A 67,482-nucleotide genomic window follows, 5' to 3' on the forward strand; every position below is an offset into this window, starting at 1 on the left:
GGTGATGCTGACCAGGGAACTGTACTTTGAGAACCTCTGCCCTAAAGAAACACATACACAGGCTTAAGGAAACATTGGCAAAGATGTTCACTGCCACACCTTTGTTAGGGAATAAATAAATGAAGATATCATTTGTTGGCACAGCGGTTAAGTGCTCAGCTGCTAAGCAAAAGGTCCGTGGTTCAAACCCACCAGCCGCTCCATGGAAAAAAGATGTGGCAGTCTGCTTCGGTAAAGATTTACTGCCTTGGAAAACCCATGGGGAGGTTCTACTCTGTCCTACAGGGTCTCTATGAGTCGGAATCGGAATCGACTCGATGGTAACAGTAATATATTAATTAAAATAAATGAACCAGAGCAACGTGCATTAACATAGAACTCAGTAACAACTTTGAGCGGGAAAAATTAGTGGCAGGATTTATAGCATTTACATTTTCTGACTTACACTGCTAAGTTGATAGACATGCACACGTGCGCCCGCGCGCACACACACACGAACAAAAGACCTACAAGAACATCGTTTATGCATACACCTGGAAACCCTGGTAGTGTAGTGCTTAAGAGCTATGGCTGCTAACCAAGAGGTCAGCAGTTCAAATTCACCAGGTGCTCCTTGGAAACTCTGTAGGGCGGTTCTGCTCTGTTCTATAGGGCTGCTATGAGTAGGAATTGACTCGACGGCAGTGGGTTACGGACACATCCATTTTTTTTTTTTTTAATGCTTTAATTTGCAGATTATACACCAACCTGGTTGCATAGTGGTTAAGAGCTACAATTGCTAACCAGAAGGTCGTCAATTCAAATCCACAAGGCACCCCTTGGAAACCCTATGGGGCAGTTGTACTCTGTTCTATATGGTCACAATGAGTCGGAATCAACTCCACATCAACAGGGTTTTTTTTTTTTAAGCTTAAAATAGTATTTACCTCTAGGAGGAGAGAGAAGAATGGATAAATGTGGGTTTTTTTTTAAGTCTCCTTAATATTTTATTTCTTTTTAAAAAAGAGAGTGAAAGAGAGGTGACAAATATCGCACAAGGTTAACATCTCTTAAATCTTGGTTATGCCTTACAGATCTCTTTTTTTGTACTTTTAATATGTTTGAAATATTTTATTATTAGCCATTTAAAAACTGGACGATGAATAAAGAAAACCGAAGAAGAGTTGATGCCTTTGAATTATGGGTTTGGCAAAGAATATTGAATATACCGTGGACTGCCAGAAGAACAAACAAATCTGTCTTGGAAGAAGTACAGCCAGAATGCTCCTCAGAAGCAAGGATTACAAAACTTCTTCTCACATACTTTGGACATGTTATCAGGAGGGACCAGTCCTTGGAGAAGGATATCGTGCTTGGTAAAGTAGAGGATCAACAAAAAAGAGGACGACCATCAATGAGATGGATTGACACAGTGGCTGCAACAATGGACTCAAGCATAACAACAATTGTGAGGATGGTGTGGGACAGGGCAGTTTTTTATTCTGTTATACATAGGGTCTCTATGAGTTGGAACCCACTCGACAGCTCTTAACAAACAACCACAGAGCCATTTAAAATAAGAAATACCATTGCCTTCTTACACTAATTGGCAAATCATAGGATATCAGAACGATGTCAGTGGTGAACTTTTGATCTGTTTTTCTTGTGAGTATGTAAGAACACTAACAGTGAATCCTACCCAGATAGCTCAGAAGCCCATTTGACTCTGCCCTGAGAAAAAGTGATTTCTCCAACACTCCTTTATCTTTTCCATCAAAAAAGAACAAGAAGAAACCACCGTGGCAGAGGCCAGGACTCAGAACAGCATCCCTGGACCCAGCTTCCCACTGACACTGCCCCCTCAAGCATAGAGACTCATTTAATACTTTACACACTGAACAATAAGAGCAAAATACATTTATCATGTTGCAAAATTTCAACTCTCACTCTCAAGGTACAGAACGGGATAATTGGGAGACACTTTGTCCCTGATAAAGGCAGCTGCAGGGTAACTGTTGGTGGACGTGGTCCTAGCATGTACCAAGAACTGATGGGATAGATTGGGCAAGAGTATGTTTGTAGGAGGAAGGAGGCAGCTCCTGGGAATGAACTCATCCTGAGGGAAGAGAGGCTGGAGTACACAAACTGGGTCCAGGACATTCTGAGCCCAGCATGGGGTGTCACTCAGTTCATCTTCCAGTGTCTCATACCTGAGTTGTGGACAAGGGAACTCCAACAACAAAGGAGGAAAAATTAAAAGAACCAGAGTGTGAGAGCACAAGAACTTAAGAGTAACATTTAAGCCAGCATTGTCACAGCAGGGGAAGGTAGTATCAGCTTCATCTCCAGGAGAGAAGACACAACTAGCAGTTTGGCCAAACTCTGGTACAGGGCCCTTGGCACCAACCACAGCACACACAGTGACAGAAGCCGTTAACCTTGCCAGATATCAGGGCACCAGTAGGAGCAGGGCAGAGCATAGCTGTCACTTTCAGTATTGACAGAAACTAGAGATTTAATATCATACTTGGCTCTAAACAGCTTTTGGGGGCTTCCAAAATTCAAATTTTGGTCCTGATAGTTAAAAATTCAAATGACGAGAGAACACTTTTAAAATCTGTTGGGTATTACTCAGATATAAGACATGGCCTTTTTATTATCATGAGTCCTTCAGTTTTTCAGTATTTCCCAAAGGAGGATTTCAGAAATGTTTTGGGCACTTATAGCATCATGCCTCCCCAAGTGACAATTTTGAAGGGAAATGCCCATTTGACGTATAATACTGGAGTGCTTGTTTGAAATCAGTTTTATTCTCTCATATCACACCTCATATATATAACTGACATTCAGTGAGCGAGCTCTAGGTTCAGCCCAATTTCTCTTACATGAGTAAGGGAAAAATTAGTAGTGCAGTCCCTGTGCTTAGTTCAATAAATATTAGCTTCGCCCCCTCTTTTTGTAGGGACTTGGAAGAGAAATGTTTTTTAGAAATGTTGACCATTGTATTTTACTGAGTAAGTTTCCATAATGAATGGGTTTATCACATTCAGGTGAGGCCTTTTGTCTTAGTGTCCCCACTGGTTCTGTGCTGGCCTAATTGGAGGCTGGGCTCACTGTGCTCAATGAATGTTAATTAATGGTGATCAAAGACCTTTTAGGAGAGGACTAACCTATAAAGTCCCTGTTTGCTTTCAAGTGGCTTTATAAGAAGCACACACACACAGAGTGAACACTTTGAAAAGAATGAATACAAATGAGAGTCGTCGCTGCTTTGCAAGAGGAAAGTTTATTAGGAGATTTACAAAGGGATTTGGGAAACTACAAGAGGATCGAAACAACAGAGAGAACCACAAAACACCTCATGTGACACCTTCATAGCTCCAACTTGTCAGACCATCAGCACACAGAACAACTACCAGACAGAGGCCTGGAAGGAAGAGGATCAGGTGGGACTGTGCTCAAAGCCAGGCCATGGCCCTGGGCACTTGTCCTCCCTCCAGGACTGAGATTTATGGAAATGCCTTAGGGCAGGGTCCCTGTGGCTGATGGTTGTCAGAGAAGCAGGGCTAGTCCATCGATGGCTCTTCCATCCTCACACAATCCTCCTAGGCCCTGGGGCATCTAGCACCCAAAGGTGTTGCCGGGCCCACAGCGGGAACGTATGCCGCAAGGTGAGCAGGAATTTGTGACACAGAGCCCAACGGACTTGTTGCTGGAGTTGGTCGTGGCACAGGGGTTGCAGGGCAGCCTGGGGCACAGAATTATTAGACCATCAGTATTAGAAGGGTAGGAAAAGGGTGCAGGGAAAGAGCTCAACCCAAGGAAACATGGGAACCATCAGAACCCATTCTCTGAAGTCTTCAGAAGCCAAGGCTTGATCAGTACACTACAAAACTCAAGCACAGTGGTGGGAAAGAGCTATGGTGGAATCCCAGCCCTCACTCTGAAACCCCAGAAGCAAGGGGAAGTCCCTTCATCCCTCTAAGCCGCAGCCTCTTCACCTGTAAATGGGGTTGATCATACCTACCACAAAGAATTGTTGAAAAAAATTGCACAAAATCATGTTGATAAAAATACTGTGTAAACTGTCAAGTGCTGTATCTTATTAGTCACTGGGTCACCTTTTTTAAAAAATATACAATGTACTTATCTATACCAAAACCAAATCCAGTGCGGTCGAGTCGATTCCGACTCATAGAGACCCTATAGGACAGAGTAGAATTGCCCTATAGAGTTTCCAAGGAGCACCTGGCAGATTCAAACTGCCGACCCTTTGGTTAGCGCTTAACCACTACACCACCAGAGTTTCCAATAAGATGGTAATAATGAGCCCCATCTGCCTGCCTCACATGCTTCCAGCAAGAATCAATGAAACAATTGATTTGGAAGTCTTAGTTAAACCAGAAAGCTCTACTTAAATATGAATGATGATTTTTGCAGTTGTTTTCCCCTTTTCTGTAACAAGCCAGTCCTGAAGGTACAGAGCTTTATTTACCCATCAGAATCCCAAGGATCAACAGAGGAGAAAACAGTCAAGTCTCATGAGTATCTTTTGGGACAGAAAATACCTTTAGCTCTGGGAATGGTAACAAATACCTTACGTTTCCCACTGCTATAATATAAAACTCTGGTCTCTACAGGCATATTGGCATCTGAAACTGGACCTGGAAAAGTCCCTCTTCTATTGTTTATTAGAACTGTGCCAGGGTCTTGCAGGGGGGCCCCCTGCTGGGTACTCACTTGCAGTCCTCGCTCTCCAGCAGGCCCCGGTATGTGTTGATCTCACACTCCAGCCGGGCCCTGACATCCAGCAGCACCTGGTACTCCTGGTTCTGCCGCTCCAAGTCAGATCGGATCTCCGCCAGCTGAGACTCCACGTTGGTGATCATGTACTGTACCTGGGACAACTGGGAGCTGTAGCGGGCCTCGGTCTCAGTCAGCGTGTTTTCCAGAGAGTCTCTCTGTGATGGGGAAGACAAAAAAATGTGAGAGACATGCTCCTTTAAAGGGTTTCTCTATATCATTCCAAAGAAGTCACAAACCTCAAGAGTTAAGGAGAGTTTATGGTATGACCCAATTTCCTGATATCACATTTCTCAGCAGGAGTCTGAACAACACCCACCAGGTTGTGCTGGGCCTGCAGCTCGACCTCCAGGGCATTGACCGTGCGTCTCAGTTCGATGATCTCTGACTGGTAGGACTGCAGCTGCTCCGAGCTGGACACCACCTGCTTGTTCAGCTCCTCAGTCTGAAATATACAGAGGGCAGAAGACAGGGGTCAGACCCTGTCTAAGGGTTTTGGGTCTAGAGTGCCCATGTGCTTAGATGCCCACCTGTGTGATGAACCATTCCTCCACATCCCTGCGGTTGGTCTCCACCAGGGCCTCATATTGAGACCTGGTCTCATTCAGCACACGATTCAGGTCCACAGTGGGGGCAGCATCTACCTCCACGTTGAGGCGCTCACCAAGTTGGCTTCTCAGGGAGTTGACTTCCTGATGGAGCAAGGCGAAGAAATAAATTCAAAGAGAGAGGTCTATAAATACACTCTGTTTGATGGAGTTAAATGTGTTGGAAAGAGTAGTGCATTGCAATGTAGGAAACATGAATCCAGTTGATGTAAAACTCTGCTAAGTTACCGCTGGCAATTCAGACTTTCTCTCTTAGTCTCTTTTCCTAATCTATGTAGTGAGGCTGCTTGATTAAATTATTTCTAAGGTTTCTTCCCACTCTAGGATTTTATCACTTCTTTCTGATCTTCTTACTGCTCACTGATAAGCCTGACGTGATAAGTGGTTTATAATTGTTGCTACTTAAATATAAAGAGTACAGGTTTGACTCCCTTCTTTCATTTCATATCTTCTACTTTCGTATACTATCTGTTAGAGTTTGGCTTCTCTTCTTCAAAAGATCTAATATTTGAAACATGCATCTGATTTCCTAGGATTGTGTTTGACCATGAGGCCTGAATCAACCATTTTTTGAGTTCCTTCACTTCTCTCATTTTTCCCATCCATCCTTCCATCCATCCATCTTTCCAACTTGGGTTCTAGTTTTCTAAGTAACACACAGCATAAAGAAGTTTGCTGTCTACTTCCAGTCTTGGTCATTTATTTGACACCTGTTTGGAAGATAATAGATCTTATCAAGCTGTAGGAAGTATTTTAAAGATCTTTGTGTAGCCTTTTGACCACACATCTGGCCCCAACGGGAAATAGGCCAAGTGACCACACTCCTTTACGCAAAAGAAGTAAATGACCCATCCACGGAAATTCCCTAAGTATTTTTTGAGCAGCCAGAAAAATGTTCTGTTAGCTCTAGAGTGCTGAGCAAATCAAGACCTACCTTACCTACCCAGGGGAGTCTTGGAGCTCTCATTATTGGGATGTTGGGAGCTGGGATTCTCTTACCTGCTCGTGGTTCTGCTTGAGGCATATCAGCTCCTCCTTCAGGGACTCCACTCGGGCCTCCAGGTCAGCCTTGCACAGGGTCAGCTCATCTAGGATCCTGCGCAGGCTGTTGATATCAGCCTCCACCAGCTGCCGTGTGGACAGCTCCTTCTCATACCTGCCCACACAGCCAAAGGCCAAAGGAGGTCAAAAAGGAAGACATTGTTTCCTCCACTTTACTTGGCTGATCTGGTAAAATTCATTATATTTTGAAATATTCTGAATTGTTAAAAACATTTTTGAAAGGAAGAAAAAAAATATTGCTGTACCAAGTGAGACCTATTTCCTCATTGAGACCCTGTGGTATTGATGAGGAGGTATTAGGGAGGTGCCTATGTTTGTTTTAGTTCAATATTATTTGTTGTGAGTCCCATTCACAGATTGCTATCAGTTAAGCCCTACCATCTTTGCCTTCTCAAGTAATTCAGTGAACTTCATGAGCCTGTGACAAATTGTCTTGATTTGTCTCTGAGCCTTGATTTCCTTTTTTTTTTTTAAGATGAGGCTAAAACTACCATTTCATAGGGTCGGCCTGGAGATACAGAAGCGATATAACTGAAATCACGTTGTAAACTGTAAGGTCCCATAAAAAAAAAAAAAAATGCAAAGGATTCTTATGGTTATAATGGTCATACCTAGTAAAACTGGTCGATTTTCTGAAAGAAATGGATTTTGTCTCCTATTTTTTATGGCTTAATTGCTTCTTTCTGATGGCTGATAGTAACTAACCTGTACCAAGAAGCCAATGTGAAATTCAGTTTTAAACTTGGCCTGACATTGAGTTGAAAAAGAGAAACAATGGGTGGCTTGTTGTATCCTTCCAAACTAAAAACACAGAATCTGAGCACCAAGGTGTCTTTAAAAGACATTTAACCCAAGGCAAGAATCCTCCCAATATCCTCCAAGATAGCTTCTACTTTAACACTCCCAGGGACAGAGAGTTCACCACTTTGCAATTCATACTGTCCCATTACTAGACTGCTCTGATCCTTACAAAAAATCTTACTTGGTTCTGAAGTCGTCTGCAGCCAGCTTGGCGTTGTCAATCTGCACCACCAGCCTGGCGTTCTCAGCCTTGCTGCACAGAATCTGGAAGACCCAAAACATTCTAGAATGAGCAAGGGCTTTGTTATTTTTAGCCAACATCAACCCCTACTAACTTGTTTATATGGGAGGAACATGTGCTGACATCACAGTGTATCGTATATAAAGTGATTAAATGCTGTTTATGTTCAATAGGTGCTCAGTTATATCTGAGAAATTATATTGCATGCTACACAGATTCCGGGGAGAGTATTAATAGTGAAATTAGTTATACTAAGAATAATGGCTGGTTCCTTAAAGTTAAAACTTATTTCTTTTAGCCACATTTCTTCCAAATAGCTCTGAGTCCTTCCAGATTTTCAGTGTTAGGATAAAAGGAAGACTAATTAATAGAACTAATAATTTCACAATCAGAACAGTCAAGTGGAAACATGCCCTTCATCATAAATTCTCTTCTTGGTCTGTCTCTGGCTTCCTGCAGGAATTGAGCATTCTGGGTAGCCAAGTCTCACAGACGGTGACCCACAGTTCCAATTTGCTTAGGACTGAGAGAGTTCCTGGGATGACAAAACTGGGAAAGTTCCTGGCAAACCAGGACAATTGGCTACTCTACCCTCATACCACCTTCATTCCAGCCCTATGGCTTCACTCCTCTCTCTCTACACCTTGCCATCGTTCATGTTTTTGCACAAAGCCTCCTTGTACCAATGCCCTGGGCTGTCCTCACCCTAGCAAGGCTCCTTGCATAACCCACATTCCCAATTCCTCCAGGTGGTCACTTCCTCCACGAGCTCCCACAGTACTTTGCATGTAGCCAGTTAGGTTTCTTATCATGTTCACTGTGGTCATTTGTTTCCACATCTGTTTCCTCTATTAGACTCTGAGCTCCTTAAGGAAAGAGACAGTCTTACTCAATGCTTCATTTCCCACCCCACTATTGTGCCTAACGCTTCCTAAATGGCCAAATGATATTCAACTCACATGGCCCCTTTCTGTCATTCACTTTGCCAGAACTACAGAACAGTGGAGAGTCAATTCCCTCTGAGAATCTAGGACTTGTACTGTTGGATATAAACTCCTGCTCATCCTTCAAAACCCCACTCAGATATTGCCTCTGCTGGGGAGCCCTCCATCTTATACCATGTATTAAGTCCTACCTCTATGCTGACTCTTTACTTGCACCCACTTCCACTCCTGCATTTATGACCTTGTTTTGTCACTTGTCTCCATGTCTGCTCTAGTGGGTGATGTGTCCGTGTATATTAGTGAGGCTTCTGGAATCAAAGCTCTCTTGCTTTGCCATAGGCACTGTCTTTTGCTACAGCTTTGAAAGGCTTTAAAAACGTGAGGATTTAGTCAGGAAATTCCTAACTCAGAGAAACGGTTCAGTTGCATTTTTTTTAAGTACTATACTGCTCTGGAAACAAGAACAGGATGTCATAATAGAATGAAAGAACTTGATATCCTGACTTTAAGAAAGAAGCCCTTTGGAAGACATGCAAAGTTTCTACGACTGATTTTGGTCTGCTGCCTTCCCCCTATCCCCAGTCTGTAGCCCTCCCTTGTAATGACTCCAGATAAATTTTCTAAGACTACCTGAAGTCTCCTATCTAAGCCAATGCTGTGTCTTTACCATTCTCAGATTAGCTGTGAGCAGTCTTAGATCCCATTCAGAAGTTGGTATGTCACAAAATGAGTGAATGAACCAAAGTTCATTAAATTGGCAGTGTGGTTCCCCACCGCCCCCCCTCACCTTCTGCTGCAGTTCCTCAATGGTCCGGAAGTAGGACTGGTAGTTCGGGCACACATCAGGCTCCGGCTGCTGGCACCGCTCACGGATGCGGCCCTCCAGCTCGGCGTTGTCCCGCTCCAGCTGGCGCACCTTCTCCAGGTAGTTGGCCAGGCGGTCATTCAGGAACTGCATGGTCTCCTTCTCGTTGCCGTTGAAGGAGCCCTCGCAGAGCCAGCCACAGCTGCCCACATTGGCAGGGATGTTGCAGGCCCCAGGCAGGGTGCTGCTGTGGCAGCTGGGAGGCACACAGGGCCGGGAAGAGACGCTGGTGCGGCAGCTCAGATTGGGCAGGAAGCAGGTGTATGGCATGGTGCTGGGAGGGAATGGAGCCCTGAAGATCAGTTTCAAAGCCTGATTCCTTTTCTCTGGTGTAAGTCCTGGTCCTCTCCAGGGCTTTATATTCTGTCAGCAGTGGGCGTGGCAACCACATGCAGTATTTCCCTCTTATACCCTCTTTAGGAATTTTTTTATCTGTTATTTAGACATCTAACAAGAGTCTTTACCTCATAAAATGTTTTACTCTGGCTTCTTGCTAAGTCAGGACTCCTCACCAATCATGCTAGTTGGTTAAGTAAGAGCTTCATGGTTTGGTTTCAAAGTGGCCAACGCATTACCATGCCAACACAGGGTGTCAAATTAAGCAGTGATGGTTGTTCCCTGTCTCCCAGAGTTGGGGGAACTTCTGTGCCTCTTTCTCCTAAAAGTTGGGAAAGGTCTGTGCCTTATCCAGCTCATACTCAGAAAGATCTTGGTAAGAAAAACAGCCCAAGAAGGCCCACCCAGGAGCCACAACTGTTTGGTAGGGACTTCTGGAAGCTAGGATCAGAATGGACTTAGAAGTTCATCCAGTTCAATGTTCCTCTACTATTCCATCCAGCCCAGAGGAAGGCAACTCTACCTTCTCCTGTGAGGTTGCAGGAAGCCTCCTAAGGCTCCCTGTCTGCTGTTATTCAGTGTTCACAGAACATTAGGAAAACTAGAATTTTAGGCATAACTACTATGCATGAAGCATTCAGCTGCTTTTTTTTTTACTATGCATGAAGCATTCAGCTGCTAACCAAAAGGTTGGCAGTTTGAATCTACCAGCCGCCCCTTGGGAAACACTGTCCTATGTGCTTGCACACAGTATGACTCTGTTACAAAGATGGCTTCTGCTTATTGAGCACCCACTGTGCACCAGGCACTGTGCTAAGCACCTAAATGCAATATCTGCCCTGTCCTCACAGCACCCTGCAAGCATTTAGAGATGAGGATACCAAGCCTCTGAGAAGTTTCCAAGGTTACAGATCTCCTACATGGTAGAGCCAGGATTCAAACCCAAGACTCTCTAACTCCAATGACCATGCTCTCTCCATCGCACTACCGTCTCTCTCATCCAATCTTCTCATTACCAAGAATCAATAATGCAGAAACGGACTCAGTGGAGCTCAGTATTAGACAATACCCTCTCCTAAATTAAAATGAGCCAAGAATAACAAGCGCATTTTCTCCACCAAAGAACAAAAGGTCATTTTATTCTAATGAAAGAAAATTTACTAAGTGAGAAAGCATAATACCCACTAGAAGTTTGAAAAAAGGAAGCACTCAGTTTATTGGGTGAAGAAACACCTGAGCCTATTTCTCCAAAGGACGTGACCCTGCAAAGACACCGTCACATGCTTAGTGGCACCTCATGACAATCAGTGCATTTTGGCAAATAGACATTCTGCCATCATGTTCTTCCAGGTGTACCTATGAACTATGAGGATTGTTTTGTTTTTAATCTATCAGTGCTCAAAGTATGAAAGATATTTCTCAAAGTAGTTCCTTTTGGAAGTTACATGCTAATTCCTCTAATACAGCCCTTATTCATATCACCCCTTCTTGAAACTTCCCTTCACAGCCTGTGACCCATTCTTTCATTTGTCCTTGCTGAAGGAAAATCTTCGTCTTCTGGGGGTATGTTTGTTTTTGGAACCAGCCAAATGTCATTTGGAACTATGCTGAGTGAGTGGGGTAAATGACCAAGCTGAACAGCACTTTTAATGGGTCAGAAACAAGTAGTGGCTGTAAAATAATAAAGCGTGCTTTTTTGGGTGATTCCAAAAGCCATTTCCAAGGAAAAGCTTCAAGGATGCTTTGATACAGGACAGCAGTGTTGGAATGAGTGCTTGGCAAATCCTTTGAAGGTGCTGACATCCTCAACTCTGCCACTTCTGCCTGAATCTGTACTTTAAAATAGTCCCACCATCAGTGAGATGTGGAGTGGGTGTGTTGTTTTAAAATCATTAACAAGCTGATTTAAATTCCATTGGATAAGGTCAAATAGCATAATGCAGATAGCTGGATGCATTAGCTTTTATCTTATTACCTCCTGTCCTCTCTCCTTCTAAGGCTACAAAAGAGAAAAGTCTAGACAATGGCACTTTTAAAGAATAGGAAAGAAATGCTGTATTTTAGACCGGTAAGTAGACCCACGGGATTCCCATGATCATCACTGTAGCTTCCACCCCAGTCAGGGCAGAATAGTCCTTGTATCTTCAAAGTGAACGGCAGAGTTTAGAAAACATGACTATCCCCACATCTTAAGTCGAAGTAACCGTGAGTGCTACATGACCGTTAGATAATGATGGTTGAGAGGATTTGGGCCTATCAAGAAAAGAGCCAAAATTCAATTCACTTCCCAGAAATTCTCAGGAAGGCAATTGCTTTTTCTTTATTCCACTTCCATGTGCAGTGAATTCTTCTAGCTTTTACATAAGCCATAACATTGTCTCTGGTCAGTGATCCCTCAACAAACATGATGAGCAAACCAAATCCTAACAAACAGAAAGGTTTTACAGCTGCCCCACATAATTGTGGCAGACGCTTGGTTAGGCTCTGGTCTCAAGATGTGAGCAAATTGCAATTGAGGTTAAAGGATACTATTTATTGTGGAAGCCAAGGCTATTTTCATGGGACAGATCACACGCAAACTCACCAATGGTACTTAATCATGGAGTGGAGTCAGGGCAGGTCTTCTACTGAGGCCACCCTCCCAGTGGCAGAACTTTAAAGGCATTAGAACGCCTCCCTCATCCTCCCCAAACCCATCTTCCCTGCTGGCCAGGTTCTGATGCCTGAAACTCTCACCATGAGAAATGTAAAATGTGTTCTTTTGGAAATACGAAGTAATATATTGGGCTGCTTGCAGATTAATTCGACTTTAATGTGTATAAATGGCAAGGAGAGAACTGGAGTAGTATCATTGGGCACACTCAGCCCAAAAGAACTGACTCATGCCAAAGAGGAATGAAGAGTCACCCAGAGGGGAATTAGAAAGGCAGAAACTACGTAATAACAACACCAGCCCTCTGAGCTGGGCCAGCCCCAGTTCAAGCCGCCTATAAGAATAATATATAGGGTTTCCACAGGCTGTACCATAAAGGTGACTGCTGTCAACTTGTCAATCCACCAGCCTCCCTACACTGAGGGGAGAAATTGCATTTGTAATTCAGGAACTGAGGCTATGGATTTGGCTCTTAGAAGATGGTCAAATAGAGCTTCCAACTGGAGGGACAAACAGGACAGGAACTGGAGAATGAGCCAGGTCAGTAGCAAAGAGAAATACAGACACCTGAATATGGAATTTGGGGCCTAGTTCCACAAACCCTCTCCAGAGCCTCCATTGTTTCTCTTACACTCAGTCCTGGACTCCCAGTGGGAAAGAAGTATGGGGGTCTTAAGGAACCTAGCCAAGTCAGAAAAATGTAAAGTCCATCCGTGCTATGTTTTTTTCCTCTATACAGTCTAGAATGGAAGAAGAGAACGTGAAACAACTTAATAGTGCCAGTCTTCCTGGGAAAACTGAATTCAGGGACCATTCAGAGAAGGCATGAAAACTTGTTTATGTGACTGCTCTGAAGATCAGTGAAAAACACAGATGCTAAAACATTTTTTAGCAGTACACAGAGGATAAAGCAAAGGCTTCATGTTTAGTATAAAAGTTGTGTTGAGCTTTTGCACTAAGTTTGCTATGAAGTTGATGACTTGAGGCAGACATGAAAGAGCCACTGAAATATGGCTTCTTCCCCCCAGCATGCCACAGATGCTGCTCTAAGATCACCAGTGATCTCCCCATTGTTATATTCAATGTATTTGTCTGAATTTTCCTGTTGACCACCTCCTTATTGAAACTCTGACCTCTTTTGACTTCTGTGACACTTCAGCTGCTTTTCCATTTCCCTCCACAACTGCTTATACCCAGAAGTCATCTTTCTCCTTGGAAACCTGACTAAACCAGGCCTGAACCCCATGCCAGGGACTTTGGACAGACCCAGCACACTCTATCATTTCTATCAGTGGTTCCCAAGGTTTTCCTATACTCTACCATCTTCCCCTCAATGGTCTTAAAACTCCCACAGCTCTAACTGTCATTTTTATTTAGATAACTTTCCAATATGTCTCACAAATCTAGTCATTCTTTTCCAACCCTCTTCTCTGGAGACCCACTGTTGTTTTATTTTCTAAGATTCAAAAACTTCAGACTCCTCTTGACCATAAAAGGTATTAGATAGTGCTAGTTTCCTTCCTTCTCTCTCCATTGTCCCTCTACCTCTAGCAGCCAGTTATCACATTCAAGGCCATGCCTCTAAAATCCACCCCTCAGCCCTACCTACTCTTCCACCTCTGCCCATATCAGTCTTTATTACCTCTTAGCAGTCTCCTAATTGACCTCCTTCCTTTTATACCCAGTCCCACCAACTTCTAGGAGCCATCACCACCAATCCCAAATACAGCTTACGGATGTACCATATGGCAACCTTTCTTACTGTCATGGATTGAATTATGTCCCCCAAAAAATGTGTGTATCAATTTGGCTAAACCATGATTCCCGGTACTGTGTGATTTTCCTATATATTGTAAATCCTGCCTCTATGATGTTAATAAGGGAGAATGGGCTGCAGTTGTGTTAGTGAGGCAGAGCTCAAACTACAAGATTGGATTGTGTCTTGAGGCAATCTTTTTTTTTTTTTAATTTTTATTGTGCTTTAAGTGAAAGTTTACAAATCAAGTCAGTCCCTCACACAAAAACTTATATACACCTTGCTACATACTCCCATACACACCTCGCCAGATGGAACACGCAGAAATCAAATTGACTACATCTGTGGAAAGTGACGATGGAAAAGCTCAATATCATCAGTCAGAACACCCAGGGGCCGACTGTGGAACAGACCATCAATTGCTCATATGCAAGTTCAAGCTGAAACTCCAGAAAATCCGAGCAAGTCCACAAGAGCCAAAATATGACCTTCAGTATATCCCACCTGAATTTAGAGACCATCTGAAGAATAGATTTGATGCATTGAACACTAGTGACCGAAGACCAGACAAGCTGTGGAATGACATCAAGGACATCATCCACAAAGAAAGCAAGAGGTCATTGGAAAGAAACAAAAGACCAATGTGGACGTCAGAGGAGACTCTGAAACTTGCTCTCAAACATCGAGCAGCTAAACCAAAAGAATTGATGAAGTAAAAGAACTGAACAGAAGATTTCAAATGGCATCTCGAGAAGACAAAGTATTATAATGACATGTGCAAAGAGCTAGACATTGAAAACCGAAAGGGAAGAACATGCTCAGCGTTTCTCAAGCTGAAAGAACTGAAGAAAAAATTCAAGCCTCGAGTTGCAATAGTGAAGGATTCCATGGGGAAAATATTAAATGACTCAGGAAACATCAAAAAAAGATGGAAGGAATACACAGAGTCTTTATACCAAAAAGAATTAGTTGATATTCAACCATTTCAAAAGGTGGCATATGATCAGGAACCGATGGTACTGAAGGAAGAAGTCCAAGCTGCTCTGAAGGCATTGGTGAAAAACAAGGCTCCAGGAATTGATGGAATATCAATTGAGATGTTTCAGCAAACAGATGCAGCGCTGGAGGTGCTTACTCGTCTATGCCAAGAAATATGGAAGACAGCTTCCTGCCCAACTGACTGGAAGAGATCCATGTTTATGTCTATTCCCAAGAAAGGTGATCCAACCGAATGTGGAAATTATAGAACAATATCATTAATATCACACCCAAGCAAAATCTTGCTGAAGATCATTTAAAAACGGCTGCAGCAGTATATTGACAGGGAACTGCCAGAATTTCAGGCCGGTTTCAGAAGAGGACGTGGAACCAGGGATATCATTGCTAATATCAGATGGATCCTGGCTGAAAGCAGAGAATACCAGAAGGATGTTCACCTGTGTTTTATTGCCTATGCCAGGGCATTCGACTATGTGGATCATAACAAACTATGGATAACATTGCGAAGAATGGGAATTCCAAAACACTTAATTGTGCTCATGAGGAACCTTTACATAGATCAAGAGGCAGTTGTTTGGACAGAACAAGGGAATACTGAGTGGTTTAAAGTCAGGGAAGATGTGCTCCAGGGTTGTATTCTTTCACCATACCTATTCAATCTGTATGCTGAGCAAATAATTGGAGAAGCTGGACTATATGAAGAAGAACGGGGCATCAGGATTGGAGGAAGACTCATTAACAACCTGTGTTATGCAGATGACACAACCTTGCTTGCTGAAAGTGAAGAGGACTTGAAGCACTTACTAATGAAGATCAAAGACCACAGCCTTCAATATGAATTGCACCTCAACGTAAAGAAAACAAAAATCCTTACAACAGGACCAATAAGCAACATCATGATAAACGGAGAAAAGATTGAAGTTGTCAAGGATTTCATTTTACTTGGATCCACAATCAACAGCCATGGAAGCAGCAGTAAAGAAATCAAAAGAAGCGTTGCATTGGGTAAATCTGCAACACAGGACCTCTTCAAAGTGTTGAAGAGCAAAGACGTCACCTTGAAGACTAAGGTGCACCTGACCCAAGCCATGGTATTTTCATTTGCATCATGTGCATGTGAAAGCTGGACAATGAATGAGGAAGACCGAAGAAGAATTGATGCCTTTGAATTGTGGTGTTGGCGAAGAATATTGAATATACCGTGGACTGCCAAAAGAACAAACAAATCTGTCTTAGAAGAAGTACAGCCAGAGTGCTCCTTACAAGCAAGGATGGTGAGACTGCATCTTACATACTTTGGACATGTTGTCAGGAGGGATCAGTCCCTGCAGAAGGATATCATGCTTGGCAGAGTACAGGGTCAGCGGAAAAGAGGAAGATCCTCAACAAGGTGGATTGACACAGTGGCTGCAACAATGAGCTCAAGCATAACAGTGATTTAAGGATGGCTCAGGACCGGGCAGTGTTTAGTTCTGTTGTGCATAGGGCCGATATGAGTTGGAACCAACTCAACAGCACCTAACAACAACAACAAAAACAACATACTCCCAGTTGCTCTCCCCTTAATGAGACAGTCTGCTCCCTCCCTCCACTCTCTCTTTTGGTGTTCATTTCACCAGCTTCTAACACCCTGTGCCCTCTCATCTCCCCTCCAGAGAGGAGATGCCAACATAGTCTCAAGTGTCCACCTGATCCAAGAAGCTCACTCCTCACCAGCATCCCTCTCCAACCCATTTTCCAGTCCAATCCCTGTCTGAAGAATTGGCTTTGGGAATGGTTCCTGTCCTGGGCCAACAGAAGGTCTGGGGGCTATGACCACTGGGGTTCTTCTAGCCTCAGTCAGACCATTAAGCCTGGTTTTTTACGAGAATTTGGGGTCTGCATCCCACTGCTCTCCTGCTCCCTCAGGGGTTCTCTGTTGTGTTTCCTGTCAGGGCAGTCATCGATTGTAGCCGGGCACCATCTAGCCCTTCTGGTCTCAGGCTGATACAGTCTCTGGTTTATGTGGCTCTTTCTGTCTCTTGGGCTCCTAATTACCTTGTGTCCTTGGTGTTCTTCATTCTCCTTTGATCCAGGTGGGTTGAGACCAATTGATGCATCTTAGATGGCCACTTGCTAGCGTTTAAGACCCCAGACGCTGCTCTCCAAAGTGGGATGCAGAATGTTTTCTTAATAGATTTTATTATGCCAATTGACTTAGATATCCCCTGAAACCATGGTCCCCAAACCCCTGCCCCTGCTACACTGACCTTCGAAGCATTCAGTTTATTCAGGAAACTTCTTTGCTTTTCGTTTAGTCCAGTTATGCTGACCTCGCCTATATTGTGTGTTGTCTTTCCCATCACCTAAAGTAGTTCTTATCTACTAATTAGTGAATACCCATGTCCTACCCTCCATCTCTCCCCCCTCTTATAACCATCAAAAAATATTTTCTCCTCTGTTTAAACATTTCTTGAGTTCTTATAATAGTGGTCTTATACAATATTTTTCCTTTTGCACTGATTTCACTCACCATAATGCCTTCCAGATTCCTCCATGTTGAAATGTTTCACAGATCCATCACTGTTCTTTATCAATGCATAGTTTTAGTATTCCAGTGTGTGAATATACCATAATTTATCCATTCATCCGTTGATGGGCACCTTGGTTGCTTCCATCTTTTTGCTATTGTAAACAGTGCTGCAATGAACATGGGTGTGCATATATCTGTTTGTGTAAAGGCTCTTATTTCTCTAGGATATATTCCAAGGAGTGGGATTTCTGGATCGTATGGTAGTTTGGTGTATGGTAGTTCTATTTCTAGCTTTTTAAGGAAGCGCCAAATCAATTTCCAAAGTGGTTATACCACTTTATATTCCTACCAGCAGTGTGTAAGTGTTCCAGTCTCTCCACAGCCTCTCCAACATTTATTGTTTTGTGCTTTTTGGATTAATGCCAGCCTTGTTGGAGTTTGTTGTTGTTGTTGTTGGAGTGAGATGAAATCTCATTGTAGTTTTGATTTGCATTTCTCTAACGGCTAATGATCGTGACCATTTCCTCATGTATCTGTTAGCTACCTGATGTCTTCTTTAGTGAAGTGTCTGTTCATATTCTTTTGCTCATTTTTTTAATTGGGTTATTTGTCTTTTTGTAGCCGAGTTTTTGTAGTATCATGTAGATTTTAGAGACCAGGTGCTGATCAGAAATGTCATAGCTAAAAACTTTTTCCCAGCCTGTAGGTAGTCTTTTTACTCTTTTGCTGAAGTCTTTGGATGAGCATAGGTGTTTGATTTTTAGGAGCTCCCAGTTATCTAGTTTTTATTCTGCATTGTTAGTAATGTTTTGTATACTGTTCATGCCATATATTAGGGCTCCTAACATTGCCCCTATTTTTTCTTCCATGATCTTTATCATTTTAGATTTTATATTTAAGTCTTTGATCCATTTTGAGCTTGTTTTTGTGCATAGAGTGAGGTATGGGTCTTGTTTCATTTTTTTGCAGATGGATATCCAGTTATGCCAGCACCATTTGTTAAAAAGACTGTCTTTTCCCCATCTAACTGCTTTGGGGCCTTTGTCAAATATTAACTGCTCATATGTGGATGGATTTATGTCTGGATTCTTAATTCTGTTCCATTGGTCTATGTATTTGTTGTTGTACCAGTACCAGGCTGTTTTGACTACTGTGGCGGTATAATAGGTTCTAAAATCAGGGAGAGTAAGGCCTCCCACTTTGTTCTTCTTTTTCAGTAATGCTTTACTTATCCAGGGCCTCTTTTCCTTCCATATGAAGCTGGTGATTTGTTTCTCCATCTCATTAAAGAATGTCATTGGAATTTGGATCGGAATTACATTAAATGTATAGGTCGCTTTTGGTAGAATAGACATTTTTATAATGTTAAGTCTTCCTATCCATGAGCAAGGTATGTTTCTCCACTTATGTAGGTCTCGTTTGGTTTCTTGCAGAAGAGTTTTGTAGTTTTCTTTGTGTAAGTCTTTTACATCTCTGGTAAGATTTATTCCTAAGTATTTTACCTTCTTGGGGGCTACTGTAAATGGTATTGATTTGGTGATTTCCTCTTCGATGTTCTTTTTGTTGGTGTAGAGGAATCCCACTGATTTTTGTATGTTTATCTTGTATCCCAATATTCTGCTGAACTCTTCTATTAGTTTCAGTAGTTTTCTTGAGGATCCCTTAGGGTTTTCTGTGTATAAGATCATGTCATCTGCAAATAGAGATACTTTTACTTCTTCCTTGCCAATCTGGATGCCCTTTACTTCTTTATCTAGCCTAATTGCTCTGGCTAGCGTTGAGGCAATCTTTTGAGATATAAAAGAAAGAAGCGAGCAGAGAGATGGGCGACCTCATGCCACCAAGAAAGCAGTGCCAGGAGCAGAACACGTCCTTTGGACCCGGGGTTCCTGTGCAAAGAAGCTCCTAGTCCAGAGGAAGATTGATGAGAAGGCCAATAGAGAGAGAAAGCCTTCCACTGGAGCTGACACTTTCAATTTGGAATTTTAGCCTGCTTTACTGTGAAGAAATAAATTTCTCTTTGTTAAAACCATATGCTTGTGGTATTTCTGTTATAGCAGCACTAGATAACTAAGACACTTACAAACAAATCTCAGAGATAGCATTCAAAGCACTGCCAGGTATGGTTCTACCTAACTGCTTTGTGGTTTCATCTTTCAGTACCACATATATCCTCTGCTTAGCCTAGGAATGCCCATGGAAGGAGTAGCCAAGAAATCAAAAGATACATTGCGTTGGGCAAATCTGCTGCAAAAGACCTCTTTAAAGTGTTAAAAAGCAAAGATGTCACCTTAAGGACTAAGGTGCACCTGACCCAAGCTATGGAGTTTTCAGTGGCCTCATATGCATGTGAAACCTGGACAATGAACAAGGAAGACCAAGTAAGAATTGATGCATTTGAATTATGGTGCTGGTGAAGAATACTGAATATACCATGGACTGCCAGAAGAACAAACAAATCTGTCTTGGAAGAAGTACAGCCAGAATGCTGCTTAGAAGCAAGGATGGCAAGACTTCGTCTCACATACTTTGTACATATTATCAGGAGGGATCAGTCCCTGCAGAAGGATATCATGCTTGGCAGAGTACAGGGTCAGCGGAAAAGAGGAAGATCCTCAACAAGGTGGATTGACACAGTGGCTGCAACAATGAGCTCAAGCATAACAGTGATTTAAGGATGGCTCAGGACCGGGCAGTGTTTAGTTCTGTTGTGCATAGGGCCGATATGAGTTGGAACCAACTCAACAGCACCTAACAACAACAACAAAAACAACATACTCCCAGTTGCTCTCCCCTTAATGAGACAGTCTGCTCCCTCCCTCCACTCTCTCTTTTGGTGTTCATTTCACCAGCTTCTAACACCCTGTGCCCTCTCATCTCCCCTCCAGAGAGGAGATGCCAACATAGTCTCAAGTGTCCACCTGATCCAAGAAGCTCACTCCTCACCAGCATCCCTCTCCAACCCATTTTCCAGTCCAATCCCTGTCTGAAGAATTGGCTTTGGGAATGGTTCCTGTCCTGGGCCAACAGAAGGTCTGGGGGCTATGACCACTGGGGTTCTTCTAGCCTCAGTCAGACCATTAAGCCTGGTTTTTTACGAGAATTTGGGGTCTGCATCCCACTGCTCTCCTGCTCCCTCAGGGGTTCTCTGTTGTGTTTCCTGTCAGGGCAGTCATCGATTGTAGCCGGGCACCATCTAGCCCTTCTGGTCTCAGGCTGATACAGTCTCTGGTTTATGTGGCTCTTTCTGTCTCTTGGGCTCCTAATTACCTTGTGTCCTTGGTGTTCTTCATTCTCCTTTGATCCAGGTGGGTTGAGACCAATTGATGCATCTTAGATGGCCACTTGCTAGCGTTTAAGACCCCAGACGCTGCTCTCCAAAGTGGGATGCAGAATGTTTTCTTAATAGATTTTATTATGCCAATTGACTTAGATATCCCCTGAAACCATGGTCCCCAAACCCCTGCCCCTGCTACACTGACCTTCGAAGCATTCAGTTTATTCAGGAAACTTCTTTGCTTTTCGTTTAGTCCAGTTATGCTGACCTCGCCTATATTGTGTGTTGTCTTTCCCATCACCTAAAGTAGTTCTTATCTACTAATTAGTGAATACCCATGTCCTACCCTCCATCTCTCCCCCCTCTTATAACCATCAAAAAATATTTTCTCCTCTGTTTAAACATTTCTTGAGTTCTTATAATAGTGGTCTTATACAATATTTTTCCTTTTGCACTGATTTCACTCACCATAATGCCTTCCAGATTCCTCCATGTTGAAATGTTTCACAGATCCATCACTGTTCTTTATCAATGCATAGTTTTAGTATTCCAGTGTGTGAATATACCATAATTTATCCATTCATCCGTTGATGGGCACCTTGGTTGCTTCCATCTTTTTGCTATTGTAAACAGTGCTGCAATGAACATGGGTGTGCATATATCTGTTTGTGTAAAGGCTCTTATTTCTCTAGGATATATTCCAAGGAGTGGGATTTCTGGATCGTATGGTAGTTTGGTGTATGGTAGTTCTATTTCTAGCTTTTTAAGGAAGCGCCAAATCAATTTCCAAAGTGGTTATACCACTTTATATTCCTACCAGCAGTGTGTAAGTGTTCCAGTCTCTCCACAGCCTCTCCAACATTTATTGTTTTGTGCTTTTTGGATTAATGCCAGCCTTGTTGGAGTTTGTTGTTGTTGTTGTTGGAGTGAGATGAAATCTCATTGTAGTTTTGATTTGCATTTCTCTAACGGCTAATGATCGTGACCATTTCCTCATGTATCTGTTAGCTACCTGATGTCTTCTTTAGTGAAGTGTCTGTTCATATTCTTTTGCTCATTTTTTTAATTGGGTTATTTGTCTTTTTGTAGCCGAGTTTTTGTAGTATCATGTAGATTTTAGAGACCAGGTGCTGATCAGAAATGTCATAGCTAAAAACTTTTTCCCAGCCTGTAGGTAGTCTTTTTACTCTTTTGCTGAAGTCTTTGGATGAGCATAGGTGTTTGATTTTTAGGAGCTCCCAGTTATCTAGTTTTTATTCTGCATTGTTAGTAATGTTTTGTATACTGTTCATGCCATATATTAGGGCTCCTAACATTGCCCCTATTTTTTCTTCCATGATCTTTATCATTTTAGATTTTATATTTAAGTCTTTGATCCATTTTGAGCTTGTTTTTGTGCATAGAGTGAGGTATGGGTCTTGTTTCATTTTTTTGCAGATGGATATCCAGTTATGCCAGCACCATTTGTTAAAAAGACTGTCTTTTCCCCATCTAACTGCTTTGGGGCCTTTGTCAAATATTAACTGCTCATATGTGGATGGATTTATGTCTGGATTCTTAATTCTGTTCCATTGGTCTATGTATTTGTTGTTGTACCAGTACCAGGCTGTTTTGACTACTGTGGCGGTATAATAGGTTCTAAAATCAGGGAGAGTAAGGCCTCCCACTTTGTTCTTCTTTTTCAGTAATGCTTTACTTATCCAGGGCCTCTTTTCCTTCCATATGAAGCTGGTGATTTGTTTCTCCATCTCATTAAAGAATGTCATTGGAATTTGGATCGGAATTACATTAAATGTATAGGTCGCTTTTGGTAGAATAGACATTTTTATAATGTTAAGTCTTCCTATCCATGAGCAAGGTATGTTTCTCCACTTATGTAGGTCTCGTTTGGTTTCTTGCAGAAGAGTTTTGTAGTTTTCTTTGTGTAAGTCTTTTACATCTCTGGTAAGATTTATTCCTAAGTATTTTACCTTCTTGGGGGCTACTGTAAATGGTATTGATTTGGTGATTTCCTCTTCGATGTTCTTTTTGTTGGTGTAGAGGAATCCCACTGATTTTTGTATGTTTATCTTGTATCCCAATATTCTGCTGAACTCTTCTATTAGTTTCAGTAGTTTTCTTGAGGATCCCTTAGGGTTTTCTGTGTATAAGATCATGTCATCTGCAAATAGAGATACTTTTACTTCTTCCTTGCCAATCTGGATGCCCTTTACTTCTTTATCTAGCCTAATTGCTCTGGCTAGCGTTGAGGCAATCTTTTGAGATATAAAAGAAAGAAGCGAGCAGAGAGATGGGCGACCTCATGCCACCAAGAAAGCAGTGCCAGGAGCAGAACACGTCCTTTGGACCCGGGGTTCCTGTGCAAAGAAGCTCCTAGTCCAGAGGAAGATTGATGAGAAGGCCAATAGAGAGAGAAAGCCTTCCACTGGAGCTGACACTTTCAATTTGGAATTTTAGCCTGCTTTACTGTGAAGAAATAAATTTCTCTTTGTTAAAACCATATGCTTGTGGTATTTCTGTTATAGCAGCACTAGATAACTAAGACACTTACAAACAAATCTCAGAGATAGCATTCAAAGCACTGCCAGGTATGGTTCTACCTAACTGCTTTGTGGTTTCATCTTTCAGTACCACATATATCCTCTGCTTAGCCTAGGAATGCCCATGGAAGGAGTAGCCAAGAAATCAAAAGATACATTGCGTTGGGCAAATCTGCTGCAAAAGACCTCTTTAAAGTGTTAAAAAGCAAAGATGTCACCTTAAGGACTAAGGTGCACCTGACCCAAGCTATGGAGTTTTCAGTGGCCTCATATGCATGTGAAACCTGGACAATGAACAAGGAAGACCAAGTAAGAATTGATGCATTTGAATTATGGTGCTGGTGAAGAATACTGAATATACCATGGACTGCCAGAAGAACAAACAAATCTGTCTTGGAAGAAGTACAGCCAGAATGCTGCTTAGAAGCAAGGATGGCAAGACTTCGTCTCACATACTTTGTACATATTATCAGGAGGGATCAGTCCCTGCAGAAGGATATCATGCTTGGCAGAGTACAGGGTCAGCGGAAAAGAGGAAGATCCTCAACAAGGTGGATTGACACAGTGGCTGCAACAATGAGCTCAAGCATAACAGTGATTTAAGGATGGCTCAGGACCGGGCAGTGTTTAGTTCTGTTGTGCATAGGGCCGATATGAGTTGGAACCAACTCAACAGCACCTAACAACAACAACAAAAACAACATACTCCCAGTTGCTCTCCCCTTAATGAGACAGTCTGCTCCCTCCCTCCACTCTCTCTTTTGGTGTTCATTTCACCAGCTTCTAACACCCTGTGCCCTCTCATCTCCCCTCCAGAGAGGAGATGCCAACATAGTCTCAAGTGTCCACCTGATCCAAGAAGCTCACTCCTCACCAGCATCCCTCTCCAACCCATTTTCCAGTCCAATCCCTGTCTGAAGAATTGGCTTTGGGAATGGTTCCTGTCCTGGGCCAACAGAAGGTCTGGGGGCTATGACCACTGGGGTTCTTCTAGCCTCAGTCAGACCATTAAGCCTGGTTTTTTACGAGAATTTGGGGTCTGCATCCCACTGCTCTCCTGCTCCCTCAGGGGTTCTCTGTTGTGTTTCCTGTCAGGGCAGTCATCGATTGTAGCCGGGCACCATCTAGCCCTTCTGGTCTCAGGCTGATACAGTCTCTGGTTTATGTGGCTCTTTCTGTCTCTTGGGCTCCTAATTACCTTGTGTCCTTGGTGTTCTTCATTCTCCTTTGATCCAGGTGGGTTGAGACCAATTGATGCATCTTAGATGGCCACTTGCTAGCGTTTAAGACCCCAGACGCTGCTCTCCAAAGTGGGATGCAGAATGTTTTCTTAATAGATTTTATTATGCCAATTGACTTAGATATCCCCTGAAACCATGGTCCCCAAACCCCTGCCCCTGCTACACTGACCTTCGAAGCATTCAGTTTATTCAGGAAACTTCTTTGCTTTTCGTTTAGTCCAGTTATGCTGACCTCGCCTATATTGTGTGTTGTCTTTCCCATCACCTAAAGTAGTTCTTATCTACTAATTAGTGAATACCCATGTCCTACCCTCCATCTCTCCCCCCTCTTATAACCATCAAAAAATATTTTCTCCTCTGTTTAAACATTTCTTGAGTTCTTATAATAGTGGTCTTATACAATATTTTTCCTTTTGCACTGATTTCACTCACCATAATGCCTTCCAGATTCCTCCATGTTGAAATGTTTCACAGATCCATCACTGTTCTTTATCAATGCATAGTTTTAGTATTCCAGTGTGTGAATATACCATAATTTATCCATTCATCCGTTGATGGGCACCTTGGTTGCTTCCATCTTTTTGCTATTGTAAACAGTGCTGCAATGAACATGGGTGTGCATATATCTGTTTGTGTAAAGGCTCTTATTTCTCTAGGATATATTCCAAGGAGTGGGATTTCTGGATCGTATGGTAGTTTGGTGTATGGTAGTTCTATTTCTAGCTTTTTAAGGAAGCGCCAAATCAATTTCCAAAGTGGTTATACCACTTTATATTCCTACCAGCAGTGTGTAAGTGTTCCAGTCTCTCCACAGCCTCTCCAACATTTATTGTTTTGTGCTTTTTGGATTAATGCCAGCCTTGTTGGAGTTTGTTGTTGTTGTTGTTGGAGTGAGATGAAATCTCATTGTAGTTTTGATTTGCATTTCTCTAACGGCTAATGATCGTGACCATTTCCTCATGTATCTGTTAGCTACCTGATGTCTTCTTTAGTGAAGTGTCTGTTCATATTCTTTTGCTCATTTTTTTAATTGGGTTATTTGTCTTTTTGTAGCCGAGTTTTTGTAGTATCATGTAGATTTTAGAGACCAGGTGCTGATCAGAAATGTCATAGCTAAAAACTTTTTCCCAGCCTGTAGGTAGTCTTTTTACTCTTTTGCTGAAGTCTTTGGATGAGCATAGGTGTTTGATTTTTAGGAGCTCCCAGTTATCTAGTTTTTATTCTGCATTGTTAGTAATGTTTTGTATACTGTTCATGCCATATATTAGGGCTCCTAACATTGCCCCTATTTTTTCTTCCATGATCTTTATCATTTTAGATTTTATATTTAAGTCTTTGATCCATTTTGAGCTTGTTTTTGTGCATAGAGTGAGGTATGGGTCTTGTTTCATTTTTTTGCAGATGGATATCCAGTTATGCCAGCACCATTTGTTAAAAAGACTGTCTTTTCCCCATCTAACTGCTTTGGGGCCTTTGTCAAATATTAACTGCTCATATGTGGATGGATTTATGTCTGGATTCTTAATTCTGTTCCATTGGTCTATGTATTTGTTGTTGTACCAGTACCAGGCTGTTTTGACTACTGTGGCGGTATAATAGGTTCTAAAATCAGGGAGAGTAAGGCCTCCCACTTTGTTCTTCTTTTTCAGTAATGCTTTACTTATCCAGGGCCTCTTTTCCTTCCATATGAAGCTGGTGATTTGTTTCTCCATCTCATTAAAGAATGTCATTGGAATTTGGATCGGAATTACATTAAATGTATAGGTCGCTTTTGGTAGAATAGACATTTTTATAATGTTAAGTCTTCCTATCCATGAGCAAGGTATGTTTCTCCACTTATGTAGGTCTCGTTTGGTTTCTTGCAGAAGAGTTTTGTAGTTTTCTTTGTGTAAGTCTTTTACATCTCTGGTAAGATTTATTCCTAAGTATTTTACCTTCTTGGGGGCTACTGTAAATGGTATTGATTTGGTGATTTCCTCTTCGATGTTCTTTTTGTTGGTGTAGAGGAATCCCACTGATTTTTGTATGTTTATCTTGTATCCCAATATTCTGCTGAACTCTTCTATTAGTTTCAGTAGTTTTCTTGAGGATCCCTTAGGGTTTTCTGTGTATAAGATCATGTCATCTGCAAATAGAGATACTTTTACTTCTTCCTTGCCAATCTGGATGCCCTTTACTTCTTTATCTAGCCTAATTGCTCTGGCTAGCGTTGAGGCAATCTTTTGAGATATAAAAGAAAGAAGCGAGCAGAGAGATGGGCGACCTCATGCCACCAAGAAAGCAGTGCCAGGAGCAGAACACGTCCTTTGGACCCGGGGTTCCTGTGCAAAGAAGCTCCTAGTCCAGAGGAAGATTGATGAGAAGGCCAATAGAGAGAGAAAGCCTTCCACTGGAGCTGACACTTTCAATTTGGAATTTTAGCCTGCTTTACTGTGAAGAAATAAATTTCTCTTTGTTAAAACCATATGCTTGTGGTATTTCTGTTATAGCAGCACTAGATAACTAAGACACTTACAAACAAATCTCAGAGATAGCATTCAAAGCACTGCCAGGTATGGTTCTACCTAACTGCTTTGTGGTTTCATCTTTCAGTACCACATATATCCTCTGCTTAGCCTAGGAATGCCCATGGAAGGAGTAGCCAAGAAATCAAAAGATACATTGCGTTGGGCAAATCTGCTGCAAAAGACCTCTTTAAAGTGTTAAAAAGCAAAGATGTCACCTTAAGGACTAAGGTGCACCTGACCCAAGCTATGGAGTTTTCAGTGGCCTCATATGCATGTGAAACCTGGACAATGAACAAGGAAGACCAAGTAAGAATTGATGCATTTGAATTATGGTGCTGGTGAAGAATACTGAATATACCATGGACTGCCAGAAGAACAAACAAATCTGTCTTGGAAGAAGTACAGCCAGAATGCTGCTTAGAAGCAAGGATGGCAAGACTTCGTCTCACATACTTTGTACATATTATCAGGAGGGATCAGTCCCTGCAGAAGGATATCATGCTTGGCAGAGTACAGGGTCAGCGGAAAAGAGGAAGATCCTCAACAAGGTGGATTGACACAGTGGCTGCAACAATGAGCTCAAGCATAACAGTGATTTAAGGATGGCTCAGGACCGGGCAGTGTTTAGTTCTGTTGTGCATAGGGCCGATATGAGTTGGAACCAACTCAACAGCACCTAACAACAACAACAAAAACAACATACTCCCAGTTGCTCTCCCCTTAATGAGACAGTCTGCTCCCTCCCTCCACTCTCTCTTTTGGTGTTCATTTCACCAGCTTCTAACACCCTGTGCCCTCTCATCTCCCCTCCAGAGAGGAGATGCCAACATAGTCTCAAGTGTCCACCTGATCCAAGAAGCTCACTCCTCACCAGCATCCCTCTCCAACCCATTTTCCAGTCCAATCCCTGTCTGAAGAATTGGCTTTGGGAATGGTTCCTGTCCTGGGCCAACAGAAGGTCTGGGGGCTATGACCACTGGGGTTCTTCTAGCCTCAGTCAGACCATTAAGCCTGGTTTTTTACGAGAATTTGGGGTCTGCATCCCACTGCTCTCCTGCTCCCTCAGGGGTTCTCTGTTGTGTTTCCTGTCAGGGCAGTCATCGATTGTAGCCGGGCACCATCTAGCCCTTCTGGTCTCAGGCTGATACAGTCTCTGGTTTATGTGGCTCTTTCTGTCTCTTGGGCTCCTAATTACCTTGTGTCCTTGGTGTTCTTCATTCTCCTTTGATCCAGGTGGGTTGAGACCAATTGATGCATCTTAGATGGCCACTTGCTAGCGTTTAAGACCCCAGACGCTGCTCTCCAAAGTGGGATGCAGAATGTTTTCTTAATAGATTTTATTATGCCAATTGACTTAGATATCCCCTGAAACCATGGTCCCCAAACCCCTGCCCCTGCTACACTGACCTTCGAAGCATTCAGTTTATTCAGGAAACTTCTTTGCTTTTCGTTTAGTCCAGTTATGCTGACCTCGCCTATATTGTGTGTTGTCTTTCCCATCACCTAAAGTAGTTCTTATCTACTAATTAGTGAATACCCATGTCCTACCCTCCATCTCTCCCCCCTCTTATAACCATCAAAAAATATTTTCTCCTCTGTTTAAACATTTCTTGAGTTCTTATAATAGTGGTCTTATACAATATTTTTCCTTTTGCACTGATTTCACTCACCATAATGCCTTCCAGATTCCTCCATGTTGAAATGTTTCACAGATCCATCACTGTTCTTTATCAATGCATAGTTTTAGTATTCCAGTGTGTGAATATACCATAATTTATCCATTCATCCGTTGATGGGCACCTTGGTTGCTTCCATCTTTTTGCTATTGTAAACAGTGCTGCAATGAACATGGGTGTGCATATATCTGTTTGTGTAAAGGCTCTTATTTCTCTAGGATATATTCCAAGGAGTGGGATTTCTGGATCGTATGGTAGTTTGGTGTATGGTAGTTCTATTTCTAGCTTTTTAAGGAAGCGCCAAATCAATTTCCAAAGTGGTTATACCACTTTATATTCCTACCAGCAGTGTGTAAGTGTTCCAGTCTCTCCACAGCCTCTCCAACATTTATTGTTTTGTGCTTTTTGGATTAATGCCAGCCTTGTTGGAGTTTGTTGTTGTTGTTGTTGGAGTGAGATGAAATCTCATTGTAGTTTTGATTTGCATTTCTCTAACGGCTAATGATCGTGACCATTTCCTCATGTATCTGTTAGCTACCTGATGTCTTCTTTAGTGAAGTGTCTGTTCATATTCTTTTGCTCATTTTTTTAATTGGGTTATTTGTCTTTTTGTAGCCGAGTTTTTGTAGTATCATGTAGATTTTAGAGACCAGGTGCTGATCAGAAATGTCATAGCTAAAAACTTTTTCCCAGCCTGTAGGTAGTCTTTTTACTCTTTTGCTGAAGTCTTTGGATGAGCATAGGTGTTTGATTTTTAGGAGCTCCCAGTTATCTAGTTTTTATTCTGCATTGTTAGTAATGTTTTGTATACTGTTCATGCCATATATTAGGGCTCCTAACATTGCCCCTATTTTTTCTTCCATGATCTTTATCATTTTAGATTTTATATTTAAGTCTTTGATCCATTTTGAGCTTGTTTTTGTGCATAGAGTGAGGTATGGGTCTTGTTTCATTTTTTTGCAGATGGATATCCAGTTATGCCAGCACCATTTGTTAAAAAGACTGTCTTTTCCCCATCTAACTGCTTTGGGGCCTTTGTCAAATATTAACTGCTCATATGTGGATGGATTTATGTCTGGATTCTTAATTCTGTTCCATTGGTCTATGTATTTGTTGTTGTACCAGTACCAGGCTGTTTTGACTACTGTGGCGGTATAATAGGTTCTAAAATCAGGGAGAGTAAGGCCTCCCACTTTGTTCTTCTTTTTCAGTAATGCTTTACTTATCCAGGGCCTCTTTTCCTTCCATATGAAGCTGGTGATTTGTTTCTCCATCTCATTAAAGAATGTCATTGGAATTTGGATCGGAATTACATTAAATGTATAGGTCGCTTTTGGTAGAATAGACATTTTTATAATGTTAAGTCTTCCTATCCATGAGCAAGGTATGTTTCTCCACTTATGTAGGTCTCGTTTGGTTTCTTGCAGAAGAGTTTTGTAGTTTTCTTTGTGTAAGTCTTTTACATCTCTGGTAAGATTTATTCCTAAGTATTTTACCTTCTTGGGGGCTACTGTAAATGGTATTGATTTGGTGATTTCCTCTTCGATGTTCTTTTTGTTGGTGTAGAGGAATCCCACTGATTTTTGTATGTTTATCTTGTATCCCAATATTCTGCTGAACTCTTCTATTAGTTTCAGTAGTTTTCTTGAGGATCCCTTAGGGTTTTCTGTGTATAAGATCATGTCATCTGCAAATAGAGATACTTTTACTTCTTCCTTGCCAATCTGGATGCCCTTTACTTCTTTATCTAGCCTAATTGCTCTGGCTAGCGTTGAGGCAATCTTTTGAGATATAAAAGAAAGAAGCGAGCAGAGAGATGGGCGACCTCATGCCACCAAGAAAGCAGTGCCAGGAGCAGAACACGTCCTTTGGACCCGGGGTTCCTGTGCAAAGAAGCTCCTAGTCCAGAGGAAGATTGATGAGAAGGCCAATAGAGAGAGAAAGCCTTCCACTGGAGCTGACACTTTCAATTTGGAATTTTAGCCTGCTTTACTGTGAAGAAATAAATTTCTCTTTGTTAAAACCATATGCTTGTGGTATTTCTGTTATAGCAGCACTAGATAACTAAGACACTTACAAACAAATCTCAGAGATAGCATTCAAAGCACTGCCAGGTATGGTTCTACCTAACTGCTTTGTGGTTTCATCTTTCAGTACCACATATATCCTCTGCTTAGCCTAGGAATGCCCATGGAAGGAGTAGCCAAGAAATCAAAAGATACATTGCGTTGGGCAAATCTGCTGCAAAAGACCTCTTTAAAGTGTTAAAAAGCAAAGATGTCACCTTAAGGACTAAGGTGCACCTGACCCAAGCTATGGAGTTTTCAGTGGCCTCATATGCATGTGAAACCTGGACAATGAACAAGGAAGACCAAGTAAGAATTGATGCATTTGAATTATGGTGCTGGTGAAGAATACTGAATATACCATGGACTGCCAGAAGAACAAACAAATCTGTCTTGGAAGAAGTACAGCCAGAATGCTGCTTAGAAGCAAGGATGGCAAGACTTCGTCTCACATACTTTGTACATATTATCAGGAGGGACCAGTCCTTGAAGATGGACAACATGCTTGGTAAACTAGAGGGTCAGTGAAAAAGAGGAAGACCCTCAACTAGATGGATTGACACAGTGGCTGCAACAAAGCATTCAAGCATAACAACAATTGTGAGGATGGCACAGGACCAGGCAGTGTTTCATTCTGTTGTACATAGGATCACTATGAGTCAGAACCGACTCAATGGCACCTAATAGCAACAACAACAACATAGCCTAGGAATCATGCTGTGGGACCCTGAACACACCTTCTGATTTCTCATCTTCTTACCAAAGTTCATGCCTGGAAAAACTTTCCCTTCTCTCAGACCTACACACACTCAACCATATTCCATCAAAATTTATTTCAGAATTATAGTACAGTAATAGTTGATTGAAGTTGAACTATGGGAAGTATATAAAGTTTTAATGACGTTCTCATGAATCCTCATTAATGTTATTATTTCTTATTCCACTTTCAGTATTCTATGGTTTACATCATTATGGTTTACATTAGTTGGATAAAGATGTTGTCTCTGTTGAAGGACCTGCAGTCAACAAGACAGACACAATTGATATGAACAGAATATTTTGGATTTTCAAAGCCCTGATCCAGTGCAGCCTCCATCTTGGAGTCTTCTTATCGCCCATCCAGAAGTATTCTCTCACACCTTTGAAATTCATAATTCTTTGTATACACCTTTCTTGACCCACATCTATTTTTGTCTGTATGACAGTTGTCTCACTGTCTTATCCCTTCTAGACTATACGCGTGCTGTGAGTCAGGACTGGTGTTCACTTCTTTCTGTGTTCTCAATACCCCACGCAGTACCTGGCACACACAATAAGAGGTTGTTGACTGTGGTTGTGTCAATCAGATAGAGCTAAATTGAATGGATAATTAATTTAAGATTGTGGCCTGTAGACTTGAGACCTTTAAGAATTCATAGATGAGACAAATAAGGGGAGGGTGGAATTGGTATTTTCTGGAGGGGCTTAATGAGCACTTGTCTTTCTTGGAATTATAAGAAACAAAATGGTGAAGAGATTGTGGAAGAACATTATAGACATGAGCAACCTAGAGAAAAGAATAAATTTGAAGAGCTGGGGTGGTAAGGAGTGAAGCCAGCCTGCATTTAAGAGTCTTTTGAGAAGATAAAGTGTTAGGTGTAACAAATGGATAACAAGATGAATCAGTTTGGCAAAGATAAGTCTTAGTCCAATTGAACATGATATGATGGACCAATACCAAATAAACCTGTCCTATGGGCAAGCAGAAACCTGGTACTTGAGCTGAAGATTTGGGAGTCATCGGTACAGAGCTGCTAGTTCTCCATGAATGGGAATGTAGAAAGAGTGAACCAAAGGTCTGAGGATCTAGGCATTTCTTCTGCTTGTGACAGAAGGGGGAAGTTGGGCTAATCGGAAGACACAAAAAGAGTAGTCAAGTGACAGCAAGAACACCCAGAGTGTGTGAGGCTATAGAAATCAATGAAGGTATGTTTTGAGGAAAAAGCAGGTATCTGTATTAGTGATGCATGCACAACAGAGAGATTGAGAGGAGAGAATTGCTGCTCCTTGAGAAGTCTTTACAGAGAGGTAGAGATGAAAGCTGGTCTTCAGGAATTTAGGAGACAGGAGAGCAGAAAATTCCAATTTTATGGGGCTGACAGTGGGAGATAGCAATGAGGTTTTTCAAGGATTCTAAGAATTCCCAAGGGTCCTGCAGGCAAGTCAAAATGGGCATGGGTGCTGAAGGTCAGGTTTTCTGCACGGTCTCTCTTTGCTGGGTGCCTCATAGGGGGTATCATTTCCCCTCCACCAGTATTTACCTATGAAGCATATAGTGCTGGGACCAATCCTTTAACCCATTTCATTTTCTTAATGAAGGGGTATTTTTATGAAACAGCCATGATGAGTACTTTACAATGCATAAATATGAATGAGAAACAGATTTACTATGCCAGAGAAATAAAGTTTATTGGGAAGTAAATGAAGGAGCCTCTTTGCATTCCAGAGAACACCAAAGAAACAAGGAAAGCAGGAAACACAATACTTACAGGAAACATCCTAAAGTAATACCTGGAGCTCTAGGTTACAGGAGGTTAGTTGAACATCTTTAGAAGTAGAGAGGCTCAACCTCCAACATGAAGGAGATTTCCAGACATTGAAAGTTGATGATATATGTCTTTGCTTGTTAAGTCTGGAATGCATTTCAGTGCCTAGAATTATCAGTTGGCATGACGAGATTTCTAAATGGCAACTGAACTCCAGCAAAGACAGGATCCAAGGACCTTTCCTATGCTTGATCTAAATGGCTTCATTGATGTCTTCAGAGAGGATTCAAGCTTCTAAATTAATAGCAACATTTTTGAGATCTGCCACAGGGTCCACGGGAGTTGCCACAAGCATTGGTGGTAGCACATGGGTTGCAAGGAAGCCTGGGGGGACACAGAGGTTTAGAATGGTTTGTGGATAGGAGTGGAGAGATCCCTAAAGCACACATGACACCTTGTGTTTAATGAGACAACCCATGAATTCTCAATGGTTGGAGTTAGTTGGGATCAAATTTGCTTGGTACTAAATCCTTCTCTTAGAATGCCATGTGCAAAGGTAGAAGATGTTTCTTAAATGAAAATACAAATGAATATTTGAAAAATACTACCTCATCCTCTTGAGCTTTCCTGGAACTTAACACAATCTGTCTTACTCAACAGTTATTGTTGTGAATAGCAATCTCTCTACCACTGCCTCTCCCTTGTTAGCCCCCTGAGGCAGTGTATATATTCCTTTCATCTTTGTGCCTTCCACGTTTGAGTAAATCTCACGTATCATTGGGCACATAGTAGATACTCAATTAATGCGTATTGTTTCATGAGCTGAAAATATGACCAACATGCGTGTACCCATAACGTCTCGTAGTCCCACCTTACAGGTTTTCCCAGAAATCTTTAGCATCATACTCACTTGCAGTCCTCGCTCTCCAGCAGGCCCCGGTAAGTGTTGATCTCACTCTCCAGCCGGGCCCTGACATCCAGCAGCACCTGGTACTCCTGGTTCTGCCGCTCCAGGTCAGACCGGATCTCCGCCAGCTGGGACTCCACGTTGGTGATCATGTACTGTACCTGGGACAGCTGGGAGCTGTAGCGGGCCTCGGTCTCAGTCAGCGTGTTTTCCAGGGAGTTTCTCTGTGATAGGGAAGACAAAAAAAAAGTCAGAGACATCCTGCTTTAAAAGGTTTCTTTATGCAGTTATAAGGAACCACAAGCCCCAACAGTTAGGGAGAGTGTATGGTCTGAAGGGGGTCCCAGTGGCTTGATTTCCTGCCTTCACATTTCTTAGCAGGTCATCTGAACAATACCCACCTGGTTGTGCTGGGCCTGCAGCTCGACCTCCAGGGCATTGACCGTGCGTCTCAGTTCAATGATCTCTGACTGGTAGGACTGCAGCTGCTCCGAGCTGGACACCACCTGCTTGTTCAGCTCCTCAGTCTGAAATATCCAGAGGGGAGAAGACAGGGGTCAGGCCCTGTCTAAGGGCCCTGGAAGGCCTCGGGTACAGAGTGCCATGTGCTTAGACACTCACCTGTGTGGCGAACCATTCCTCCACATCCCTGCGGTTGGTCTCCACCAGGGCTTCATATACAGACCTGGTCTCATTCAGCACACGGTTTAGGTCCACAGTAGGTGCAGCATCCACCTCCACGTTGAGGCGGTCTCCAATCTGGTTTCTTAGGGAGTTGACTTCCTGATAGAGCAAAGGGAAAGAATAAACCCACAGAAATGGATCTGCAACCTTCCTACTACAGGAAAGTGAGCCCAGCCCTGCCAGGAATATACTAAAAGAAACACCCTGATTATTCCCAAAGACTGGCGTATATATTGTGTTGGAATAAACTCAAATAGGGATCTCATCAATTCCTTTCTCAAAAAAACTAGAATCACCTCCCATTTCCTATAGGACTAAGTCTCAACTTGGCTGTGTAGTTCTTACCTCATTTCACAACCACACTGACTCATTGGCCATGCACAAATACACCCTGCTCTTCCACTTCTGTGACTTGGCAGCCTCTTCCCTCAGACTGGAACACCCAAGTATCGAAATACTTCTCCTGCTTCAAGACATGCCTCTGAGAAGAGTTCCCTATCTCCTCTCAGGCCAACTGGATTATTTCTAGAACATGATGCTTGTTCATGATACTTCACTCTGCCTTGTACATGGCTATCTCTCACTGTGAACTCTTTGAAGAGAGGGGCCATTTCTTATTGCTTTTTCTCCCTCCATCTCTACCACCAAGTTCAGGACCTCACTGTGACCAGCAGAAAGTTGGGCTGAATAATGTTTTTTCTCAACATCTCCAGCACCTGCCCAACTCTGGGCCAGCTGCTTGAGAATTAGAAGCTCTCCTCACTCCTTGATGTAGATATAGTGTATCATTCTCTGAGTTAAACTTGAGTTCTTTGGAGAAGGGTCCCAGACCAGGGAACCTGTCAGGTGTTGCCTCCTGGTTTCCAATGCCTACGGTTTAGCTCTGAAGCGTGCCTTTTTTGTTTTCCTCTCACCTCCTCGTGGTTCTTCTTGAGGCACAACAGCTGCTCTCTCAGGGACTCCACCTGGGCCTCCAGGTCAGACTTGCACAGGGTCAGCTCATCCAGGATCCTGCGCAGGCTGTTGATGTCAGCCTCCACCAGCTGCCTCAGGGACAGCTCCGTCTCATACCTTAAAACACAGATTGGAGCACGAGGATGATCCAGAAAAGAAGCCCACCTCCCCTGCCTGCCTTGTTTGGGTGAGATTATCTTGACTCTCTTTGAACTTATACAGCTTTCTCCCTGTTGTTGTCCACATGTTTCCCTCAAGCTCTGCATGGATTGGCTGGAAAGGCCTCCTGACTCATCCTAACACCGGAAGTCACCTGAGAAGACCCATGAAATGGAGTCTCTCACTTCCCTCTCAATTTTGTTGGTTATCACCAAACCGATCCTTTCTCAAAGACCAACTAATTTAAATCCCTGAATTAGGGGATTTAAGAAGCCCTTCTAGAAAGAACAATGTAGAATGAAGAGCAGATAGCATATGGGCGAGAATCCCTATTTAAAACTGATTATATAATCAAACTTGAGAGAAATAAAAAGGGGAAATGGCTTTCTCCTCCCTTCTAGGAAACATTAGACCCATAAGGCCATGAAAGAGCCATAGGGTCCTTAGTGGTCACCTGGTCCAAAAGTCTCAACATACTTGGTTCTGAAGTCATCAGAGGCCAACTTGGCATTGTCGATCTGCAGCACCAGCCTGGAATTCTCAGACTTGGCACAAAGAATCTGAAAACAAGATTCTAAGGTGAGGATCACTTGAACTTGAGAATATCTTACTGTTCAAAGAAAGCCAGCTTCCTCTGTGCTCCCTCAAAGTCCACCGCTCACCTTCTTCTGGAGCTCCTCAATGGTCTGGAAGTAGGACTGGTAATTCGGGCACACATAGGGAACCTGCTGTTGGCACCATTCACGAATGCGGCCCTCCAGCTCTGCATTGTCCCGCTCCAGCTGGCGCACCTTCTCCAGGTAGTTGGCCAGGCGGTCATTCAGGAACTGCATTGTCTCCTTCTCATTGCCATTGAAGGAGCCCTCGCAGAGCCAGCCACAGCTTCCCACATTGGCAGGGATGTTGCAGGCTCCAGGTAGGGTGCTGCTGTGGCAGCTGGGGGGCACACAGGGCCGGGAAGAGTAGCTAGTGCGGCAGCTCAGGCTGGGCAAGTAACAGGCATATGGCATGGTGCTGGGAGAGGTGATGGAAGAGTAGGTGAACTGCTGGAGGTGGATGTGGGTGAGGTATGAGCCTCTCCTTCCTCCATGGCCCTTTTATACCCTTAATGGTGGGTGGGGGCTTGGCATACAGCATAGTTTTCTTTCCACAAAACTTCGTCTGAATTTTCTCCAAAATATGCTAGTTAGATGCCTCCAAAGAGTTCTCCCTCATCCCATAAAATTATTCCATTCAGCTTGTGTCATGTCAGGCTCCTCCTGGATGCTGGGGTTGGTGAAATCAGAGTTTTGTCAGACAGCTTCAAAGGAGGCAGAATCATCACAGCCCCAAATGGCTCTCCCTATTACTCAGAGAAGAGAACAACGAGGACATGAGGTTGAGTTGTTTGGGAATCAGATACCCCTCATCCATAGGGTTTTGCCGCCAGTTCCCTGGAAGGAGAGCTTGGGATGAATACTCTTCTAGATGTCCCTCTCCTCCCAAGTCCTTGCACATTTCAGCATTGAGCTCAGCTTGTCCTTATAGCAGAAGCTCATCATGTATCAGCTGCAAGAATCCTGAACATTACTCAATGAGAGTATTGGTTGAGGGCTTAGAGAATTTGCCAGTACATGGAGGGATTGAAAATATTTGAGTGTCCATGCTTGGGAAATGAGAAAGTAAAATGGAAACTGGTTGGCTGGGGAGGGATTGAAAATATTTGAGTGTCCATGCTTGGGAAATGAGAAAGTAAAATGGAAACTGGTTGGCTGGGTGGGAATAGCGCTAAAGCAGAAATTGGCAAGCTACAGCCCGCCAGCCAAGTTTGGCCTGCCACCTGTTTTTTGTAAAAAAAAATTTATTAAAACACAACCATGCCCATTCATTTTCGTATTGCCTATGGCTGGCTGCTTTTGCACTACATTGGCAGAGCTGAATAGTTACAACGGAGACCACGTGGCCCTCAAAGCCTAAACTATTTACCATCTGGCCTTTTACAGAAAAATTTTGCCAACCTGCCCTGAAGCAACAGTCTGCTAAAAGATAAGAAAGAGAAGCGATATCTGGAAAGAAAATTATGTCAGGAATAGTCCACAAGAATGAGAGTTCAGGTGGCAGAGTCAAAGCATAACACTTCAGACTCACAAAGAAAGGAAATCAGGGCAAGGTGTTCAGAGCTATCTTTGTATTTACGATGACCTTATCTCAAAGTCTGGAAATTTCTCTTGCTTTATTTCCATACCTACTCCTCTTTCTGAGAACATTAAACACCCCTAGAGGTTTGACTATGCCAGTCTGAGATGTTCCCAGAACAAGCTGCAATGCCTGTGATATAGAGTATGCATTTCTTCATCTCCCCTGGGATCATGTTACCTTTTGACTCTTCCAAACCCTAGGATCCTCCCTATTGTCCAACAATTAATCTCCTTAACAAAATAGACTTCCCCACCTCACCTTCTTTTTCCTGTCATTCTGTCTTTCGTTCTGTACAGAAACAAAGGCATGGTTTGGAAAGAAGTCCCAGGATTGTTTATGGAAGACAATATAAGTCACTTAAGAAGGATGTGTCTGGATTTCAAAGGCAACATGGGAGAAGCAGAAAAGCACACAATTTGGAGTTAAATAACTGGGATTCACATCTTTACTGACTATATGAGTCCAGAGAAATCAGTTCCCCTTCCTGCGTCTTATTTTCCTCATCTCTTAAATGGATGTAATAATCATTACTGCCCACCTCTTAGTTTTCCTGTGAAAAGTAAGACGTTGTGAATGAGCATACTTTTTAACTGTAAAGTGCTGTATGAACATGACTGAGGGAGGAGAGAGATAACAATTATTAATGTAACCTTTATCCTTCCTATTTTGGCCTAGACAGTTCAGATAAAGAATTTTGTGAAGATTCAACTTAGTGAAGCAAGCACCTGGGCACTTCCCTCATGCAAACCTAATGGTGAGCAGACCTCATTCACTTACCTTCCAAGCACTACAGGCACCCAACTACATCCATGAATTAATCAACAAAAACTGCAAATTTTAGCATTAACTTAGTGGATGGAATAAAACGTGGGCATATGGTACATTATCTCCTACCCTCTCTACTAAGTTCCTGATCCTGTGGGTTTGGTTACTTCATTCGGGCTGACTCTTGAGGAGAATAAGTCCTCCATGTGGGGTTGTATTGCCACTGAAGGCTCCTTTCTGGTTTTAGCCTTGAAATGGACTCTATTCATCCTCTGGGAATCCTCCAGCCTCACAGCTCTGTGCAAAGCTTGGTCGTGATGATAACAATGACAACAATGGTGATGATGACACCATTTAATGAATACTTGTTACATGCCAAACAAGGTGCTGAGTGCTTTTTGTACATTTTCTCATTTGATCCTCCCATCAATCCTGTAAAGCTGGTCTTATTATTCTCATTTTACTGATGAAGAAACAGGCTGGGAAAGACATGCCAATAGGTGGCAAAGCTGGGATTTGAACAACTCAGGTGTCTGACTCCAGAACCTGAACACCTAAGCACAGTGCAAAAACGTTACATTTGGCATCAAAGCTTCTCTGATTTTGTTAGGGGAAGGAAATCTTAGATTCATTTCTACCAGTTGTCTCTCTCTCTTTATAGTTTTTTCTTCTGATCCCCACTGGGGGACCTTGTTCTCCCCCATCCCATATCCTTGACAGTCCTCTAAAGTTCTCTCTGTCTAAGCAGTCCTCTCACCCAGCTACTCTCTGTGGTACCTTCCTGAACTGAGACCAAGTTATACTTATTTACTTCTCTCCCCAAGGAAATGGCCATCCTCTTGCATAATTAGTTGATATATCCAGATTGGAAATTAGATTGCCTTTCCTTAGCATCTAAAGTAAGTGAAAATGCACAATGGCATAATCTAAGGTGATTTAGAATCTGGGCAAAAGCCTACCTAACCCTGTAACAGTTTACCTCAGAAGTAAGTTCTGTTTCCTAGAATCAAAGAATTCTAAATCTGGAAGGACCTGACTATGGAGGAGAAAATTGGGATCTAAACAGTGTGAAACGGGAAGGAAACCAACATCAATGGATCACTTTCTGGTCAGGTAGTCTACTAGATACCTTCACATACAGTGTCCCATCCTCACTACAAACGGTTGTGTTCAAATTCTGTTATCGTCACTATGTATCAGAGAAGAAGAAACTGAGATTTTGGGAGGAAATTTAACTTGTCTGAGTTCACCCAATTAAGTAGACCCAAGTCTTCCTGGTTCATCACATCTCATTGTGAGTTAGAGATGAAATACTGGTCTAGGCCAGGGTGTGACAAAACAAGAACTGAGACAAAACACAGAAGAGAGATTATAAATCCCAATGCCAGCTCTGAGCACAAAGACAAGAAGACACACCTAGGCTTCCTGAATATTGCTTTACTCCTCAGTAAACTGGGGTTTTAAAAAGTGACAAATCCCACAAGCTTGTCATGAGGTGTCACTCCTGGAAGTAATGGAATGGGCTTTTATAGAGAAAAATGCTGAGCACTCCTGGGTAGCCCTGCTGATCTTCCTGTAGATGCTAACAAAAGCTTCAGTCTCAAAGAACTCGTCAAAGTGGATTTAACCTCAGATGTAAGGATGAAAAAAGTGCCTTAGCTCAATATGCCATAGACTGCCAAAAGAACAAACAAGTATGTCTTAGAAGTACATCCAGAATGCTTCTTAGAAGCAAGGATGATGAGACTTCAACTCACATACTTTGGACATGTTATCAGGAGGGACCAGTCCATGGAGAAGGAGCGTCAGCAAAAAAGAGGAAGACCCTCAATGAGATGGATTGACACAATGGTTGCAACAATGGGCTCAATCATAACAACAATCATGAGGATGGCAGAGGGCCAGGCAGTATCTTAATCTGTTGTACATAGTGTTGCTCTGAGTCAGAACTGACTTGACAGCACCTAACGACAACACGACAGCTCAATCCCACAGCAAATATAAATTTTCAGGGGAAACAGAAAGGCATAGGACCACTAGAAATATTCAGGAGATGAGCCTGGGAAAAAGTCAAATGTCCAAGGGTGGCACGCACCATCAGAAGAACAGACCAGGACAACCCAGGAACCAATAAAACAGATCACCAAAGAGCAGTGAATATGCCAAATAACCCAGCCAACTGAAAAGGGACCTGGGCTCCCATCAGAAGATGGATGTGGAGCCAAAGTCTATCAACAGGACTGGTTAGAGTCCCAGGGGCAGATTACCCAATAAGCAAGGTAAGCACAGACTTACTTGTGCTTACTTGTGCTCACTAATCTGTAGTGAACAGTTTTACATTTTTTCAATTCATCAAAGATTCTGCTTCTAGGTATGGCTGGCATCTGTCTCTCTCCCAAATCCACAGCACCTTCCTACAGAATCAAAACCTCTTTTCGAATTTTCAGTCCCTGACAGGGACTAATTACCCAGTAAGCAAGGTAAGCGTGGCCTTACTTGTGCTTACTTACTGATCTGTAGTGAACAATTTCATCACATGTGGATAGAGTATACAGACCTGGTGCAGAGTTTGTCACGGATTTAAACAGGAAAGAAGAGGTGGTATGAAAGAAGAAAACAGGATGATATACAGATTCTACTGCTGGGTATGAAACGACCCTCCAAAAAATATACTTTTCTGCCCTTAAGAAGCTTAGCTATTGCTGTTTCTACCCTGTGTCTTATTCCAAACCCTTAGATTATATATCTGTTCAGATTAGACTTGCATTCTATCTGCTGTAAAATTAATTTGACCCTGGGTTTTTTTTTTTTTTTAAGAGGAGCTGTGATTACCATTCTATTTGTAGGAAAAAAAAATGGCAACTTACTATGCAGATCAATATAAGATGGTAGATTCAACAAGAGGCGGGGCCAAGATGGCAGACTAGGTAGACGCTACCTCGGATCCCTCTTGCAACAAAGACTCGGAAAAACAAGTGAATCAATCACGTACATAACAATCTACGAACCCTGAACAACAAACACAGATTTAGAGACGGAAAACGAACAAATACGGGGAAGAAGTGATTGTTTTCAGAGCCTGGAGCCAGCGTCCCAGTCAGCGGATTTTCTGGAAAAACTAGTTTCCCAGTGATGGCTCAGAGACAGCAGTCCATATCAAACCACATAAAGAAGCAGACCATGACAGCTTCTACAACCCCCCAAACAAAAGAATCAAAATCTTTCCCAAATGAAGATACAATCCTGGAATTATCAGATACAGAATATAAAAAACTAATTTACAAAATGCTTCAAGACATCACAAACGAAATAAGGCAAACTGCAGAAAAAGCCAAGGAACACACTGATAAAACTGTAGAAGAACTCAAAAAGATTATTCAAGAACATAGTGGAAAAATTAATAAGTTACAAGAATCCATAGAGAGACAGCATGTAGAAATCCAAAAGATTAACAATAAAATTACAGAATTAGACAATAGGGAGTCAGAGGAGCAGACTTGAGCAATTAGAATGCAGACTGGGACATCTGGAGGACCAGGGAATTAACACCAACATAGCTGAAAAAAAATCAGATAAAAGAATTAAAAAAAATGAAGAAATCCTAAGAATCATGTGGGACTCTATCAAGAAGGATAACTTGCATGTGATTAGAGTCCCAGAACAGGGAGGGAGGACAGAAAACACAGAGAAAATAGTTGAAGAACTCCTGACAGAAAACTTCCCTGACATCATGAAAGACGAAAGGATATCTATCCAAGATGCTCATCGAACCCCATTTAAGGTTGATCCAAAAAGAAAAACACCAAGACATATTATCATCAAACTCGCCAAAACCAAAGATAAACAGAAAATTTTAAAAGCACCAGGGAGAAAAGAAAGTTTTCCTTCAAGGGAGAATCAATAAGAATAAGTTCAGACTACTCAGCAGAAACCATGCAGGCAAGAAGGGAATGGGACGACATATACAGAACACTGAAGGAGAAGAACTGCCAGCCAAGGATCATATATCCAGCAAAACTCTCTCTGAAATATGAAGGCGAAATTAAGATATTTACAGATAAACACAAGTTTAGAGAATTTGCAAAAACCAAACCAAAGCTACAAGAAATACTAAAGGATATTGTTTGGTCAGAAAACCAATAATATCAGATGCCAGCACAACACAAGATCACAAAACAGAACATCCTGATAGCAACTCAAATAGGGAAATCACAAAAACAAATTAAGATTAATTAAAAAAAAATACTCATAACAGGGAATCACGGAAGTCAATATGTAAAAGATCACAATAATCAAAAAGAGGGACTAAACACAGGAGGCATAGAACTGCCATATGGAGAGTGATACAAGGCGATATAGAACAATACAGGTTAGGTTTTTACTTAGAAAAATAGGGGTAAATAATAAGGTAATCACAAAGAGATATAACAACTCCATAACTCAAGATAAAAGCCAAGAAAAACGTAACGACTCAACAAACATAAAGTCAAACACTACAAAAATGAGGATCTCACAATTTACTAAGAAAAACGTCTCAGCACAAAAAAGTAAGTGGAAAAATGAAATTGTTAACAACACACATAAAAAGGCAGCAAAATGACAACACTAAACACTTATTTATCTATAATTACGCTGAATGTAAATGGACTAAATGCACCAATAAAGAGACAGAGAGTCACGGACTGGGTAAAGAAACACGATCCGTCTATATGCTGCCTACAAGAGACACACCTTAGACTTAGAGACACAAACTAAAACTCAAAGGATGGAAAAAAATATATCAAGCAAACAATAAGCAAAAAAGAAGAGGAGTAGCAATATTAATTTCTGACAAAATAGACTTTAGACTTAAATCCACCACAAAGGATAAAGAAGGACACTACATAATGATAAAAGGGACAATTGATCAGGAAGACATAACCATATTAAATATTTATGCACCCAATGACAGGGCTGCAAGATACATAAATCAAATTTGAACAGAATTGAAAAGTGAGATAGACACCTCCACAATTATAGTAGGAGACTTCAACACACCACTTTCAGAGAAGGACAGGACATCCGGTAAGAAGCTCAATAGAGACACGGAAGACCTAATCACAACAATCAACCAACTTGACCTCATTGACTTATACAGAACTCTCCACCCAACTGCTGCAAAGTATACTTTTTTTTCTAGCGCACATGGAACATTCTCTAGAATAGACCACATATTAGGTCATAAAACAAGCCTTTGCAGAGTCCAAAACATCGAAATATTACAAAGCATCTTCTTAGACCACAAGGCAATAAAACTAGAAATCAATAACAGAAAAACTAGGGAAAAGAAATCAAATACTTGGCAACTGAACAATACCCTCCTGGAAAAAGACTGGGTTACAGAAGACATCAAGGAGGGAATAAGGAAATTCATAGAATGCAACGAGAATGAAAATACTTCCTATCAAAACCTCTGGGACACAGCAAAAGCAGTGCTCAGAGGCCAATTTATATCGATAAATGCACACATACAAAAAGAAGAAAGAGCCAAAATCAGAGAACTGTCCCTACAACTTGAACAAATAGAAAGTGAGCAACAAAAGAATCCATCAGGCACCAGAAGAAAACAAATAATAAAAATTAGAGCTGAACTAAATGAATTAGAGAACAGAAAAACAATTGAAAGAATTAACAAAGCCAAAAGCTGGTTCTTTGAAAAAATTAACAAAATTGATAAACCATTGGCTAGACTGACTAAAGAAATACAGGAAAGGAAACAAATAACCCGAATAAGAAACGAGAAGGACCACATCACAACAGACCCAACTGAAATTAAAAGAATCATATCAGATTATTACGAAAAATTGTACTCTAACAAATTTGCAAACCTAGAAGAAATGGATGAATTCCTGGAAAAACACTACCTACCTAAACTAACACATTCAGAAGTAGAACAACTAAATAGACCCATAACAAAAAAAGAGATTGAAACGGTAATCAAAAAACTCCCAACAAAAAAAAGCCCTGGCCCGGACGGCTTCACTGCAGAGTTCTACCAAACTTTCAGAGAAGAGTTAACACCACTACTACTGAAGGTATTTCAAAGCATAGAAAATGATGGAATACTACCCAACTCATTCTATGAAGCCACCATCTCCCTGATACCAAAACCAGGTAAAGACATTACAAAAAAAGAAAATTACAGACCTATATGCCTCATGAACATAGATGCAAAAATCCTCAACAAAATTCTAGCCAATAGAATTCAACAACATATCAAAAAAATAATTCCCCACGATCAAGTGGGATTTATACCAGGTATGCAAGGCTGGTTTAATATCAGAAAAACCATTAATGTAATCCATCACATAAATAAAACAAGAGACAAAAACTACATGATCTTATCAATTGATGCAGAAAAGGCATTTGACAAAGTCTAACACCCATTTATGATAAAAACTCTCACCAAAATAGGAATTGAAGGAAAATTCCTCAACATAGTAAAGGGCATTTATGCAAAGCCAACAGCCAATATCACTCTAAATGGAGAGAACCTGAAAACATTTCCCTTGAGGACGGGAACCAGACAAGGATGCCCTTTATCACTGCTCTTATTCAACATCGTGCTGTAAGTCCTAGCCAGGACAATTAGGCTAGACAAAGAAATAAAAGGCATCCGGATTGGCAAGGAGGAAGTAAAATTATCTCTATTTGCAGATGACATGATCTTATACACAGAAAACCCTAAGGAATCCTCCAGAAAACTACTGAAACTAATAGAAGAGTTTGGCAGAGTCTCAGGTTATAAAATAAACATACAAAAATCACTTGGATTCCTCTACATCAACAAAAAGAACACCGAAGAGGAAATAACCAAATCAATACCATTCACAGTAGCCCCCAAGAAGATAAAATACTTAGGAATAAATCTTACCAAGGATGTAAAAGACCTATACAAAGAAAACTACAAAGCTCTACTACAAGAAATTAAAAAGGACATACTGAAGTGGAAAAATATACCTTGCTCATGGATAGGAAGACTTAACATAGTGAAAATGTCTATTCTACCAAAAACCATCTATACATATAACACACTTCCGATCCAAATTCCAATGTCATATTTTAAGGTGATAGAGAAACAAATCACCAATTTCATATGGAAGGGAAAGAAGCCTCGGATAAGCAAAGCATTACTGAAAAAGAAGAACAAAGTGGGAGGCCTCACTCTACCTGATTTCAGAACCTATTATACCGCCACAGTAGTCAAAACAGCCTGGTACTGGTACAACAACAGGCACATAGACCAATGGAACAGAATTGAGAACCCAGACATAGATCCATCCACGTATGAGCAGCTGATATTTGACAAAGGACCAGTGTCAGTTAATTGGGGAAAAGACAGTCTTTTTAACAAATGGTGCTGGCATACCTGGATATCCATTTGCAAAAAAAATGAAACAGGACCCATACCTCACACCATGCACAAAAACTAACTCCAAGTGGATCAAAGACCTAAACATAAAGACTAAAACGATAAAGATCATGGAAGAAAAAATTGGGACAACCCTAGGAGCCCTAATACAAGGCATAAACAGAATACAAAACATTACCAAAAATGACGAAGAGAAACCCGATAACCGGGAGCTCCTAAAAATCAAACACCTATGCTCATCTAAAGACTTCACCAAAAGAGTAAAAAGACCACCTACAGACTGGGAAAGAATTTTCAGCTATGACATCTCCGACCAGCGCCTGATCTCTAAAATCTACATGATTCTGTCAAAACTCAACCACAAAAAGACAAACAACCCAATCAAGAAGTGAGCAAAGGATATGAACACACACTTCACTAAAGAAGATATTCAGGCAGCTAACAGATACATGAGAAAATGCTCTCGATCATTAACCATTAGAGAAATGCAAATTAAAACTACGATTAGATTGCATCTCACTCCAACAAGGCTGGCATTAATCCAAAAAACACAAAATAATAAATGTTGGAGAGGCTGCGGAGAGATTGGAACTCTCATACACTGCTGGTGGGAATGTCAAATGGTACAACCACTTTGGAAATCTATCTGGCGTTATCTTAAACAGTTAGAAATAGAACTACCATATAACCCAGAAATCCCACTCCTCGGAATATACCCTAGAGAAATAAGAGCCTTCACACAAACAGATATATGCACACCCATGTTTATTGCAGCTCTGTTTACAATAGCAAAAAGCTGGAAGCAACCAAGGTGTCCGTTAACGATGAATGGGTAAATAAATTGTGGTATATTCACACAATGGAATACTACGCATCGATAAAGAACAGTGACAAATCTGTGAAACATTTCATAACATGGAGCAACCTGGAAGGCATTATGCTGAGCGAAATTAGTCAGAGGCAAAAGGACAAATATTGTATAAGACCACTATTATAAGATCTTGAGAAATAGTAAAAACTGAGAGGAACACATACTTTTGTGGTTACGAGGGGGGAAGGGAGGAAGGGAGGGAGAGGGTTTTTTATTGATTAATTAGTAGATAAGAACTGCTTTAGGTGAAGGGAAGGACAACACTCAGTACATGGAAGGTCAGCTCAATTGGACTGGACCAAAAGCAAAGAAGTTTCCGGGATAAAATGAATGCTTCAAAGGTCAGCAGAGCAAGGGTGGGGGTTTGGGGACCATGGTTTAAGTGGACTTCTAAGTCAATTGGCAAAATAATTCTATCATGAAAACATTCTGCATCCCACTTTGAAATGTGGCATCTGGGGTCTTAAATGCTAACAAGCGGCCATCTAAGATGCATCAATTGGTCTCAACCCACCTGGATCAAAGGAGAATGAAGAACACCAAGGTCACACGACAACTAAGAGCCCAAGAGACAGAAAGGGCCACATGAACCAGAGACCTACATCATCCTGAGACCAGAAGAACTAGTTGGTGCCCGGCCACAACCGATGACTGCCCTGACAGGGAGCACAGCAGAGGACCCCTGAGGGAGCAGGAGATCAGTGGGATGCAGACCCCAAATGCTCATAAAAAGACCATACTTAATGGTCTGACTGAGATTACAGGAATCCCGGCAGCCATGGTCCCCAGACCTTCTGTTGGCACAGGAGAGGAACCATCCCCGAAGACAACTCATCAGACATGAAAGGGACTGGACAGTGGGTGGGAGAGAGATGCTGATGAAGAGTGAGCTGATTATATCAGGTGGACACTTGAGACTGTGTTGGCATCTCCTGTCTGGAGGGGGGATGGGAGGATAGAGAGAGTGGGAAGCTGGCAAAATTGTCACGAAAGGAGAGACTGAAAGGGCTGACTCATTAGGGGGAGAGCAAGTGGGAGTACGGAGTAAGGTGTATATAAACTTATATGTGACAGACTGACTTGAATTGTAAACGTTCACTTGAAGCTCAATAAAAGTTAATAAAAAAAAATCTTAAAATAAAAAAAAAAATACATAAGATGGTAAAATGAAACCAAACCCATTGCCGTCCAGTCCATTCTGACTCATAGCAACCCTATAGGACAGAGTAGAACTGCCCCCCCAGAGTTTCCAAGGAGCGCCTGGTGGATTCAAACTGCTGACCTTTGGTTAGCAGGCACAACACTTAACAACTAGGCCGCCGGGGTTTCCATATAAGATGGTAGGAGCTAAATAAAAGACCTTTGTAAGTCAATTTTTCATATGGCGTGAACTCTTAACAATGAGGTTTCCTGTAATTCCAGATTATTCTCCCACTATTTTGAAATAAAGTGGTTTGGTTGATTTACCAAATTCTACCCTTCAGTTTCAACGTGGAATTTTTCTTCGAAAGGTTTCAATCTCCCATCAAAAGTACTGTTAAAGAATACCTAGTGATTTTATTGTTGTGTGTAATGATAAGAATCAAAAAAGACTTGTAATTAATTCTAATTTTCCTTTTGCCTTGGTAAGTATGGCTTTGTAAGTAATGAGTTGTTTCCTTAAGTATAAAATAGAAATGGTCATCATGAGGGCACTGTGCCTAAGCACCTTTGTATTTGCCCTGACTTCCTCACTTACTTATACGGTCGGTGTTTGGGAGTTAAAATTTGCCCTTTGGAAAGTCAAGTTATAGCGCATGGCATTTCCTACATCTTTTCAGTTTTCTCATGGTGTGCATTAAGTTGGCATTTTCAATTATTCACCAGATCCTCAACGTGGAATCTTGCATGTAAGATTATCTGCAAGTTTATAATTAAACTTGGGTTTTAGGTACAAAAAGTGACTGCAACTCTTAGACCCATAATCATTGACTCAGGTGATATTTCAGGTATTAATTGTGTGCGTGTGTGTCTATGACATTATTAAACTGTATGACTAGGTTAAAAAAAAAAAAGCAGCAGCTTAGCTGTGAGTTAGGCCAGCAATAATCAAAATTATTAATAATCCTAATAAAAAATGTCTGGTTTACAAAATGTTTCTGAAAATAGAACCTTACATGATTCTCTTGGCAAGTGTATAAAGTAGGTAGAAAAGGGAATGTTATCTCCACTATCCCTGTGGAGAAACTGAAGCCCAAGGAAGCCGTGTGGCTCAGCCAAGGACACAGAGCTGGTAAGGATAAATCAGGACTAGACACCAGGTTTGGGCCAGTGTTTCTCAACCTGGCTCATTAGAATCACCCGGAAGCTTGTAAAACTGCCAGTGACCAAGCTGCATCCCAGGCCAATTAATCACGTTATCTGAGGGCAGACTCAGACCTTAACACTTTTTTTTTTTTAATTCCCCAGCTGATTCCAAAACAGAAGCAAGCTTGGGAACTACTCTCCTGGAGCGTGTTTGGTGATGAGGACAGACAGAGCACCTAAAAATAATTTAAAAGCCACATGGACATGCTTAAGGTAGAACACATTCGTTTAAAAAGTTAGGATGTGGCTACCAAGAGCGAGGTTTTTGTTTTTAAAGATAAAAGACATGGCAGAGGTTACGGATGCAAAAGCCTTTGTCCTTGCCGGAACTCGCCTTGACTTCGGTGACTCTGCTTTGCTCCAGGCATGTTTGGAGCTTCCTATTCTGGCGGTGTCTGTGTCTTTTTAATGTTCAGTTTGTTGGTGGCAAACCTTTATCCTTTGAGGATGGGCTTGATTTGGAGAAGCCATTCAAAGAGAAGCTGTGTGATTAACATGGACAATCAAGTTAGATAATTCTTAAAAAATGAAAAGAATAACTTCCATGTGATTGTGAGTCATAATCGACTCTAAAGCCAATTCCCAAAGAGACGTGGTAAAAATTAGTTGGTATCTGTGTGTAGGGGATGGCTTCGAAGAATGTTGTTGACCTGGATGTGTTATAGGTTTCCCCTGCTATCCGAAAGTACAGTAGTCCTCTGAAACCTTTCCTATGCTGAAGTGGCAAAAGTGAAGAAGTAATTACCTTCAATTTATATGGGCAAATTTTTTGAGCTTCCCAGACCCAAAAAATAACCTTCCAGTCATACTAAATAACACATAAAACCCCGGGTGGGAGCTGTGGAGAATGTTCCTGGTGGGACAGGCCACCCACGGACAATGGAGCGTGCCCAGGTGCCATCGGGCAAGGGCATCTCCCTGACACCATCGGAGGGTGAAGAGCTGGGGGAAGAGGAGGAGGAGACCACAGCAGGAAGGAAGATGAAGAGGAGGTCGAGGGAGGGGTTGCTGGGCTTTCTGACCAGGCTGCACCTACCCTGGCCCCGCTGGCCTGGATTGCAGTTCCCTGGACAGCGACCTGGGCCTGTCACACCCTTCAGGCACAGTGTACTTTGAGTTCCCAGACTATATACCCCTGAGGTACCAAGATGATTGCAGGGGCCTGACACCCATCTAGCATCACTGACCTGGTTTTCACCTACCGAGCCCACTGTCAGCAGGCATGCCCGCCCCCAAAGCAGCTGTTTACGTATAACCAAAACCCAAACTTGCTGCCATCCAGTCGATTCCGACTCATAGTGACCCTATAGGACAGAGTAGAACTGCCCCAAAGCGTTTCCAAGGAGCACCTGGTGGATTCCAACTGCTGACCTTTTGGTTAGCAACCGTAGCACTTAACCGCCACACCACCGGGATTTCCTGTTTACGTATAGGAACCTTATTTTTGCTTTTTGACTTTTTTCCTGGAGGTAAAAATCCTCTTCGGGTTTCTTTCCACTAGCTAAAACAGGTACTAATGTAGGTCTTTCATAAAATCGAAGTGGTATAAGACAAACTATCAGATAGCAAGGGGGAAACCTGTAATTCTGATCTTTTAAATCATTCTTCAAACTTAATCGCAGTGTCTTATGTGTAGATAGAACCTAGCTCAAAGCCTATCATTGCTAACAACTATTTGTGCTCATGAGGAACCTTTATATAGATCAAGAGGCGGTTGTTAGGACAGAACAAGGGGATACTGCTTGGTTTAAAGTCAGGAAAGGTGTGTGTCAGGGTTGTATCCTTTCACCATACCTATTCAATCTGTATGCTGAGCAAATAATACAAGAAGCTGGACTATAAGAAGAAGAACGGGGCATCAGGATTGGAGGAAGACTCATTAACAACCTGAGTTATGCAGATGACACAACCTTGCTTGCTGAAAGTGAAGAGGACTTGAAGCATTTACTGATGAAAATCAAAGACCACAGCCTTCAGTATGGATTGCACCTCAACATAAAGAAAACAAAAATCCTCACAACTGGACCAATAAGTTACATCATGATAAACGGAGAAAAGATTGAAGTTGTCAAGGATTTCATTTTACTTTGGATCCACAATCAACAGCCATGGAAGCAGCAGTCAAGAAATCAAAAGATGCTTTGCATTGGGTAAATCTGCAATGAAGGACCTCTTTAAAGTGTTGAGGAGCAAAGATGTCACCTTGAAGACTAAGATGTGCCTGACCCAAGCCATGGTATTTTCAATCGCATCATATGCATGTGAAAGCTGGACAATGAATAAGACCGAAAAAGAATTGACACCTCTGAATTGTGGTGTTGGCGAAGAATACTGAATACACCATGGACTGCCAAAAGAACGAACAAATCTGTCTTGGAAGAAGTACAACCAGAATGCTCCTTAGAAGCAAGGATGGCGAGACTGCGTCTTACATACTTTGGACATGTTGTCAGGAGGGATCAGTCCCTGGAGAAGGACACCATGCTTGGCAAAGTACAGGGTCAGCAGAAAAGAGGAAGACCCTCAACGAGGTGGACTGACACAGTGGCTGCAACAATGAGCTCAAGCACAACAACGATTGTAAGGATGGCGCAGGACTGGGCAGTGTTTCGTTCTGTTGTGCATAGAGTTGCTACAAGTCAGAACCGACTCGGCGACACCTAACAACAACAGCAACAACAACTGTGATCTCAAGCAAGTTTCTGAGGTTCAATTGTCTCAATTGTAAAATGGGCTTTGTTTGCAGAGTTGTCATGAATGTTAAGATACTGATTCTTTCTAAATATTACTTTTACAAAAAGAAATGGATTCTATCTAATTCATAGTAAATGTTCGATAGATGAGAGCTGCTATCACAAATTACCACAAATGCAATGGATTTAAACAACATAAATTTATTATCTTAGAGTTCCGTAGGTCAGACACCCAGCACAGATCTAAAATCAAGGTTTTGACTCACTGGGTTAAGATCAAGGTGTTGGCAGGTCTTTGTTCCTTTCTGAAGGCTGCAGGGGAAAATGCAGTTTCTTGCCTGTTATGGATTGAATTGTGTCCTCCAAAAATATGTATCAATTTGGCTAGGCTTTGATTCCCAATATTGATTGTCTACCATTTTTTCATCCGATGTGATTTTCCTTTGTGTCGTAAATCCTACCTCTATGATGTTAATGAGGCAGGATTAGAGGCAGTTATGTTAATGAGGTAGAACTCAATCTACAAGATTAGGTTGTGTCTTAAATCAATCTCTTTTTAGAGATACAAAAGAGAGAAGCAAACAGGGAGACAGGGGGACCTCATACAACCAGGAAACCAGAACTGAGAGAATAGCATGTCCTTTGGAGCCAGGGTCCCTGCACTGAGAAGCTCCTCAACTGGGGAAGACTGATGGCAAGGACCTTCCCCCAGAGCCAACAGAGAGAGAAAGCCTTCCCCCTGGAGCTGTGAATGGATAGAGGCTGGAAGAGTTTTAAAGTGCCTAGTAGTAAAAGCCTAAATTGCCTTGAAGAGGCTATTTGTGGAATTATGGACGTCACAGACAATTCTGGTGAAGACTCAGAAGAAAGTGACGAAAGCTATTACACTGGAGTCAGCACAGATGGCGAGACCAGCAGCATAAAAATGGCAGCAGCAGGACCAAGAGACCAGCGAGAGACTGCGCTAGAGCTGAGTGCCTTTGGCAGGAGGCTTCCTGGTAGAGTGGGATGCCACCAAGCACTTATCAGTGGAGCTAGGATTGCCGACCCACGACTCACCAAGAGAGCCGAGTGCCTTCTGGCCAAAGTTTACTGGCGGAAGTGGAACTAAAAAGCTTTGGAACACTTGCCCCAGCAGGCAGACACAGGCTGCAAGTCCCTAGCAGCCAAAAGGCCAAGGAGCCAGGAAGCAGAAGTTGAAGAGACAAGGAGCACAGGAAGAAGAGTACCTCAGTCTCAAAAGGTAGGGCCACAACCTCTGGAGTCCCAAAGGGCAGAGTCACCACTCAGATGGACTAGGAGAATAGGGCTTCCCAAAGCCGAGAGAGCAGAGTTGCTGTTCCAATGGGCCTGGAAGGTGGAGCTGAAGCCCAAGGCTGAGGGGTCCCCACCCAGATTCCAGAGAGTGTGGCCAACCCCCAGAGTCTGGAGGGCAGGACCATTTCCTAAATGGTCTCAGAGAATAGAGGATTATTTTCAAGCCTTGAGAGCTAATATAATGTGTTCTGCTGACTTGCTTGGTGCCTGTTATCCCTTATTTCCCTCCAATTTCTCCCATTTGTAATGGAAATGTCTAGTTTGTGCCTGTTCCACCACTGGCCTTTGGAAGCAAATAATCTGTATTCTAGATTTCACAGATTAAGAGGAATTTTTGGATTTTGGACTTGGAGTTGAATTAAGACTTTGGCTATGATATGATGGGGTGAATGTGTTTTACATGTGGTAAGGACATGAATTTGGTGGGGCCAAAGGGTAGAATGTTATGGATTGAATTGTATGCCCCAAAAAATGTGTCAACTTGGCTAGGCCATGATTCCCAGTATTATGTGATTTTCCACAATTTTGTCATCTGGTGTGATTTTCCTATGTGTTGTAAATCCTACCTCTCTGGTGTTAATGAGGCAGGATTAGAGGCAGTCATGTTGATGAAGTAGGACTCAATCTGCAAGATTAAGTTGTGTTTTAAATCAATATCTTCTGAGATACAAAAGAGAGAAGCAAGCAGAGGGACAGGGGAACCTCATACAACCAAGAAACAAGAGGCAGGAGAATAGTGCATCCTTTGGACCTGGTGTCCCTGCACTGAAAAGCTCCTCGGCCTGGGAAGATTGATGGCAAGGACATTCCCCCAGAACTGACAAAGAAAGAAAGCCTTCCCCTGGAGCTGGCACCCTGAATTCGGACTTCTCGCCTACTAGACTGTCAGAGAATAAATTTCTGTTAGTTATAGCCATCCACTTGTATTTCTGTTACAGCAGCACTAGATAACTAAGACATTGCCTTTTCCAGCTTCCAGAACCACCTGCATTCCTTGGCTTATGGCCCTTTCCCTCCGTCTTCAAAGCCAGCAAGAACGGGTCAAATCCCTCTCACATCACTTTGGCCTTTTTCTATAGTCACATTTCCCCCTGACTCTTCTTCTTCTGCCTCACTCTTCCACTTTTAAGAACCCTTGTAGTTACATAGGGATCATTGAAATAATCAAGGATAATCTTCCTATTTTAAGATCAGCTGGTTGTTGTTGTTGTTAGATGTTATTGAGTTGATTTTGACTCAAGGCGACCCCATGTGACCAGAGTAGAACTGCTTTATAAGGTTTTCCTGGCTGTAATCTTTATGGAAGCAGATCAACAGGTCTTTCTCCCATGAAGCTGCTGGCTGGGTTCGAACTACCAACCTTTTGGTTAGCAGCTAAGCACTTAACAGTTGCACCACCAGGGCTCCTTGGTCAACTGATTAGCAACCTTAATTCCAACTGCAATCTTAATTCGACTTTGCCATGTAAACTAACACATTTACAGGTTTCAGAGGTTAGAACATGGCCATCTTTGAGGGGGCCATGATTCTGCCTACCACAGGAGCTAATTACTTTCATGGTGTTGTAGAATAATACATATAAGCAGGATGTGAAGTAAAGGAACAAGCAAAATGAGAGGTCCTCTGGACTGAACTTGACATTGGATTTGGAGGAAAGCACAGACGTAGTGGCAAATCACAGCAGAGAACAAATTCAAGGTCAGAGGCTTTTCGCAAGCAAAGTAGTAAGATGCACAAATCTGAATCCATCCTGGAACTTGAGTTTTAAAAATAAGGATCAAGGGAGAAATTATGGTAGAAAGAATAGTTGCTTTATCAAAAACGAAAATTATCATTTCTGTTCATTTGATCATTTCAGTACACAGGGATGTGTTTCACCAAAGTGGAGTCCAATACCTGCCTCAGGTCGTTCCTTGTGACGGACAGAGACCTGAGGAGTCTCTCTGATCCCTTCATTTCAAAATGACCCTCTGAAGTTTTAGCAAGTCATGTTTATCACATCCATGGATCTTCATTAGAGTTAAAGATGATCTTTCTTGTTAAACACTGATGCCTTCAGTCCCCAGTGCTTGCCCCTTTCAGTATCCAAAGACTTGCTTCTTGCACCAGCCTTACTCTTCACAGTGCCAGAGGGGCTGTGCCGTGTAGTAGCACCATTTGAGGAGTAGTGTTATCCCCTATGACACATCATAAATAACCTACAGCCTGGAACTGTGTCTTTCTTTATGTGCCTCTCCTCACCCCACCATCCAGTGTCTGTAGAGTAAGTATTCAACAGATACTGATTGAATTGAATTGAGAAAAGCCAGATTACCTACTGAAGAGTTGATGGTGTCTCCCCAAGCCAGTGAGGGAACGAAAGTGGCTGGAGGCCCAGGCTGACCACAATCTCTCCCACACAGTGGAAAAGGAGGGAGTCCTGGGCAAGACAGGCAAGCCAGAGTATCCCTTTGCTGGAAGTCTCTAAGGCTGCCTAGACCCCCAATAAACCATAATAATACAATGTTGGACCCAAAGCTTCCTAATGAAAAAAGCATGAGTCTTCTGGAGCCTCTTTCCTGCCACCAGCTCATGCATCCACAGTTCAAATTTAGATACAAGAAGCTCTGGGAGATGTCCAGGTCAAGAGGAGAGAGTGAGAAAAACCCAGACACTGTCAAGGGGAGGTAGGGGCCATGGCACTGCACCTCCCTGCCCTCCTTCCTACTGGCCTGCCTGTTGGGGCTCTTAACCATGGGGCTCAGCTTCCTGATAGAAGTAATCAGGGGCTGGGCTGCCTCACCCACGGTTCCAGAGCACCAGGCCAACCATCTGCCCTCCAGGCACCAACAGCTCTTGCATTTGAGTCAGACCATTATATGGCCTGATTTTCAAGTAGCGTTTTATAGAGTACTCAAGTGACGAGTACATTGAAACCAATGAATACCAATGAGAAAGGCATCTGCTTTGCCAGGGAAATCAAGTTTATTAGGAGGTTGCAAGGAAGGGCCACTGGCACTTCAGAGGAAGAAACAGACCCCAGTGAAGGAAAAGGTGGACAGGAAGTGGAGGTGGTTGGAGGCTTTGGATGAGTTTCTTGGCTGCCTTCCTGGGGCACCTCCAGCCATGTAAATTGTGTTTGGTGGCCCTTTTTGTCGAATGAGCCAGGGCCAGGTCACAGCACTGGTGCTCTGAGCCCCGCATCCTTGCTCCTCTGGCAGTCCCTGGATTCTAACACACAAAGGAGTTGCAGGGCCCACAGCGGGGGCGAGGGGCACAGGGGACGCAGGGATTGGAGACGCAGGACCCGATGGGCTTGCTGCATGCGTTGGTTGAGGTGCAGGGGTTGCAGGGCAGCCTGGAAACAAAGAATGATGTGGACAGATGAGTTGAGGAAGGCTCATAATCATACACTAGAGAGACCCCAAGAGTGAATGCCTGTCAGGACTTGGCCTGGTCTGTAACAGAGGAAGCCACAGGTTCACCTGCTGCAAAGCTCACTATCAGATAGATGGCTAATGACCTTCCTGTCACATAGCTCCAAAAGTACTAGATGGGAACTCTGCAAATCTCACTTCTAGTGCCCACTCTGTCCATTCCTAGCTGATGATCTTGGGCAAGCCACTTCTCCAAGCCCCAGTTTCTTCACCTGTAGAATGTGAAGAATACTGATCCAGCCTGTAAGGTCAAATAAGATAATGTAGGGAAATGCACCCGCTGTACAATACAGTATTGCAAAATGTAAAGCAATAGCATTGATTACATATCAATATTATCACATTAGAATGCAAAGAATTGACTGCACAATTTCAGTCTGTACATCAAATAATTCTTGCCATCAAACAATTTTATGTTTATAATGATGGCCATGTTGTGCTTTCTGAGTTCTGTTTGAGCACGTCTCATGCAAAGGCATCATTTCTGTTCCAAGGTATGCAATCTTTACATGGAGCCCAACTGAGTAGTACACTCGTGTGTACATGGCTTCAACAAACATCTCCAGCTGTATACTCACTTGCAGTCCTCGCTCTCCAGCAGGCCCCGGTATGTGTTGATCTCACACTCCAGCCGGGCCCTGACATCCAGCAGCACCTGGTACTCCTGGTTCTGCCGCTCCAGGTCAGACCGGATCTCCGCCAGCTGAGACTCCACGTTGGTGATCATGTACTGTACCTGGGACAGCTGGGAGCTGTAGCGGGCCTCCGTTTCTGTCAGCGTGTTTTCCAGAGAGTCTCTCTGTGGTGAAGAAAGATGACAGATCATCATATAAGGTCCTTTTCTTCCAAGGTATTAACTCAGTTCTCAGAGAATCTCCAAAAACTTATCTTTCCCCTTCCTCCTCCTCACAATTCCAATCCTTACAACTACTCCAAGACCCTGAACTCTGTCAGGACCTGAGGAGACTTACCAGGTTGTGCTGGGCCTGCAGCTCGATCTCCAGGGCATTGACTGTGCGTCTCAGTTCGATGATCTCTGCCTGGTAGGACTGCAGCTGCTCTGAGCTGGACACCACCTGCTTGTTCAGCTCCTCAGTCTGAAATATCCAGAGGGCAGAAGACAGGGGTCAGACCCTGTCTAAGGGCCCTACAGGCCTTGTGTCCTGAGTGATCAAGTGTTTAGACACCCACCTGTGTGGCGAACCATTCCTCCACATCTCTGCGGTTGGTCTCTACCAGGGCCTCATACTGAGACCTGGTCTCGTTCAGCACACGGTTCAGGTCCACAGTGGGAGCAGCGTCCACCTCCACATTGAGGCGGTCTCCTATCTGGCAACGCAGGGTGTTGACTTCCTGTAGATGCAGAAAATATGCTCCTCAATGAAGAATGATCTCGAGAAATTGCATTACTTGTTAAAGCCCTGTCAGTCTATTTCCTCAGAAAAGAAACTTTTAATGGAACAGTCCATGACAATTTGAGGTTAAGTGGTCTGTGTTCCATGCAGCACAGCTCACTTCTCACCATTACCATGCCATTGCACTTGGATTCAGAAAGAATTCCCAAGCATTTACTCAAATGCCACTGAAGGGTGGACCAATTCCTGGCTCTCCCAGTTTGCAGATTGGCTGTGCATCATCCCAGAATGCAAAGATTTGGCTGTACAATTTCAGATTGTATGTTAAACAATTCTTGCCATCAAGTAAGAAGTAAGATCATGCCTTGGCCCTCTCAGGAGAGAGGAGAAGGAGGAGCCCCAGGTAAATTTCCACCAAGACTTTGAAAGGGTGGAAACTCAGATTCATCAATCTTGGTGCTATGGCCTTTGAAGAAGAGAAATGACTGCACAGCGGTGATGCAGCAACACTGGGACTCATCTTACAACCCAGTGACCAACCACAAGCAGGTAGAGAATTTTTTGGGAAACCCAAATGACGCACCAATTTTGAGTGAAAGATACTTTCTATCTGGGATGATGGATAGGTTTCATCTCAAGTTTTTTTTTTATCATGTTGTTTTGGTGTTTTTAGAAGAAATTGATAAGCTACCCTCAGCCTATTACTCCTGGTTCTACCACTCCAAATCACTGAAGCCATCCTTAGCCTGAGACTGAGTCAAGTTCCTTCATTTCTCATTTCAGGGCTCACCTCCTCATGGTTCCTCTTGAGGCATAGCAACTCCTCCTTCAGGGACTCCACCCGGGCCTCCAAGTCAGACTTGCACAGAGTCAGCTCATCTAGGATTCTGCGCAGGCTGTTGATGTCTGCCTCCACAAGCTGCCGCAGGGACAGCTCTGTCTCGTACCTGCACAAGGACAGGGTCAGAGCAGTAACTGGCAGACCTTCACGGCCCACAGAAAGGATCTTTGATAACCTTATTTGTCTTGTCTTCTTGCTTCCTCCAGTGAGTACACCCAGAAGACAGAGTTTTGGAGGCTCAGTCAAGACCCAATATTGATCCCAAAATAAGCATATTGATTTGAATCCTCATCTATTTTGGGGATTCCTTTGCTTGGTTCCCCCCAGTCCTCTGCAGAATCCTTCACAGCTGATGGATTGTCTTTTGTTCAGCAAAACTACAGAAATCCCTTTTATTTAACTAGAATTAAGCACAAAGGAGTGACCACCAGTACTAATTCCGAGCAACTCACTTGGTTCTGAAGTCATCTGCAGCCAACTTAGCATTGTCTATCTGCACCACGAGCCTGGCATTCTCAGCCTTGGTGCACAAGATCTGAGGAACAAGAGGTTGCTTAATGAGGATCAAAAATAAAAATGAAAACACCAACTTCTTTAGAATGCCTTAAAAAGCCATTTGGAAAGTAGGGGAAACAAGAATCATGATAGCGTACAAGAAACGCCACTTCTCAACCACAGATTGAGAAGCATCACAAACTCCCCTCGATTAGATATGACAGCAAGGCCCCTCACCTTCTGCTGCAGCTCCTCAATGGTCCGGAAGTAGGACTGGTAGTTCGGGCACACGTAGGGCTCCTGCTGCTGGCACAACTCACGGATGCGGCCCTCCAGCTCCGCATTGTCCCGCTCCAGCTGGCGCACCTTCTCCAGGTAGTTGGCCAGGCGGTCATTCAGGAACTGCATGGTCTCCTTCTCATTGCCATTGAAGGAGCCCTCGCAGAGCCAGCCACAGCTGCCCACATTGGCAGGGATGTTGCAGGCCCCAGGCAGGGTGCTGCTGTGGCAGCTGGGGGGCACACAGGGCCGGGAAGAGACGCTGGTGCGGCAGCTCAGGTTGGGCAGGAAGCAGGTGTACGGCATGGTGCTGGGAGGGAGCAAGATGTCTGACTGAAAGCAGAATCCAGGTTCTCCAAGCCACAGAGCCTGTGGTTCTCCTTCCTCTGGAGAGCCTTTATACCCCCTCCACAGAGGGTGTGGACACAGTGTATGATATCCTTTTTTTTTTACTTCACTGGTTTTCAAATGCCCTTGCCTTCAGTCTGTTATTTGCCTTCTTCAGAAGAGTCCCTTGTCCCATAAAATTCTTTACTTGGGCTTCTTGCTAAGTCAGCACTCCTCTTCAGACAGTACACCCATGAAATCAGTTTTGTGGTAGACCTTCAAAGAGGCCACACAGTCCATCCCAAGTATCTGCCCTCATTAATTGGGTGTTGGTCCATCCAATGACATTTTTTGTGTCACGTTGATCCTGCAGGCCCATAAGCAGACTCATCTCCCAGCCCAAATGGCATTTCTAAGATGAGACTGGGGTTGATTCAAAAAAGAAGTTACATTACATAGCAGCAGCAGACTATCTCTCCATCTGCTTTAAGAAAGTTATCCCTAAATGATGTAGCATCCCAAACCGTAGAAGCCTTGAAGTGGATGTTAAGGGTTGACTTGGGCCATGACTGAGAAGTATGGAGAGCCCATTGTGTTTTAAGGGCCCATGTAATACCTCCTATATATCATCTAAAAGAATTGTGGAGGGGAGAATTTTAAAGCTTGATAATTAGTTTGAGAACAGGGAAAGTTCTGGAGGAAGGGTGATTTTACAAGGGTGCTGAAAAATGCAAGCTTGGAGGTGCATATAAATGCATTTAAACTATCTAGGAAATTATCTGGTTGCAGATGTGAGATAAAGAAATAAGGAAGTGCTTGTGGAACTTTTCCACTGAGGTTTCCCTAGCATCAGATCAGGGTGAGTCGGTGCACTGGGCACATCAGGAGATACAGCCCAAGAGACCTCCATAAGCATGAAATAAATCCCTTGAAGTTGGTCTTAAAACTTCACGTGACTTTCCCTCATATTCCATAATATAAACTCGTTGGCTTTAACATTAAAAAAATCATGGCTTAAAATTTCCTGTTAGGCTTTCTAATGTTTTCCCCAATTCTCTAAATTAAATTGATACACCAGGAAGATGCTCCATATCCTGCCCCGGGCTTCCCATCCCCCAACCCTTGGGTTACATGCAATCTGGTTTAAGAACCAAAGGTACAAAAGTACCAAAGGGCCTCTGTGGTCCACATAATTGAATCCAAGCATCTGGGTACCAGTAAAGAAAATGCTGAGACACAGTCCAAGCAGAAGATTTTTTGCAAGGCAAGTGGAGTCATTTGGGGTTGATTTGGGAGGTAAAGGAAGACACTAGAATGTTTGAGGAAGGGGTGACTGAAGTTTTGAATATATACAATTGCACAATTATAGGCACCACCAGGTACCACCTGCACCTGAGTGGCAGCACCCCGACCTCCTCTGTGGCTTGGGCTGCCAGCCAGGGCTGCATTTTTATTGACAATTTATTGGAGTCCTTTTCCCCATCAAGCTTTCATGACAGTATTGATGTGAAGCTCTGCTTGAGTCTCAGTAAACAATCCTTCATCTATACTCTCCAAAGGCATTATCTCCACTTATTATAATGCCATTCAGATGAGAGGTCCCACAGCACTACAAAGAAGCCCCAGGCTTAAAATAAAATGAAAATTTCTTTGTTTTCCTTCAAGGCAATTAAAGAGGAGAAATAGGTAGCCCCTGAGGCAGGCATCACTGAGACTTTCCAGAAGACGGATGTAAGGCTAGGAGCAACAGTCAGCAGGAAGCTTTCATCTCATATTACCTGGGCCTGGGACAATGGAAAGACATGCTTTAGACTGATGAGTGCTCACTCGTGGAGAACAGCACAGGTCTCCTGCCCCCCAATTCTCGTCAGCCTGCTCCAAAGCACTGTCTTTGCAGCAAGAAGTTGGTTTCTCAACCCTTTCTTCCTCCCCACCCTGGGAGGTTTTAGTCTGAGCATGGAGTAAATGTCAGCAGCATCCTCCAAGCTCTTTGGTCTTATCTACTGATTGGCCAGTGGTGCCTCATGGAGACCTTCGTCAAAGGAGACCGCTCAGGGTCTAAGAAAGGAAATTCATGGACGGGTTGACAAAATAGCAAAGATAGAATTTGCATGCAACGCCAAAAGATCAGAGAAGTGGAAAGAGATGGAGACGGAGAGAGATAAGAACATGAAGAGGCAAGGAGGAAACCTGGAAGGAAACCTCAGGGCCATGTGCGCCCTGCTAATCAAAGCTTGCCCATCTTCATATGAATGAACCTAGAGAATGCAAAGCTGAGAAGTGGCCAAGAGAACCTAAATTGATGCACAGGAGAGTGGCCCACCTGCTGAGCAACCTGAAAGATGTAAAGGGAGATGACTCACAAAAGGTCAACAGACACAGAGACCACAGCCCCTGGGGCCTCAGAGAGAAGAAGCGACATTGTTCCAAAGTCTTCAGACCAGAACTTCTCTGTGATCCAGTCTGAGATTTGTGTGGTGGCTGAGAAATCCACTGCTGTCTACACCCAGGCAGAGTAAAGTGTAACAGCACAAGACTGCCTGTTCCTGAATGAATAAGGATTATGGAGAGGAGAAAAGAAAAAAGGAGCAGGAATAGTCAGGCTTGCGCTGGCTTCAGGTCACAGCCAATCGGCAGCCACACAGAAGAGGGACTTAGGAGAGAACAGGTTACCCCTGTTACCTGCTAATTACTCCTGGCAATTCCTTTCCCTGCAGACTACCCTGCAGGAGGTGAAATGGCACAAGAATTCTAGATGGATACAGCAGATGGAGTGGCCGGTGAGTACACATGCTTGTAAATCTAGCCTCTTTCTTGCAGTGTTTTCAAAACATCAAGAGGCTTGAGTGAAGTTGCTTCTTGAATTAGTGGGGAAAATGGAACTCCAGGGTTGTAAGATCTCCATAAGCCCAAGCAGATAAGGGGTGAACTTCATGTACTCTCTATTTCCCGATTGGGATATTTGCAAATTTTATTCATTTGGAGAGAAATGGAGCAATGGACTGTCAAATCCACTTTCTTTATTTCCATTTAATTCAAAATGGTTTGTTGAGCACCTTACATTTCTTGCTGGGCACAGGGCTAAATTAAAACAGAAAGATCATAGTTCTAGTAGAGAATTGTCTATTCGGGTCAACAAAAATATATGAGAAATAACCAGAAGGCAAGGAAGTGAGATATTTAAGAAGTGTGAGCTGAATGTTTGGAAGTATGTTTGTATTTAATGTAATTAGAAAACTGCACACACGACATTAAGTGCCGAAGTCATTTGTTGAACATCTACCATATGCCTGGCACAGTCCCAGGTGCAGGAGAGATGGTGGGTGGGGGGAGATGATGTGACCCCCTGCCCTCCAGGAGCTCTCAGCTCTGCCAAACAGGTCCACACCTAACTCTAACATAATGTAATGTAGTTGGGCCCTCTCACCTGTGCCCCAAATTTCTTCCCCTACACCCCACTTCCATCCACACCTACTCCTGCCCCACACTCCAAGGTCATTTCGATCTGGTTAATGATTCTGAACCGCTTGATTAAGGAATGAGGCTGGGGAGGGTTGTTTACCTGTATCCCAAAGATTTACTTTTGCTCCACTCTCTAGGCGACTCATAGGTAGGATTCAAAGGATTAATCTCTTTGGAAATCTAACCCCTTTAAGAGTCTTTTCTTCAACTAACCCTGGTAATTTGTTTTTTGGGTTTTTTTTTTTTATATATATATTTGATTCTTGTAGCTTTGGAGACCAAAGTGGGGGCTGTGGTTACTGCCCGTCACGTCAGCCTCACGGCATTCCCAGAGGATTCCTGGGCACTGAGATGACTTTCAAATCAAGTGGAAGAGGCTCTTGGCAGGTGCAGTTGAGAAACCATTCCAGGGATGTGGTATGGGGCAGAAGAAAGCAAAGAGGCAAGGGTAGATCAAGCAAATGAAAGAGGAAATAGAAAAGGGAGTGGGATTAGCCGAGAGAAACAGAGATGGCTCATGGACCTCCCGAGGAGCAGATACAATTCTGCCATCCTCAAGATCAGAGACAGCTACTAGGGTATGGAGGCATTTGGGTGGAGGGCCTGGGAGGCCAATGTGAATAACTGAGACACCTCGTATAGGGTGTCTGAAAACCAGGGCAGAAGAAGGGGGAAGGGAGCAGGGAGATTTGGGTATGATGACTGGCATAAAGAGGGAGCCAAAGAAGCCCAGGAGATGGTCGAAGATTGAAATGTTGTGGTTGGGGTAGGGAGCACACTGGAGGGTGGGAGAAAGCACCAGAAAAATTATCCTTCAGAGATCCTCAGGCCCTAGAACACCTTTTCTCTGTAAACTCCATCTCTACCATCTCACCCCAGCATTTAAGAGTGGGTCTGAATGTGAAATCTTATCCAGATGTACCTCGAGCAAAGCCCTTAGCTGCTCAGTGTGGTGAAGAGTAATGGCCCAGGGATGAGAAGACTTGGGCTTGAGTGCCTGGCACTGTCCCCCACCAGCTGTGAGGCCTCCCTATGCATGAACTTCCCCCATTACAAAACAGGGGTTATGGTTATCTCTCAAGGTTGTTTGGGGGTTCAAATTTGATAACACATGTGAAAGTGCTTTGTAAATGGTAAAACTACGCACATATATAAAAGAATTCTATTTCTCTTCTTCCTCAATATACAAAGTTTTAGTAATGGCAGGGGGTGGATTAAACTTCTTTGGCAATTTCAGCATTAGAATTGCCCAGATCCTCGAGCTTCAACCTTCTTTGAGATATTATAGACTTTTTGTTATTTGCACTGCCCTTTGTGGCATAAATTATCCAAAAAGGTTCCTCTAGCATTAAAAAAAAGTTGGTATTGAATTAGTTCTGATTCATTGTGACCCCATGTGTGTCAGAGTAGAGCTGTGCTCCATAGAGTTTTCAATAGTTGATTTCTTGGAAGTAGGTCATCAGGCCTTTCTTTCAAGGTGCCTCTGAGTGGATTCGAACCTCCAACCGTTCAGTTAGCAGCCAAACACATTAACCATTTTCACCCCAGGGACTCCTCCTCTAGCATAAACACTCTCATTTCCTTTCAAGGAAAAGAATCAAAACAATGGGGATAGTTATGGCTTTGTTTTTCTGCTGGCAAAATCTAAGACTTGGCATCTGTAAAGGACAGCGGTTAAGAGCACTGTTGCCAGAGGCAGACTGTCTGGTTTTGAATCCTGGCTTCTCCACTTAGTAGCTGTGTGACCTTGGGCATGTTACTTAACTTCTCTGAACCTTGATTTCCACATCTGCAAAATGGAGATAACAATAGCATTGACTTCATAGAGTTGCTGTAAGGATTAAATGAGCTTATATATAAATTATAACTTAGATCAGTGGCTGGCTCATAGTGAGAGTTCAATGAGTGTAAACTTTGATGATGATGATGTTGAAGATACATGATGATAATGATGATGATGATGGTGGTGGTGGTAATGGTGTTAATAATGGGCTGTTTGGTTTATAGGGAAGCTTTTCATCCCTCCTCAAGCACAGTGATCCCCTCTGCTCATTCTATCTTCCCAGGAGCCCAAACCACTTATAGACACACACACACACAATGTTTCATTAGAGCTAATATTTTAATTATAAGTGACACTCAGTCAAGGCATTGGATATGAACTTAAGAAACACAGGTCAATCACCCTGGGGCCCCACTGACTCATTTCATGTCACCAGACGGATCTCTCAATCACAGAATGACTCCTCTTTGTCTCCCTTAAATGGGAAGAAGAATGCTTGCCTACTCTGTCATGGTGCAAGAATAAGTGAGTTTATTTTTCTAGACAGCTTTGAACTTGTTGGATGAAAGAAGCTATTTAAGTACAAAGGAGGAGTCAGGGTGCTTGGGCCAGGTGCTAAATTAAGACTAAACAAGCTTGCTCTTCCTTAGTGGGACCTACTCTTGGGTAGGTGCCTCAGGGATGTTTCACCTGTGCCCAAGCATCTTCTTCACCACTTGGGGGAAAAAGCCACGAGGGAGGGAAATGTGTAACAGCTCCTGACCCTTCCAGAGCTTCCAACAATGGAAGTCCCCATGCCTCCCAAGGAAACCAGTCCTATCTAAATGGATATTGGCCAACAGGTAGGGTTCTGGGCTTGAGAGGGGCTGGAGGCAGAGAAGCAACCAGGTCCTGAATCTTTGGATGCTTGGAACTATGGTCACTCCTGCAGCCATAGCCCTGCACAAGGAGGGGCAAATTAAACAACCATCAACGGTACTCGTAAATGTCTTGGCAAGCAACACCAATTCAGAGAGTTCACTGAGCAAAGAGAGAAGACAAGAACCAGCTCCTAGAGCAGGTTTGCTGGCTCTGCTTTAACACTTGTAGCTTCATTGACCAAAAAAAAGAGCCTAGAAAGCAAGAAGACATAGAGTTTGGGGACTTGGAGATCCTTAAAGGCCACCTCATCCAGCCCCATCAGATGCATGAGTCCCCACCTCAGCATCCCCACCAGGTGACTGTAAAGCCCCTGCTTTATTAGTCTCCAATGGTGGCCCAAGTTTGGCCAGCTGTGACACTGAGCTGTAGAGAGGTTCTGGTTCTCAGCCACGGCTGCCTAAATGTGGATCTTCTGGTTGATTTGTCAATTTGTCATTTGTCTATGGCCTGCAAGTTCCACGGTCAGCTGCTGCAGGACGTGAAACCTGCGGGGGAACTTGGCTGGGGCAGCTTGTTTGGACCTTTCTAATCTGATAGCCTGACAAAGATAGGTTCAGCAATTATCATCATTGAATGTTTTCAAAGTTTTGCAATGTGCAGGGGAACAGCACTACTGATGGCTTGCGATTCCCCACCCCACCTGAGGGACTTAGGAGAGCAAGCCAGCTCTTCCGATAGTGTCTGGCCAGTCAGGGCCGCATTTCCCAAGTAAATCCCCTAACCCAGTAGTTCTCAAACTTAAGCTTGCTTCAGAGTCACCTAGAAGGCTCAATACAACAGACTGCTGGACCCCAGCCCCAAGTTTCTGGTTCAGAAAGTCTGGGGTGGGGCACGAGAATTTGCATTTCTCACAAGTTCCCTGGTGATGCTGTTGTAGCTGGTCCCAAGACTACACTTTTGTAACCAGCTCCCTAACCCTTTTCATGT

The 67,482-nt window shown here is 42.8% G+C and overlaps 3 protein-coding genes across 3 annotated transcripts; all 3 read right to left on the reverse strand.

Moving 5' to 3' along the window:
• Positions 1 to 3,600: 3,600 nt before the first annotated feature.
• LOC126062086 (keratin, type I cuticular Ha3-I-like) lies at positions 3,601 to 9,576 on the reverse strand. The gene is made up of 7 exons (XM_049859166.1): positions 9,226 to 9,576; positions 7,435 to 7,517; positions 6,390 to 6,546; positions 5,313 to 5,474; positions 5,102 to 5,227; positions 4,720 to 4,940; positions 3,601 to 3,727 (listed from the first exon to the last, which is right to left on the reverse strand). The coding sequence occupies exons 1-7, from the start codon at positions 9,571 to 9,573 to the stop codon at positions 3,601 to 3,603; spliced, it is 1,224 nt and encodes a 407-aa protein (XP_049715123.1). The 5' UTR covers positions 9,574 to 9,576.
• A 24,114-nt stretch (positions 9,577 to 33,690) lies between these two features.
• LOC126063177 (keratin, type I cuticular Ha4-like) lies at positions 33,691 to 37,232 on the reverse strand. Its single transcript, XM_049861362.1, is given in 8 exon segments — positions 33,691 to 33,775; positions 34,302 to 34,522; positions 34,700 to 34,825; positions 34,920 to 35,081; positions 35,897 to 36,053; positions 36,573 to 36,655; positions 36,758 to 37,159; positions 37,161 to 37,232. Coding segments are annotated over 8 exon segments (1,308 nt in total).
• A 19,654-nt stretch (positions 37,233 to 56,886) lies between these two features.
• Positions 56,887 to 60,382, reverse strand: LOC126062084 (keratin, type I cuticular Ha1). The gene is made up of 7 exons (XM_049859165.1): positions 60,021 to 60,382; positions 59,741 to 59,823; positions 59,238 to 59,394; positions 58,284 to 58,445; positions 58,064 to 58,189; positions 57,671 to 57,891; positions 56,887 to 57,013 (listed from the first exon to the last, which is right to left on the reverse strand). The coding sequence occupies exons 1-7, from the start codon at positions 60,366 to 60,368 to the stop codon at positions 56,887 to 56,889; spliced, it is 1,224 nt and encodes a 407-aa protein (XP_049715122.1). The 5' UTR covers positions 60,369 to 60,382.
• Positions 60,383 to 67,482: the final 7,100 nt, after the last annotated feature.

Source organism: Elephas maximus, chromosome 19 (genome assembly GCF_024166365.1).
Source record: "Elephas maximus indicus isolate mEleMax1 chromosome 19, mEleMax1 primary haplotype, whole genome shotgun sequence".
Taxonomy (NCBI): domain Eukaryota; kingdom Metazoa; phylum Chordata; class Mammalia; order Proboscidea; family Elephantidae; genus Elephas; species Elephas maximus.

Bases quoted from the DNA above. Each gene is read 5' to 3' on its own strand.
- LOC126062086 (XM_049859166.1), bottom strand. From the start codon at position 9,573: ATGCCATACACCTGCTTCCTGCCCAATCTGAGCTGCCGCACCAGCGTC. The intron at 6,547-7,434 runs GTAAGATTTTTT...CTGTGTGGGCAG, and splicing joins GCAGACGACTTCAGAACCAA to GTATGAGAAGGAGCTGTCCA. The intron at 5,475-6,389 runs GTAAGAGAATCC...TTGCTCCATCAG, and splicing joins TCAAGCAGAACCACGAGCAG to GAAGTCAACTCCCTGAGAAG.
- LOC126062084 (XM_049859165.1), bottom strand. From the start codon at position 60,368: ATGCCGTACACCTGCTTCCTGCCCAACCTGAGCTGCCGCACCAGCGTC. The intron at 58,190-58,283 runs GTGGGTGTCTAA...TGGATATTTCAG, and splicing joins AGGAATGGTTCGCCACACAG to ACTGAGGAGCTGAACAAGCA. The intron at 57,892-58,063 runs GTAAGTCTCCTC...TCTTCACCACAG, and splicing joins TGCAGGCCCAGCACAACCTG to AGAGACTCTCTGGAAAACAC.